The sequence below is a fragment of the Felis catus genome, chromosome A2 (assembly GCF_018350175.1).
Source record: "Felis catus isolate Fca126 chromosome A2, F.catus_Fca126_mat1.0, whole genome shotgun sequence".
Classification (NCBI taxonomy): Eukaryota; Metazoa; Chordata; class Mammalia; order Carnivora; family Felidae; genus Felis; species Felis catus.
This window is the reverse complement of record NC_058369.1, coordinates 133,495,906-133,567,994: the sequence shown is the minus strand read 5'-3', so window position 1 is coordinate 133,567,994 and position 72,089 is coordinate 133,495,906. Positions and strand designations below refer to the sequence as shown.

General features: G+C 37.4%; 1 long non-coding RNA gene across 1 annotated transcript; it reads right to left on the bottom strand.

The window, feature by feature from the left end:
* Positions 1–27,098: 27,098 nt before the first annotated feature.
* LOC123381281 lies at positions 27,099–68,922 on the bottom strand. Its single transcript, XR_006588113.1, has 3 exons — positions 68,747–68,922; positions 27,895–28,012; positions 27,099–27,781 (listed from the first exon to the last, which is right to left on the bottom strand). It is a non-coding gene; the product is annotated as an uncharacterized LOC123381281 (long non-coding RNA).
* Positions 68,923–72,089: the final 3,167 nt, after the last annotated feature.

Below are 72,089 nucleotides of genomic sequence, written 5' to 3'. Positions count from 1 at the left end.
TCATATAACAAAATTTATTAAAATGTATTAAACTTTTGTAAACATAAGCCAACATAGTCTATATTGTAAACAGACATGCCATGAAGTAGAAAGAGGTTCTGCCCTTGAGAATTTCAAAATGCAATAAGAAAAATTAAACACATAAAAGGATAAGAGAGAGATCACATATGAGAAAGCATTTAAATAAATACAATATAATCCTGTAGTGCATATTATGTTGACTACAATACAATGAAATTCCTTCTATAAATCAATCAGCTACATAGAAATAGAGCTGCTTTTATGATTCTGTCCCATACTTTATGTACTTTATGTATTCCAAAGAGATACTTGAGGTTAAGAAAGAAGTCTGAAGCAGCATTCAAGTTCATTCATACAAAGTGAGGTAAAAGTTGATATAAATTTGGAAAATAAGAGGTATAATAAAATTTAATAAGAAATTTCCCTTGAACATTAGTGCTTAAGGTAAATTAAATTAAAATTTTAATTATAAGAGGAAGAGAAAGTAGAAGGTGTCATTATAGATTCTGAAGAGGATTCAAGATATTTTAAGGTTGATGCTATTGCTTCCTGATATTGTCTAATCTCACTACAAAAGATAAAACTTTCATTTTATTTAATGAAGATATTTCATTAGTTCTATTCTTGTACTTGCTTGACTTGACCGGGGGATCATATGGGATTCCCAGCTAGCAAAAAGAAGAGAGAATCAAAGTAAGAGAGATGAAGTTTTTCGATGGCAATAACTGAGAAAAATCCAAAGGAAAAAGAAATGAAGACACTGCAAGTGGTAGGAGGCAGAGGAGTTTTAGAGAGTAATTCTCTGAGTCAAAAGGTCCTGAGTCAAACCCTTGCTTTCTGGTGGGTAGAACTCGGGCAAGGTATTTACGGCTCCACCTCGTCCCTAGTCCTATAGTGGATATTTCTAGAAGATGAGATGGGGATAAAGACTTTCTTTTTTACTTCATCCTTTTTTGTACCTCTGTACTGTTATTTTATATGTATGCAGTGTTACTTGGTATTTATAGGTACGTATACTTATATCAGATAAAATGAGCATGGGCCATTTTATGTCAAAAATAACTTACTTTAAAATACATTTATTTGCTTTAAAATCAAGAAGAAACAATAAATAATACGCAAATTAGAATTAGAAAGTAATTAGAACTTAATTATGAAATAGTTGACAAATATACAGAATTGACACGAAAGGACTTTCAGAAACTAGGTTGTAACTAGTGTGGTTTTTTTTGTTTGTTTTTGTTTTGTTTTGTTTTTTGCTTTTTTGGTTGGTGTTGGTGGTGGTCACAGTTTTTGCATGAGGAAGGAAAACATGGTTAAACAGTTTGTGTACTGCACAAAAAGTCTCAGCCAAGGCAACAGGGCAGCTGGATCCAGCCCAGATTCCCCTGGCCAGTCTGAATATATCCCCTATCTTTAATGGAGTACATTTTCTAATTCATTCATAAGTAGCCCAGAGTGCCATTATGGTGCACTGATCCTGTTTCCCACTTAAGTTCCAGAAGAGGTTTTAAAAATCCTCTTTTTTTCCTAAAGAGCCAAGAACCACTTAGCCAGAAAAATACCCTCTGTTGCTAAAGAGCAGACATTGAATCTGGTGATATGAACAAAGGGATAGTTTCTTCCATACTGTGGTTCGTGGGGGGAAAAGTGACATGAAATTGGCTGGGCTCGTGGATGCTTCAGTACATCACCTCTGTAACATCTCAGCCTCAGTTTCACTGTTGACCACAGGTTATCGAATTATACCTTAGATTCTTACTCTGTGGGCAGGGACAGCAACCACTTTCACCTGTTGGAAGATGTGACTGTCAGTGAACTAATATTCCAAAACAAGATTCCCTGCCAATCCCAGTTGCCAGTACTGTTCTCAAAAGTAACTGATAACACTAGAAAGTAACAACTAGTAAGTTGTCACTAGTAAGTAACACTCTTGGACGGATGATACCATTTGTCAAAATGAATTTATAATTTTGTCCTCTCAGTGTTTTAAATATTTGTTGGACCTTGGTTCTAAGTATGAACTCTGAATCCTGCTTCCTCTTGATCAGAACAGTGACCCTGGGCTCAGTGGTAAATTTTGAATTCATCTAAAGTAAATGATAAAGTTCCATTCTTTCCATATTGGTGTATTATTGAGTATTTCTATATTATATTTACATATCTCCAATGTAGAGTATATGTAATTATTTTAAACAGAATATTTAATCAATCCAGATAGGACACTCCCTTATAGAGCATGAGTTAATGTATTGGTATTTGCTTTCTTTTTCCTAAAAGCTCCTGGTCATTAAGAACTAGGGGCATCTGGGTGGCTCCGTTGGTTAAGCATCCAGTTTCGGCTCAGGTCATGATCTCGTGGGTCACAGGTTCAAGCCCCATGTCAGGCTCTCTGCTCTCAGCATGGAGCCTGCTTCAGATCCTCTATCCCCCTCTCTGTCTGCCCATTCCCCACTTGTGCGCTCTCGCTCTCTCTCTCTCTCTCTCTCTCAAAAACAAACATTAAAAAAAACGCTTATTTTGCCCTGGGGCACCTGGGTGGCTCAATTGGTTGAGCATCAGACTTGATTTTGGTTCAGGTCACGATCCCAGGATTATGGGATCAAGCCCTATGTCAGGCTCCGTGCTGAGCATAGAACCTGCTTGAGATTCTCTCTCCCTCTGTCCCTCTTCCCTGCTCACGTGTTCTCTCTTTCTGTCTCTAAAAAAATTTTTTTTAAAAGAGAATTTATTTTGCCCTAATTCTTCTTAGGTATAGTCACAGTATGAAATACTCTACAAATCAGTAAATAACAGTATAATGAGGGGTTCCTGGGTGGCTCAGTCAGTTAAGTGTCCGAGTTCAGCTCAGGTTCGGCTCAGGGCATGATCTCATGGTTCATGGGTTCGAGGGTCGTGTCAGGCTTTGTGCTGACAGCTCAGAGCCTGGAGCCTGTTTCAGATTCTGTGTCTCCCTCTGTCTCTGCCCCTTGCCTGCTCACATTCTGTCTCTGTCTCAAAAATAAAAACAACATTATAAAAATAATAACAACAGTATAATGGTTAATAATGGTTAACGGCAATAGAGGCCTTGGACCCAGAGAAATCTATGTACATACTGCAGATGGAAACTTAACTGACTTAAATAAACAAGTTAATCAACTTTCATAAACCTCGACTTTCCTTTTTCTAAAATGGAACAGATATACTGTAAGGGCTGTCAGACAAAAGAGGCCTTTGCATAGTTGGTGGCTATTTTGCCACCAGAGGCAAAGACCTGCCCAGGGGCAAAGGTGATGACAAAGGGCAGTGGCAGAAGTAGGAGCAGTGGTGGAACCAAAATTTGTTTTTAATCCTCAATAACTTGGAGAATAGGTCATTCAGTAAATTGATGTTTAGCAAATTAGCTTTAGGCAAATTGGTCATTTGGCAAATTGGCTTTCAGCAAAAGAATTCTCAGTTCATTGGCTTTCTGTGATTTATTTTATGTAAATTGTTTCTCTAAAGTAATGTTTGAAATTGGACATGTCTTCTCACAAAAGGAATAATCAATGGCCTCAAGAAGAATAAGATTTAATAAAAATAATACATGTCAATAGTGATAGCTCTCTGTCACAAAAGAAGCAAGAAGTGTTGTCTGTTTCTTTTGGTTAGCAGCAACAAGTTTTAGGGGGAAATTTCTCTCCCTTGTGCCTGAGTGCTTGACCGGAATGGGAAAGTATCCCACCTGAAGATTTCTTTCCCCCCAGATTAACTTAAAAGGAGCATAAACTATGCCACATGGGAGAGCTGGGTCATAGCATGGTTACCCTCTGTATTTTGGCCACTTTCTTACTCAATACTGACATCTACCATCAAATGAGTCATTACTGGTCTATCACAATTATTAAGAAGTCAAAATCAACTATTCCTTTCACTTCTCCCAATCTAAATAGCCAGTCTACTGTCCATTGTCATTCATGTACTGTGGTTCTATTATGTTGCCAAACTATTTGAGCAGTTAATTTCTGAGGTTGAAATGTTAAGGTAGGATTGAGGGGGAAATTAATATTCAGGTTAAGAAATATTCAGTTGGCATTCTAGTGAATTTTTGTTTTGCTTTCTGAAAAGACGCCCCATCTCATTCCCTGTGGACTTTTCTGAAAGATACATCTTAAAACCAAATTTTCTCTATTTTCTAAAAAAAGCACGTATTTGCAGTTGTCCTTTTGTAACTTTCATAAGGAAAACTGAAATATACATATACCACCACCATCAGGAGAGAAACTTGAGGTTCAGAAAGAAAATACTGATAAAAGCAGCATCAATTCACCTTTGCAGACAGAAGCAGACCCTACTCCATGTCTTTGGGGCTGGATTCCAAAAACGATTACTATAAGACGTGAGCCCGTGACAGAAGCAAAGCCACCAGTTCTGTCTTAGAATATGTGAATGGATGCTGAGGGAAATCAATTTTTTCTCCAACAGAACTGGAAGAGACTATATAGAATGCAATCAATCAGAGAGACTAACAGAAATGAGAGACTAACAGCTATAAGGTTAGGCCAGATAGCATTATATCTGATTCCAGTCCTTCTTGAATATTCTTTGAAAGAGCTAACTACCCCAATATTTTTAACAGCTACATAAACCAATGAATTTCCTTTTTCTTAATCTGGTTAAATTAGACATCTATAAATTGCAATCAAAAGAGACCTGATTAATACACGCGTATTACCTGTATCTAAGGAATCAGAACTCATCTGCTCCCCTCCATCCCCCAAAACTGGTAGAAACCTGGTCACACCAAAAGCTCTATCTACCATGGGGCAGGGATTGGAGGAAGCACACTTACCAGAGAGTAAGACCTCAAAGAAGGAGAAAGTTGTTATGAAGTATCAACCACCATGATCTGGAAGGGACCAGAAATAAGTATGTTGCATAGCTGTATAAATATTTTTGTCAATATTTTTAGCTGATCAGCCTTTTGTGGAGGCCCCACCCAAATAAATAAAATGAAATGAAATTTAAATTAAATTAAATTAAATTAAATTAAATTAAATTAAATTTAAAAAGGATGTTTTCCCCTCATTAAGGCAAAATGTGTCCCTTCTTTGCCAGAGGATAACAAGGAATTCAGGTACTTCACTGTGGGATAGAAAGAAAGGGCTTTCCCTCATGGGTTAAAAACACAAAGCAAGTGTCTTCTTCTGCATAAGTGCACATTTTGTGTCATTGCTAAGGGGAGGGATGATATATTGTTAAACCACAGGCTGTCCCTGTGGAGCCCTTGAGCCAAGGGCCTGCTTCTATGGGCATATGAGGTCTCTCCTGAGGTCTGTCAGCCAAGCACTCACAGAAGAGTGATTTCTTTAGATCAGAAATGTGAAAGAAAAAAAGAGAGAGAGAGACACAATTGCATTTCTGTCTCTCCATCTTCCTATTGACTTTGAGACTTCTAGATGTTTTTGAAGGTGTTTCCAAGGGGTAGTGGTCAGATATGACTTCTGTCATGTAAGAACAGGCCACTGGGACCCAGAAAAGTGCTATCATATTCTGGTACTCAAATTCTAGCTGAAATTAAGTTCTACCTAATAAGCCAAATAGTCCAGTTTATCTACTTTTCTAATTTATTTACATTTGGCTATTCTTTAATAAAGTCCTGTCTGAATCCCTTACGTAAGCTACACTGAAGGTTATACATGCAAAGGCTACATAGTCATAGTTGGGTCAAAATGGAATAACCAGAAAATCACTAAACCCTCTTCTCAGAATCAAATTAGGAGCAGGGTTAGAGTTACAAGTACAGTAGGGGAAAATGTGGTAAAAACCCCAGAAAGAGGACCATAAAAATCCTGCCCCTTATTCTACATCTAACTCAGCTTTCTTATATCAACCTTGGAAAATCTTGATTTTATTTTACATAAAAGAAAAAAAACCTATTAATTCTAGGGACACAATACCATGCAAGTTTGAAGTTATAGAAAGTTTCTTAAACAGAACCATCAGGGCACTATAATTCAATGTATTTGCAGTTTATTTGGACACATACAGTGACATAATTGAAGCAACAACTCCACTACTATTTGTTAGTCTGTAAAGAACTAAGGAAAATAATGGCTAAAATTTTGTTTAAAACAAGTTAATTATTTTAACTATTGTAAAATAACAAATAAAAAGCTTTTTAATGAGTTCATCATGTTTGGGGGTATGTTAAATGTTATTTTTCAATTATATGATTAGAATAAAAAGTCAAGTTTCAATGCAGTTATTCCATTATTATAAATGAGAGCTAAAGTTACCATTGGCTTTGGCCAAGTTCTCTTAAAAAAATAATCTTCTAATGCATTATAAATTACTATAAATTCCTCTATAATTAATACTTGAGGATGCAAAATTGTATGCATTCATTATTTTCAAGTAAATTAGGGCATATTATATATAAATTCCCTTTTCTGTTATTGTTTTTGAAAGGGAAGAAAAAACAGCTGAAGTCTTGCTACACTGGGTTTTTAACTCTACCTGCTATGCAAACATGCACAGATATTTTTTAAAAAATGAAATGAAAACAAAACAGGCATTTTCTGGTCTAATGAGCTATTTCCATCAAAATAAATTCCCCAAATGGAAGCATTACAGGGCTCATGCTAAGCATAACAATAATGCTTTATGTATTTTCGGAGGCGCTGCAATATCTCGGTAACATAGGAACTGTGAAAGCCAAGCATACAGCTGCAGCAAACGTTCTAACAACTGTATTCTTCACTTCTAATCAGAGCAGCACCCGGGAGCCCTCAAAACAAGCAACATGAATAAAGGCTGGAGGGGAAGGGGAAGTTCTCCAGCACTGGAGTCTCCTACTGCTTGAAATAACAGGCCCTTTCAGTGGGTCGGGTTCTATTATCTGTTATATAACGTCTCAAGTTTAGTTATTTCAGTGGGATAGGAAGATTTTCAGGTGGATTTTATTCAGGTTCTTCACAAAATATACTGCCCAAATTATGGAATACCATGATGAAGGCAATGAAGGATGGCATTGAATAAATAAAGTAGTATTCTTTGATTGACTGCCCAGCCCCACCGACCTCTCGGTGTTGTAAGGATCCCCTGAGATAGAATATATTCAAACACTTAGCAAACATTCTAGACGTGTGGTCAAAATCAGGGCTGGTTAGATGTCAGTTAGTGTGATTTGGGGGTGAGTGGTCACTGGAAAGTATACTCATGAGTCTCTGGGTGCTCATAACATAACTTCTTACTTTTGATGCTGATTACATGGACATGTTTAGTTTGTAAAAATTCAGTGAGAAATACACAGATATGTGCATGTTTTATGTATATTATTTTTCAATAAAATTTTTCTTCACAATATCGTTAATGGCAGTACTCAAATGGCTACGGGGGACTAGTCAAAGCATGTAAGTACAAGTGCAGGATGGGCTGGCTTCCTTTGAATGGATGAGGGAATGCCCCATATGAAGGGACATATTGCCCAGTGCCATTATTGGTGGGGGCATGAGATTCACAGGCCCTGTGGTTCCAGGCTCTTAGGAAAGGACAAACATTTAGCTTCTGCATGTAGAAAAATCACTATTTTAAAATGTAAGCAAACATTCAAATACGTAAAGCTCTGTGAGCTCTCAGGGGCAAGGAGATTAGCTGTTCTCGACCACAGTGAGAGTCAGCCCCTGGCATGCAAGCCGTCAGATGTGATGTGGCAAAAAGAGGGAGTTATAGGAAATACCCTTCACTGATAAGTTATACAACGAGTGAACTCCTGGAGAATACTTCCCAATATCTTCACCAATGGCTCTGGCAATATTATAACTGGAAAAACTTTCCACCTAGGCTTATGGGCTACTTCTGGACAAAAACACATGACAAATAATACTAGATGGCATCCCCTCCTACCCACAAAGTGGTATATTTTTAACTTGGTTTCCTTGTGAATCTTGTAACATTTGGAAATATCGTGCAAAGGGATATTGTGCAAATGGATACTGTGGAATGTGACATCATTGCCTCAACCATCCCTTCATTCTTTTTTTAAAGTTTATTTATTTATTTTAAGAGAGAGAGTGAGTGGGGGAGGGGCAGAGAGAGAGAGAGAGAGAGAGAGAAAGAGAGAGAGAATCCCAAGCAGGCTCTTCACTGACAGTGCAGAGCCCTACATGGGACTGGATCCCATGAATTGTGAGATCATGACCTGAGCTGAAATCAAGAGTTGGACGCTTAACTGATAGAGCCACCCAGGTACCCAGATAAGGATGTGGTTTAAAAACTGAAAGAAAGCAGGAAAGATGGAAGGAAGGAAGGATGGAAGGAAGGAAGGAAGGAAGGAAGGAAGGAAGGAAGGAAGGAAGGAAGGAAGGCTGAAAAAAGAAGAAAAAAAGTTGAGTCTGACATGTTCAGGGCTTAGTAATGACAAAGGGGGTTAGTGGAATTCTAGGAGGACTCGGGAACATGTCTGAAGAAACTAGTAAAACAGATGTTTGCCACCCCTTGTGGAAATCAGAAAGAGGTATTTTTCTGTAGCTGTTGATGTCAGAGTTCCACCCTTTCCTGCCCTACCTCTCCTAGACCCTCTTGTGTGTGGTTCAAGATGATGGAAATTTCTGCATTCAATGTCAATATTTGGTTAGATTAGTTTTTCATAAAACCATTGTGTACCAACCAGTAATTTCAGTGTTTTATTTAAGCTATAAGAGTTTGAACTTTCACAACCATTAAAGCAATCCTTTGAAGATAAGCCCAAATTGAAAAAAAAAAAAAAAAGGAAGGCATGCAGGCCAAATAAAATAAATCACAGTCATCTTTGAGAAGTTGCAAATATTCCAGACTCTCTTCTCCCATACTACATTTCCCCTTTCCCTTCCCTTAATAAGGTGGAGATGGCTGAAAGAGGACTCTAGCCAGGTCATTCGAGTTACATTCATTCCCTACCTAACTTCAGACTAAAGTGACTTTTACTGTGTTTCACAAATATACACCTACTACTGAGTAAAAACATTCTGCATATTTATGACAATAGCAAATAGAAATGTTTTATTTATGACATTTCTCCTACTGTCTTGCCTCTAGGAAAAAGTTTTTTTAATGAATTTATTTGAAATTGTCTATATTTTCAAACCACGACTAATGCATCATAAAGAGTTGAACATAGAGGATATAAGGCATATTGCTATAAATTTTTGATGTGTAGCCGAATTTTTTAAGAGAGAGATCAAGAGTGGGGGAGAGGGGCAGAGGGAGAGAAGAGAGAGAGAAGGCTTTTTAAATTTTAGCCAAAGTGTACTTACAATATGGATGAATGAGAAGCATCCAACAGGCACAATGTTCCTGGTTCTTGAGGGCAACTGATTTTGGTGATTCTGTTCAACAGCAGCTCTTTCCAGTTACAAATGGAAGATTTCCGGAGGGATGTGTGGTTGACAATTTCTCCTATTCTGTACAGTCATGAAAAGAAGGTTATGTCAGTCACTGGAGCCTGTGTGAATACCAAATGGACATTTGGCCATGAGAAAGCCAAAGTGGTTAAGTGTGTGAAGAAGTACCTACTATGGGATCTTGTTAGAAAAGAGCAGAAACAATTTTAAGTGCAAAAAAGCAAAAGACATTAGACAATGGTGAAACATGAGTGTGTAGGCTTTTGTAGTAAGATCAGTATATCCTAATAATAACAGGAACAACAAGCAGACACTGAGTTACTGCTAAAGACAGTATGTAAACCTCTGAAACATGCAAAGCAACAGGGACTGAACTAGTCCCAGGAGAAGCAGCATCTAAGTTAGACTAAGCAACATAGACAGTATGGGGCACTTTAGAAGAAAATGCAAAATCACGGGCAAAACGATGCTACAGTTTGACAGAGGCACACATTGAGCAAAACCAGGAAAACATTGTAAGCACATCCTCATCAGTAAGAAGATACTGATAAAAAAATTTATTTTTACAGTTACTAGTCACCAGCCTCCTATTTCCAAAAGGATTTGGTGCCACTAAAATTCAGCACACTTATAAATTATACTGTGATCATTTGTAATTTGTTGTATATTTTAAATTGAGCTGAAAATCTGGTGAAAATACTCATATACATTGATATGGTTGTTGATAATTCATTTCTATTTAAGGACTCAGAAATTGTCAGTGATACACCCATAGTGAACAGACTCATTGAGCATTACTTTGGCTGAGACAGAATAAATGAAGATAGTGTGGTCATATGCAGTGGGTATAGACAATGGCATTAAAAGATCTTGCTAAAAATCTTGACTTGGTTAGTAACAAACTACTTCTGAGACTTTGTTTTTTAACCATCAAAGAAGATAAAGGAATCTTTACTTATCTCATGGTTGTGTTTCAGGATCAAATAAAATAATAGACATTAAAAACACAAAATGCTATATAAGGGGTATTATACCCATTAATGCAAATGTTACATATTTAGTGCCCATATTTATTGGATCCCCATCGTGACTCAATTACATGCAGTGTAGATTACTGGGAACATATTGTTACCAGGCATTATTCTACGCTCCTTACATGTGCTAATCTATTTTTTTCATGACTATCTTCTGAGATAGATGCTATTACTATTTATCCTAATTGGAGGAAAATATAAGACAGAGAAAAGTAAGATAACCTGACCCAGCTCATAGTTAAGAGAATCAGAAAACAAAGTCAGTCTTCCCTACACTTATCTCAGTAAATTATTTGTATTCTGCTTATAATATTATAAATGTTCAATGAATACTTACACAATATTTTTAAGAAACTTTTTTAATATGAGATGTAATTGGCATACAATGTTATATTAGTCTCAGGTGTATAACATACGGATTTGACGATTCTATAAGTTACTCAGTGCACCCGTCACCCCATATAAAATTATTAAGATAATATTGCCCATATTCCTTCTGATGTACTTTTCATCTCAGTGATTTATCTATTTTATAACTGGGATCTTGTACCTCTTAATCCTCTTTATTTATTTTTCCCTTCCCCCAACCTCCCTCCCCTCTGGCAACCACCTGTTCTCTATATTCAAGAGTCTGTTTTCATTTGTTTGTTTTGTTTTTTAGATTCTACATGTAAGTGAAATCATACATGTTTCTCTTTTTCTGTTTGACTCATTTCACTTAGCATACTACACCCTGGGTCCATTAATATTGTCACAAATTTTTTTTATGCCTGAGTAATATTCTATTGCATGTACATACCACATCTTTGTTATCAATTTGTCTACCAATGGACATCTGTGTTGGTTCCATATCTTGGCTATTGTAAGTAATGCTGCAATAAACATAGAGGTGCATATATCTTTTTGAATTAGTGTATTTGTTGCGCTAGGTATTTACACTACCCAGTAGTGGAGTTGCTGGATAAAATGGTATTTCTATTTTTAACTTTTTGAGGAACTGTTTTCCAGTGTGGCTGCACCAATTTACATTCCTACCAACAGTGCACAAGGGTTTCCTTATTTCCACATCTTTGCCAATACACTATTCCTTATCTTTTTGATACTAGCCATTCACACCTCTGGTGTGAGGTGATATTTGATTTTCATTTCCCTGAGATTTGGTGATGTCGAGTATCTTTTCATGTGTTTGTTGGCCATCTGTATGTCTTCTTTGGGAAAATGTCTTTTTAGGTCCTCTACCTATTTTAAAAAATCAGAATTATTTTTGGTGTTGAGTTGTATTAAGTTCTTTATATATTTTGGATATTAACCTCTCATTGGATATATTGCAAATATCTTCTCCCATTCAGTATGTTGCCTTTTCATTTTGTTGATGGTTTCCTTTGTTGTCCAAAGCTTTTTATTTTGGTGTAGTCCCAAGAGTTTATTTTTGCTTTTGTTTTCCTTGCCTGAGGAGAAATATCCATAAATATGTTGCTAATGCTGATTTCTATAAGATTATTTCCTGTGTTTTCTTTTAGGAGTTTTATGGTTTCAGGTCTTACATTTAGGTCTTTAATTCATTTTGAGTTTGTTTTTATGTTTGGTATAAGAAAGTGGTCTGATTTCATTCCTTTGCATGTAGCTATCCAGTTTTCTCAATACCATTTGTTGAAGACTGTCTTTTCCCCATTGCATATTCTTGCCTCCTTTGTCATAGATTAACTTACTATAGAGATGTGATTTTCTATCCTGTTTCATTGATCTGTGTGTCTATTTTTGTGCCAGTACCATACTGTTTAATTATTATAGCCCTACAAGGATATATCTTGAAATTTGGGATTGTGATATCTTGACTTTTGTTCTTTATCAAGACTGTTTTGACTGTTTTAGGTCTTTTGTGGTTCCATACAGATTTTAGGATTATTTGTTCTAGTTCTGTGAAAAATACTATTGGTATTTTGATGGGGATTGTATTGAATCCATAGATTGCTCTGGGTAGTATAGATATTTCAATGATATTAATTCTTCTAACCATGAACATGGTATATCTTTCCATTTCTTTCTGTTGTCTTCAGTTTTTTTCATCAGTGTCTTAGAGTTTTCCGACCTATAGTATAGATCTTTCACCCCCTTGATTAAATTTATTCCTAGCTATTTTATCTTTTGGGTGCAATTGTAAATGGGATTGTTATCTTAATTTCTCTTTCTGCTCCTTCCTTTTTGATGTGTAGAAATGTAACGGATTTCTATATGCTTATTTTGTGTCCTGCAATTTTACTGAATCCATTTATCAGTTCTAATAGTTTTTTTGGTGGAGTGTTTAGCGTTTTCTATATATAGTATTATGTCACCTGCAAATAGCGACAGTTTTACTTCTCCCTACCAATTTGGATACTTTTATTTCTTTTTCTTTATGATTACTGTGACTAGCTAGGGATTCCAGTACTATGTTAAATACAATGGTGAAAATGGACATCCTTGTTTTGTTCCTGATTTTAAAGAAAAAGCTTTCCATTTTTCACCATTTAGTATGATGTCAGCTATGGGTCTTTCATATATGACTTTTATTATGTTAAGGTATGTTTCCTCTAAACATATTTTTATCATGAACACATATTATTTTTTGTCAAATCCTTTTTCTGCATCTATTGAAATATTTGTATGTCTTTTTTCCTTCCTCGTTAATGTGATATTTCACATCAATTGATTTATGAAAATTGAGCTACCCTTGCATCCTTGGAATAAATCCCACTTAATTGTGATAAATAATCCTTTTAATGTATTGTTGAATTCAGTTTGCTAATATTTTGTTGAGGACTTTTACAAATCAAAAATATTTACCTCTAATTTCCTTCCCTTTCCTTCTTTCTTTCTTTCTTTCTTTCTTTCTTTCTTTCTTTCTTTCATTGTGTATTTGTGTCTTTGTCTGATTTTGGTACAACAAAAATGCTGGCCTTGTAGGATGAATTTGGAAGTTTTCCTACCTCTTCCATTTTTTGGAAAGTTTGAGAAGAATAGAGATGAACTCTTCTTTGGATGTTAGGTAGAATTCATCTGTGAAGTCATCTCATCTTGGACTTTTGTTTGTTGGGAGTCTTTTGATTCCTGATTTAATTTCATTATCAATCAGTCTGTTCAAAATTTCTACTTCTTCCTGATTCAGTTTTGGAAGATTCCATATTTCTATAGATTTATCTTTCTTCTAGGTTGTGCAATTTGTTAGCATATGATTTTTCATAATATTCTCATAATTATTTATCTTTCTGTGGTGTTGGTTGTTATTTCTCCTCCTTTATTTCTGATTTTATTTATTTGAGTCCCTTCTTTTTCTTCATGAGTCTAGCTAAAGATTTATCAATTTAATTTATCTTTTCAAAGACTAGTTCTGGTTTTATTGATCTTTTCTATTTTTTTTAGTTTAAATTTCATTTATTTTTACTCTAATCTTTATTTTATTCCTTGTATTTTTGGGGCTTTGTTTGTTTTTTTTTTCTTTTTCTGGGTCCTGTAGGTGTGAAGTGAGGTGTTTCTTCTTTTTTCTTTTTCCTGTGCTTGGAGGCTTGTGTTGCTATAAACTTTCCCCTTACAACTGCTTTTACCATGCCCAAAGATTTTGATGATTGTGTTTTCATTTTAATTTATCTTCATGTATTTTTTTGATTCCTTTTCTGAATTCTTTGTTAACCCATTTGTTATTTAGTAGCATGTTGTTTAGCCTCCATATGCTTGTGTTTTTCCAGTTTTTATTTATAATTGCTTTCAGTTTCATACCCTTGTGGTTGAGAAAGATGTTTGATATTTAAGTCCTCTTAAATTTATTGAGACTTGTTTTGTGACTTAATTGGTGATCAATCCTGAAGAATTATTCTTCTATTTCTTTAAATAAGTTTTCTATCTCCTTCTTTCTCTCTCTCTCCTCCTTCTGGGATCTCTATAATATGAATGTTATTAAGTTTGATAATGTCACAGTGTTCCCTTTACCTATTCTATTTTTTTATTATTCTTTTTCCTTTTTGCTGTTCTTCTTGGTTGCTGACCATTACCCTGTTTTCCAGTTCAATGATCTTTTCTTCTGCATCCTCTAATCTGCCGTTGATTCCCTGTAGTTTATTTTTTTCCCTGTAGTTTATTTTTTATTTCAGTTATTGAATCATTTATCTCTGACTCATTCTTTTTTATATTTCTATCTCTTTGTAAAGTTCTCACTGAGTTTATTCACTCTTTTTCTCAAGTCCAGTGAGTATATTTATGACCATTACTCTGAATTTTTTATCAGGTATACTGCTTATCTCCATTATATGTAGTTCTTTTACTGTGATTTTTGTCTTGTTATTTCATTTGAGATATATTCCTCTGTCTCCTCATTTTGTCTAACTCTCATGTTTGTTTCTATACATTAGGTAGGCCAGTTACATCTTCTTGTCTTGAAAATAGTGGCCTTGTGTAGAAGAGGTCCCTTGGTGTCTATAGCACAATCCCCCTGGTCACCCGAATCAGGTGCTTCAGAAGTATCCCCTGTGTGGGCTGCATGTGTCTTCCTGTTGCAACTGAACCATGATTGCCTTCAGCCCAGCTGGCTGCAAAAACCTGCTTTGCCTGCTGTGGGCATACTGGACAAGATTTTTTCCCCATGCGGTTGAGAGGCATGTTTGCAGCCCCTGCTGACTCACTGGTGGGTGGGGCTGGAAGTCAGCCTATCTGCAATTAGCCTTTCTCTCACAGCTGTAGATGCCCCAAAGGGCAAGGCTTGCTCCATGCCCAGCCAGCTAAGAGGCCCAACTGCAGGAACTGTGGGTGCACTGGTATATGAGGTTATCCTTCCTCTTCTTAGGCCAGAAGTCACTTTGGGGTGGTGCCAGTCCTGGCCTGGGTTGCCTGCTCAGCATAGCAGGGCAGGAACCTCTTTGAATGGACACCTGCCAAAGTGGGTGGGTTTGATCAAGTAGGTCTACAGGGGAACATGGGGGGGCCCTCCCCTGAAAATCTTACAGGTTAACTGTTTGGAGAGACGTGTAAACAAATAATTACAGCCCAGTGTGATTCCTACCATAGCAGAAACAGGCCATGAGGACACTGAAGGGACAGCGGCAGCACATAGCAGCACAGCCCAATGGATGTAGTTAGCAAAGCCTTCACAGAGAATGCTATACCTGAGCTGGGCTCTAAAAGAGACAAAACTTGCCACATTGAGAGAGAGAGAAAGGTGTATCAGAAAGGGGGATTTGCATGAACAATAGCAAGAAATAAATGCAGGTTGTGTTTTAGGAAAATAGTAGATGGTAAGTGAAAGTTTTCCAGGGGTCTCCCTTCTCTGTATGTATCACAAGCTGATGGGATTTGGGAAAATTTCACAGAGGTGAAGGGAAGCATGACATGTGGGCATTGACATTTGGGCCAATTCAATGCTTTTGTTGTTTCTACATCTGAATGTATAGTAGGAATTGATATATTATATGATTGTGCTTATCCATCCCAAAGGTGTTGGTGGGATTCTTCTGATAAGGAAGAGCTACATGTAGAAAAGTGCTGATATATTTGGAGCCTGACAGATCTTATGACCTCTTTGTGCGTTAAGTCTCTATGACTGATGATTTGACCAATGGGAGTCTCTGGCAAAGGGTGGCAACCTTCCTGACATGACTAGCAAGTCCATCTGGTTGAAAATCAGATATTGCTTACTGCTAGGTTCCTATTGAAACTGAACACCTGACCCAAAGAGGTCTTGTAACCTTCTGTTCTGATATTACTGTTTTAGGGTAGGTCAGCTTAGCTTCAAGACTAACAAGATGGGAAAGATCCAACAGGCCTTCCTCGTTAGACAGAAATGGTATAGCCAAGAACAGGACAATCTGGCCACAGCATCTCAGTTTTATATGAAACAGTGGCAGCTCTCCCTGTGGGAGAAACTTCTTCTCCACTCTGTCACCTGAATCAAAGCTGTGGACTCAAAGGAGCTCTTGCTTGAAAGAAATCACCCTAGATATCTAGGCCTGGTTCACTGATAGTTCAGCTAAACTGCATCTTGATGTTGTTTATTTAGCTGCTGTGGTTGTTCAACTCAGCAGCAGCTATGACAAGACCAAAATATATTTGGTAGTTCTGCTCAGTGGGTGCAACGCAAAGCTGTTCTTTGAATCTTGTTATATTTTTACTAATGCTTAGGCTGTTGCCAGTTTTTGGTCTACCTCTTGGAAAACTATAGACTATCAGATTAAAGATACTTTTTTTGAAGCTGTAAACTGTGGAAACAGATTGTGGCTTTTGATCAAACTGTCTGGGTCACTTGTGTAGATGCCTTCAGTATCTACAGTTCTTTAATGAGACAGAATGGAATCGAGCTGCTGATAGACCCTAAACCACCTAGATTGCCATGATTACAATGGATCCTTCATCTTAATGAAAATGGAAACATCCACAATCATAGGTCAGCGCAAAATAAAAGACCGTGTTTAGACACAGATGCTTCTACGGCATGCCAGACTGTGGCTTCTGCCAAATTTGACCTATTTGTCACACACAGGGAGGAGACACATTACAGGGGGCATTGCTTCCTCTCACTCGTAGCAGATTAACTCTGCCATTGCTGATACTTTTTTAGGCATGAAGTTGTGCTAGTCAGGTCAGTTTATTCTGGTTCCACCATTATGGACCTTAAAATGATCTATGTTGTATTTTGGCTTCTCAAAAAGTTTACATCCTTATGATGCTTTACTTTTTATTGAAAAGGCCACTCAACTGTGGGTTTATATTCCAGATATTCTATAGACCTTCCAGGCATACACAGGATCTGATTTTATTGAACACTAGGAAGGCTTCCTTAAATGTCAAGTCAAAAATATTTCTGACTCTACCTCCCTTACCTCTTCCTAGTCCATAATGTTAGCAAGTCAGTTTGGTCACTGAAGTTGGTTGTCTCAGAAAGGGATGCTTTTTTCTGACCTGCTTCATGAGCAATGAATGGGTAAAAAAAGCTGGGGCATTATGTGGATCTATTTTGAAAATTTGACATTCTGCCCTGACTATTCTTGAATATGATACATCTTTCTTTCCCTTGACAGTAACCCCAGGTAAGCTGGTTGCTATAACCTCTGGGCACCAGCCTGGTTAAAAGGGGACTCAAATGTAATTGTGGTTCCAGCTCCCAGATTCTCTTACTAGATTATTGTGATCCTAGATTATAAGAATAATGAATACTCATTTAAGCATGCTGCTCACCAAGTCCCCAACAATGGCCCACATGGGCCAAAGTGGGTGGCATAATGTGTCTCTGTAAGTTTTATAAAATGCACTTGTCCCTCTTATATTTGATGTTTCCAGATGAAAGATTAGGATGTAAATAGCAGATGATTGGAAAGAATATGGCACTATAGCTACAGGTGTGGGACAGACTGATTGCATTGCAGTGAAGGGGGAACAAAAACCCTGATATCTGGGTGAGGATAAGAAAATGGGAAATAAATGAGAACCTTAGCAGAGAGGTAGTGACATTAAGATCTATGGATTGTGAGCCCTCAGGAGGCTTCCTCATGAACAAAAACACCCTGGTACAGTTTCCCCAAACTGTTGCAAGTCTTATGTTTAATAAGACTGCTACTACCATTATTTGATCACCATTCCCCTCAGCTTTACGGGGGAAATGAGATAGAGATAGTGCCTCTCTCCAGACCAAAAGACAGGCATACTTATTATCCAGTAAAATAAAGATTAATATTTCCCTCCAGAGCCAAAACTGCCATGCCTACTGCCCATTATAAAATACTAATTACCCTAAGCTCAGAGTTTTTCTCCTGTAATTCAACACCTTTGCATGTGCAAGTATCACCCAGCCCTGTAAGTCACTATGTGGGAATTAGGGCTGTGGAAGTCAGTGCAGAAAATACTGATCTCTTAGGCACTGCTAATGCTATGAGTAATAAAGTCCTGTGTTGCTGACCTAAGAATCTCTTGTCTTCTGATAAAACTCACGAAACTATTGCAATAAACTTGCCTCCTTATGAATAAGGTAAAATCCCAGAATTTCAAGTGTCTTGCCAATACATAAATCTGGATGGACGGAAGCATTACTGTTCAGGAACAAAGTAGCAAGGCATGAAGCTGGTAAAATAGATTAGGGCTTGATCGTGAAAGACCTTGTTCACTGTGCCGTGGGATTTTGAATTGTTCTGTAAGAGGGATCCATGGATGAGTATTAATTAGTATAGTTGTAGTTAGGAGGAGAGATTGGGTAAAGGAAGATTTACTCAGAAACTGTGTTAGCAGGCATCTGACGTCCAGGTAAGAGATGACTATGATGTTTCCCAGGTTATTAGATATGGGAATGAAAAAGAGCATAAGATTTCAAGAACTATTTTAGAAGTAGGCTCATGTAACCTGGATTATATCTGAATCTGAGGAACAAAGAAAGGAAGGATTCTAGTATAACTGTGTAGTTTTAGTTATCTGTCTAGATGTACAGATAAGTTTGATTAACAATGCATGTCAATCAAAGAACAAAAATTAATCCTCTCACAAAAATGATTGATAACAAGAGTTACTCCACATAGTTTCCCTAAATTTCAAAGACATGAACCTTTTGGACCATTGATTTAACTGTATTAATGTCCCGCCCTACACGGTTCCTTTAAGCAGTCACATACTTACCTGTTAATTACAGGCACTGCATAAAAGGAAAAGTCTACTCTTGTTATATTCAGGGCAGTGGGAAAGGAATGGATTGGAGTCTGTCAGTCATTGGCTTAAATATAACATCCCTTATTAGTCCTAATTACTTTGCTTCTGAGTCCATTCCTTCTTTACAAAATAGGAATGTTTATTCCTAACTAACAAGACTGTTGGGTGAGTCGCACAAAGCACACTTATAAAGTTCCCAGCACATGGTAGGACCTGGTCATGTTAATTAACCTTTGCTCACCTTCCTTCCTCACCAAGAGTACTACTGCCTCCTGAGATCTAAATTGCTCACCCAAGCTTTTCTCCCACAGCTTTCTCCCAGTCTTGATACTTTTCTTATTTCCCATTCAGACTTGACAGTCAGCTCTGTCTTCATGGCTCTCTATCCACCCCCTTTGAATGTCTACCTCATGCTGGGCTTCCTTGGGCTGCCCTGTGTAGTTGACTCTGGAGCTCCTGTCTCTCTTCACACTTTGGGTATTTGCTTCTGAGTCCAACTTCTCTCATTGGAAACCAAATATAATCCCCGAGAGAGGAAAATCAGTAACATTAAGACTGAGATCTTGAAATTTTTTTTTTTTAATTTTTAATATTTATTTTTTTGAGAGACAGAGTGTGAGAGGGGGAGGGGCAGAGAGACACACACAGAATCCCAAGCAGGCTCTAGGATCTGAGCTGTCAGCACAGAGCCCCACACAGGGCTTGAACTTGCGGACCATGAGATCATGACCTGAGCCAAAGTTGGACACTTAACTTACTGAGCCACCCAGGTGCCCCTGACAATTTTTTTCTTAGGACTTTTGTTTTCTATTTGATTGGGTAGCATTGTAATGGAGACGGTTTTCTAGCAAATCTTCCTGCAAAGAGAATGATGGCTACAAGAAATAACTAAATATTAAACCCCCATGCCGTTCCCATAAAGCCCACAGTTTAGATCTCAGGTAGGAAAGATCACAACACCAAAGTATTATTCTGTGGGAACCAGGTCCCTAGTCACCATGGTTTAAAGAGATACAGTCTAGTGTTGTGATTAAAATCAGGCTTTGAGTTCATGGAAGACCAAGGTTCCATTACTAGCTCTGTTATTTACAAGCTCTGTAACCTTGGGCCAATTACTTAATCTCTTTAAGCCTCAATTTCCTAATTTATAAAGAAAAAAGTGGTAAAAGTACCCATGCCATGCATGGCTCATTCATTCAATTGAATAAATTATATAAAACATAATGGCTGACAGTTGTAAGTGCTCAACAATGTTTAGGTATTCTTATATCTTATGTATAGGTGGAAAGCAAAGACTGGGTACAAATCCAGACATATGATTCAATTTTTATATTTAAAAATCCCATGTAAAGTGATCCTAACTAGGAAGTGATTTGTTTTTGTTATTTATTTATTTATTTATTTATTTATTTATTTATTTATTTGGAGAAAGCACACATGCAGGGGAGGGGTAGAGAGAAAGAGAGAGAGAATCCCAAGCTGGCCCCAAGCTGTCAGCATAGAGCCCAACATGGCTGACACGGGGCTCTATCTGATCCCACAGCTGCGAGATCATGACCTGAGGAGAAATCAAGAGTTGGACGCTTAACCGACTCAGCTACCCAGACACTCCAGGAAGTAATTTATTTGTTTGATGATGGTTGTTGTAAGCACAGTATGTCGTAATAGATGTGAAAGCACAACATTAAAAGTGCTATGCAAATATGACATTATTGTTATTAAACACAGAAGTAAACAAATGCCAGATGTAGTTATTAATCTCAGACCAAAAAACTTTTATTATTCAAAGCAGTTTCAGAAAACATAGTTATATAAAAAGAAAAAATTGCTAGGCAAGTGAGAAATTATGTATCTTTAAAAGGTTCCATTCTAATAGCACTACTTAGATGACAAATCATAAGATTTCATAGCTATTACACTAATAAAAACAGTCTCATTCACAATGTAATCTTTCAGGACATATGTTATTTAGCAAATACTTAGAATTTAATCTCATCTGAGAGTATTAATTTTTAAAATGAATATTACAAGGACCCTAAACAATAATTATCAAGTAGATAGCAACAACCAAAGTACCTGTAATAAAAGTCACATAAACTTCTGCGGTACAGATTGGGTTAGTATTTTATATACTCTACAGGCAGTAAATGCTGTATTTTATCATGTAAATTCATTTCTAGCTACTCCTTATAAATCAGAGATCTGATACAATATATCATAACAGTCTGTCCTATAAATGCTTTTTGAGTCATGCTTTGTTGACCTTACCATCATATTTGTTTATCAAACACATTCACAAAACCTACACTGTAAAATAAATATTTATGAGGTCTTATTGCCACAATTTAAATGTGGTCAGCACTTTCTAAAAGTGTCAGGTATCCCCACATAATCTATGTCCATATAAAGTCATGTAGTCCGAGAATGAAACCATTCACAAGCAAATGTAATCTCCCTCAGCCTTCTTAACACTTGATTTCTCCCCAACTGATTTGAAAAAATTCCAGTGTGGTGGTGACTGGACTGGAAAACATCAGTTTAATAATGTTTCTGTGTTGCAGGGACAAAAGAACTGTGGAAAGAGTGGGATGTAGAGCAACTCATGATTACTAGAGTGTCCTTTACAAGTGATACTCTTTAAATATTTGTTCACCATGTATTTAGAGGAGAGGTTGAGAATTTCATGAGGGAACGAAGCAGAGACCATCACTCTGGGGAGACTGAGACTCAGTGTCTCCTCTTAGTCCAGATGAGTCAGTTTAGTCCCTCGGGTCACGACGCTTCATTCAGCAACCCAAAGCCCCAGGAGAACCCTACCTACTGCCTACAAGAATCCATCATGTTTTATTCTACTCTCCAGTTCCTAGCAAATATTCTTCGCACCTCGTAGGACATTCTCCCTGGGAGAAAATATGGAAATACCAGTTAAACCATCTTGTTATGTTTGCAAGATATTTGGGTGCCCCAGTAACATTTAAATACTTAGAGATTAGTTCTCTAGCCAGTTTCCTAACCCAGCTCTCCTTCATTCTGCTCTAGGTACTAAAAATTCAATGATGAAAACGTGATGTCTCCCATTCATTGAGATAATATGTTAGTGATTTCTTCATGGCAATTACATTATATGGAAATTTAGCAGAAATTTTGCCTTCTTAATTCAGTACTTTTTTTACTTCAGTAGTTTTTCTTTTATTCTTTTACTAAGTCTAGTGTTTTTTCCTTTTTTTTTCAATTTTTTTGGTTATGAGTTATTTCCTTCTAATCCTTACCAATATTTGAAAATTAACATTATTTATGTAATCCACCAAATGGGTACATTTAGATTGTTCCAACGGTTTGCCTTAGCCTGAACCACTGTACAAAATGCTATAGGCTCAGTGATATCAGCAACAGAAATTTATTTCTCACCGATCTGGAGACGAGAAGTCTGAAATCAGGGTGCCAGCATGGTTGGTTCTGGTAAGAGTCCTCTTCCTGGCTTGCAGTTGGCTAACTTCTTGCTGTGTCCTCAAATGGCAGAGACAAAAAGAACAAGCACATTCTCTGGTTTCTCTTTGTTTCCCATGTTTGTTTATTAATTTTGAGAGACAGTGTGCATGTATGTGTGAGTGGGGAGCTGTAGGAAGGAAGAAAGAGAATCCCAAGCAGGCACCACACTGTGTGTCAGCATAGAGCCCAGTGTGGTGCTTGATCTCAGGAACCACAAAATCATGACCTGAGCTCAAATCAAGAGTCAGATGCTTAACTGACTGAGTCACTCAGGAGCCCCTCTGGTGTGTCTTCTTATTAAGGGCACTAACTGCATAATGAAAGCCCCACCCTCATGACTTCATCCAAACCTAATCTCCTCCCAGGAGCTCCATCTCCAAATATTATCATGTTGGGGGTTGGGATATCAACACATGAATTTTAGGGGGATATAATTAAATCCATAGCATCCTGTTACTGAACATTGAGATTTAGCTGATTTTGAATGCTATAAATAACCCAGAGAAATAAATAGTGGAAAAGTAATTAGAAATTAAAACAGGAAAAAATTTTTTCTGGAAAAATAAAAAGAATGATAAAGGGTTATAACTGCTCTCTATCAGGGCACCAAAATCACCAACCCCTGAATAACCAGATACTGTGGATATTCATTTTTTATAACAATAGTCTTTATATCAAATTCGAGAGCCAATCAAATTGCTTTTGATTCCATTTTTTTTTGAATACACTGCTTTTTACAAAATTATTTTCAGTCAAATCGTGTGTGCAATTTTTTTCTTGTTGGTAATAGTGTAACCTATATAGACTGATGACAAGTGAAATGAGGATTGGAGATATATTTCCAGGAAATGGTGGCTTTGGTAGCCTAAACTATTTCTCTGGCTCAAATGATGTATATGAAGCATAGAATCCATTAAAATTTAAAAACGACTCCACTGGGCCCGGGCTATAATGTACGTACTAAACACTTGTTGATTTGTTGTGTAGCATAGACAAGACATGAGATTAGAAAGAAATGACACTGTTGCCAGCCATCGACAAAAGCTTTGCTACATCCTGCAAGAAACACTGGCACTCAAGTTAGCAAAGGACAGCATGCAACTTCCCTACCACACACAATCAACAGATTCAAGAAGTTCTAGGTGTTCTTATTGTGGTCAGACTTATCAATAGGAGGCTGACAATAATATTACTGCTATTTACATATTGGTACCACACTGGCATGGATTTGCATAATGTATTGAGGCTCTATGCTCTAGAGAGTTGCATTGTAACATATTGGTGCTTAATGAACTCTGAAAAAATTGATTTTCCACAGAGTAAATTAAGGAATGCATTATAGCTGTTAAAGCAATCTTATGGGAAATCCGAAGCTTCCACTGCAGCACCATGCTTAGTAAGTAATAAATTACATGTTATACTTATTTGCCTTAATTCATGCTAATTTTGTCCAATTAATGTATCACAGTAATTCAGAAGCCTGTCACAGGAGAGCTAATTATTTATTGGATTTTTGTGTTCAGCTCCCTAGGAGTCTACTAGCAAACAAACTTGCGACTGTCTTTCTCTTAGGTCCACAGTGGCATTCTTATGTCTTACTGTGGGGAAGTGAGGTTTGTGCTTCCATCTCAAGTTTCTGAAATGAATTGTGGAGCACCTGAGTCATATTCTTGTTTTTTGATCGGTGAAATAGTTTGACAGCCTGCTACTCAGTTACAACAAGACCCACTAGCTTCCTTATCGAAGCATCTCTACTTATGAGTCTGTATATTTCAGAGCTATCATTAAGAAAAAAGACATTTTTAAAGTTGTGTCCACATGAAAAGATTTCTACTTATTGTATGTGTATCTATCTATACACCCAAAGTGTATTTTAAAAGTGATGTAATTATCTGGACAACTCACACTGGAAATTCCTACTTAATTGCCTCGATTCTCTTTATATTTTAGAGCATTCTGATGGGTTACCACACACTCTGCTATTTTTCACCTTACTCTGCACAATCTTGGTTCTAAACCTCAAAAAGCCATGTGCGCTGTTCTCGAAGTATTGTTTGAAACAGAAATAGTATCTAATGACAGTCAACATCAGCTTTGCAGGAATAAATTTTTATTTTACTGTGGTATACTCTTAATTCACAGCCCCAACGTGAATTATTTACGAGATTAAATTGTACAATTTATACCTATACACAATGCGGCAGTTGCTAAATAGTTTGCACACCACGATGAGATGCGACATCAGAGTCAAAGAGGCTTCACCAGTTCCAGAGTGTTCACTCTCTTCTGGAATCCTGACAGAGCCCTGCATTTGCAGACAGTTATTTGCAGAGAGTAAGAAGCATTTGATCTCTTTTGCTCCCTCCTGTGAGTATCAGGAGAGCACTTGTCTGTTGATTACCATCTTCCAACTCTCTCCTTAAATACATAATACAGCATGATGTTTACCAGCGAGTTCTAGCACAGTGCTCCAACTTGAGGGCAGGTGAGATATACCACCCTTTATGTCACAGAAATTAAAAAAAAAATACCTTTATAGCCCTCTTTAATTTGATGGGAGAAAATGATGACATCTTTTTATTCAGCCAGTTTATACTAACCTGTTTGCCCTTACCAATTGTGTATCTGAAAATCAATAAACTTCTCTAAACCTCATACACTTTTACACCTTAGTATATGATGACTTTTGTCACCTACAGTATAATGTTATTTTCCCCTCCTGTCAGTTGTTTTTATTACCTATTCAAAACAGGAAATAAATTTCTGTCTCCTGGTTTTTTTTTTGTTGTTGTTGTTTTGTTTTGTTTTGTTTTGTTTTGCTGTCTTTTCCATATGGCATTAAGGTTTCAAACACCTTTTCTTTTTCTCTCTCTTTTTTTGGCTAATTATAATTTAGAAAATTAAACTTTGGGTCACCTCCTTGCTTCTTGGGAAAGTGAATTTGCAATTGGAGTTTTAGCCTTTGTTAACTCTGACCAGATTAATAGAACAGAGTAGAGTAGAATAGAATAAGAGTGGGATAGAGTAAAAATACCTGGTTTATTGCTGAATATATTTCTCCAAGGAAAATGTAGATGTTGTGTTAGTTATATCATACGTATTCCTATTCCTTCTAAGGTCTAAACTCTCCCAACATACACCACCTCCCTGTTCAGTATTGAGGAATTGCACTGTTTTAAAAGTCTTTGTAAAAAAATATTTTAATGTTTTAATTATTTTTGAAAGAAAGAGCACCAGCAGGGGAGGGGCAGAGAGAGAGAGCGAGGGAGACAGAGGATCCAAAGTGGCCTCTGCACTGACAGCAGCCAGCCTGATGCAGGGCTCAGACGCGTGAACAGTGATATCATGACCTGAGCCAAAGTTGGTCACTCAACTGAGGTCGGACTCTCAACCGACTGAACCACCCGGGCACCCCTAAATATCTTTTTTTTAATGAAAGGTTTAAACCTTTGCCGTCCTGACTCAGTCTTTGTATACGCTTGCTTTACATCAATTTTTGACAGGACTAGGATACTAAAATCCCGAGTCCTGACTAAATGCTAAGAGAGATCATTAAAATTCAATCTCATAGGCTCTGCATTTTAGATTAGTTACTTTCTGGGTTCCTAAAAATCTTAGGACATTAGTAAGCAGGCTAAGCCACATCGTGGGTCTGTTTTTTGCTCACCCTTGAGGTAGCAAAGCATGGCACACAGGAGCTTCTCACTCCCTGTCTCTAGAACTCAGATAACAGCGTTTGTCCTGCACTCACAGGTTCCCTCTTTGCACAGTGTTTTGACTTGGCTCTGCTAGACTGGGTTAGGAGACAAATCTGACATGGTTGACGTGGGAATGCAGTCTGTGGGCAGTGGGCTTAGCTGGAACCGCCCTCAGACTCTATTTGATCATAGCATTTCCCTGACCTGATCTGCTTCACCTTCAAAACGTGGTTGGTCAGAGTAAATCACCAAGCCTTCAGGTGTGATGTTTGTTTTTCTCTGAGTTCAGTCTAAAAGCACCGGTGATGACACAGCTCAGGGGGCACAGCCAAACTCAGTTTGTCCCAGGGAGTCCGGCCCAAGCCCCAGAAACGAAGACAAAAGTCCTGAAGGGCATTTCTCTCTCTCAACCTTCTTAAATATGGGGGGAAGTCCCATCAGTTTTATTTGACAAATTTAACTACGCTTTGTTCTTCCTTTGATCAAACTGCCCAAGGTCCTGAATTTATCATCTGTTCCATTTTTGTCAGCATTTGGGGGTTTTGGAGTTGAAAGACTTTTGTGCCCCCGAGTATAAGATTATAGTGACATATTCTCTTTGTCCACTTCCTCCTCCACCAGCAGGACTGACAGCTCTGTGCCTCTAGGAGTCTGGACAAGGTAGTCACATCCAAATTGAACACCCAGCTTCATCCTCGGAGTCTCAGACAGTGGCACTGGTGCTGAAAACCTTTCTCTCTCCTTCTCTCCCTCTCTTCCTCTCTCCCTCTCTCCCTCTCTCTCTCTACCTCTCTCCCCCCTCCCTCATTATTGTTCACGCACACTCCACAAAGGAAAACCAACTAGGATCCACAGAGAAGTCAAAGTCATCTAACTTTATTTTTGAGTGAAAACCTGAGAACATTCTAGGGAAACTTTAATACATCTACTTTATGAAGGACCATTTGCTTGTTGTTCTTTCCTGTAAACCTGAACTTTTCATACTATGATATGTTGTCAGTATTTTTCTGTCTCATTACATCTGCTGTGAAAACAGTAACATTTTAAGGATATTTAAATCATTTTCAGTCTCTCCCTATTACAGACAATGCTTTAATTACCATTCCTAAAAGGTAGTTGTAATGAGAATTGAAGACTCTTAGATGACTTGGTCCCACTTATATCAATGCAGTCTCTGAGTAGGCCTGCATCTGTAATATTTAAAAGTGTCCCCAGGTAATTCTAGTGGAGCATCTTAGGGTTACGGTAGAGAATCTGTGAGTTAGGTAAAACAGAGGCAATGAAAGACTGCTGATTTTGACGTTAGGTTTAGATTCTTTAAATGGTCAGGGACATACAATACTTTTTTTTTTAAAGATTTTAATCTTTTTTACTTAGAAATAAAATTAAATCTCTTCTGTGTATGAGAATACTGACATTTCTCTCTTCAGCATTCTTCTTATCAGCCATTTGAATATCAGATTCAGGATGAAGGAGATGCTTTTATATGTGCACCTCTTTGGTGTCTGCTTTCCCCTTTTCTAGAAGAATCTTAGAGGCATTCCTGGGGGGTTGGAATAAATGAGAAGGGTTATCTGTTGTTTTTCATACAGCCTTTTACTACTAAGAACTAAATGATTAATACAACCTATTTGCTATAGTATAAAACATAGATACCTTTAAGAGACAACTGGACAATTGGTAGTCAGAATGTTAATATTTGTCCATTCTCCTTCTAGGATGGGGTAGCAGGATCCTTTGATGGCTCCTCTTTATAGTATGCAAAAACAAAAACCTTAAAACAAGTGAAATTAAGAAATACTAGTTAGTTCAGCAATAATCCATTCATTTATGCTTTAATTAAAATATTATTGAAGAATATTGAGAATCACATATTCTTCAACTCTTAAATACAGAGAATAAACTGAGGGTTGATGGGGGGAGACAGGGGGAGGGGGGAAATGGGTGATGGGCATTGAGGAGGGCACTTGTTGGGGTAAGCACTGGGTGTTGTATGTAAGGGATGAATCATGGGGATCTACTCCCGAAGCCAAGAACACATTGTATACACTGCATGTTAGTTAACTTGACAATAATTTATATTAAAAAAAAAAAAAAGAATCACATAGTCTTCTATGTGCTGAAGCTACCATGGTAAATGAGTCAGCCAAGGCCCATGCTGTCATGGACCTCACAGTCTAGTGCAGGAAGTTGAATGAACAGAAGGGAGAGAAGGAGGCATGGAGAGGCATGGAGAGAGGTAAGACATGTCAGCAGTGGTGGGTCCTATGCTAAAAATTAAAAAAAAAAAGATATTATAGAGACCCTAGATGTTTTTTTAATTTTTTAAATTAATTTTAGTGGTACTATAGTTAATACACAGTGCTATGTTAGTTTCATGTGTACAATATAGTGATTCGGCAGTTCCATACATCACTAGGTGCTCATCAAGACAAGTGCTTACCTAATCCCCTTCACCTGTTTCATCCATCCCCCCACCCACCTCCCCATCTGTTTGTTCTCTATAGTTAAGAGTCTGTTTTTTTGGTCTTTCTCTCTCTTTCCCCGCCCCCCCCCCTGTTCATTTGCTTTGTATCTTAAATTCCACATATGAGTGAAGTCATATGGTATTTGTCTTTCTCTGACTGACTCATTTCATGTAACATTATACTCTCTAGATCCATCCATGTCATTGCAAATGACAATATTTCATTCTTTTTATGGCTAAATAATATTCCATTGTGTATAACACATCGATATCCATTCATCTGTCAATGGACACTTGGGTTGCTTCAGCAGTTTGGTTATTATAAATAATGCTGCAATACACATAGGGGTACATGTATCCCTTCAAATTAGTGTTTTTATATTCTTTGGGTAGATACCTAGTAGTGTAACTTCTGGATTATAGGGTAGTTCTACTTTTAATTTTTTGAGGAACTTCTGCACTATCTTCCACATTGGCTGCACCAGTTTGCATCCCCATCGATAGTGCACAAGGATTCCTTCTTGTCCACATCCGTGTTAACCTTGGTTGTTTTTTTGGTTTTGATTTTAGCCATTCTGACAGGTATGAGGTGATATCTCTTTGTGGTTTTGATTTGCATTTCCTTGATGAGCAATGTTGAGCATCTTTTCATTTTTTGTTAGCCTAGATGGCTTCTTTAGATTGTATAGTTAGGGGAAGTTCTTTGTAGAAGTCACATTTTAGGTAAGCTTTGAATGGCAGTTATGAATGTCACTCATTCAAGGGATGACGAGGTACTAAGAACATTCTAGATAAAGGAAAAACCTAGAGCAAAATATTCCAAGATGAAAATGAGCAAAAGAAAAACTGAAGGAAGAATAATCTATACAAAAGATCATAACTACCCTAATGTTTCACATAAATCAGTAGCTCACAGTTACTAACCAATCCTTCATGTCCTGTATAATCACCATGTTCCTTAAGAGCAAGTCACAAGTGACAGCTGATATTTACATCATTATTGGGGTCCATCCTTAACAACTCCATTGGTCCTAAACTGTTGGTGCTCAGTCTTCTCTCCCAGACCCAAACTCTGGGTTCCATGCCCCAGTTTTGCACCTGCTCGTCTTTCACCTCTAGTCTTTCTGATTTCCTGATGGGCAGCTTGTGTCTTAATCTCCCTGCTTAGATTTTGGCTTTGCCAATTACCCAGGGCTGATTAGGCAAATCTTTTGCTCAGGCAAACTTTGTGCCTTCACCTCAGCCTTGAACATGATTCTCCCACTCCTTTTGCTGACATTTCAAAGCAGTCTACCTACTCTTCGCCCTACCCCCACCCTCCTCCTGCAGCAAGATTCAAATAAATGTATATTAAAATTTAAGGAGATTGTAAAGTGTTATTTGGGCTGCCCCAAGTACAATTCGTGTCTCCTTGAAACATGTATAGAACCCAGAAAGATTTTATCTGTAACAATGTCTCCACTTAGTGAATAGCAGGAAAGAAAGGTAAGAATGCATAAATTGCATAATACTTCAGCCACTTGTTTTGTTTGCCTGAATGTTTAGTAGGCATAGTATGACAGTTACAACTGAAATTGAGAATGCTTTTCTTGTCTTTGCTCTTAGGAAGTTCATATCTTACTGGATGTCAGGATGGTAGTAAAAACAATTCCCACTTGTAGTTCTAGGAGAGTATTAGGCTGTGCAGAACTAGAGTCTGCTTTCTGGAGTTCCAATGAACTGCTGAACCAGATGTCTCTGGGTTTTAGGCCTGGTTTGTCTACCATAGTTGAAGCCGAAGTGGCAGACTCACATCAGCTGCACTAATGACAACGGATAAATGACATTTTCATGATGAGGAGAACCCACATCTGAGCTCGTGTATTTAGCATGTAAGGGTTGGGTCTCTATAAGCTTCCTTTATAGCTATATGACCATGTGTTTTCATTTAATGAAGTTCATTGAGTGTACCAACATCAGGAGTAACTATAAAATCCAGATCTTTCTTTTTTAAGTGCAATTGTCAACAGGGCACAAACTGGCACTTTTCACACAAAAGTGCTGTGTATTTAAATTGCTTCCTCCTGGTGTGGAGAAATGAGTACCGGATTTGGAGTACTGGGTTTGACTATGACTTCAATTTTTTTTTTCTCCTGCACTGATCTTGCTCCTGATCTAGAGCCTTACTTGTTAATCTATTTAAATTTGATTATTCCTTTAGGTAACTTACACCTAGCTTGTCTAAAAGAGAAGCCAGTATCTCTCATTATTGTACACACATAAATATTCATACGGACATCAGCTATTAAGACTCTTTTCTTTACTGCAGTTACTGAATACATCTCAAGGTCTTTTCCCTTGCTGTTTTCATTTCCTGGAATGCTCTCCTCCCAGATATGTACCTGGCTCACTCTCTCATCCTTCCTGCTTTGATCTCTTATAAGTGAGACCCTTCATGGCTACCTATTTAAAAATGTAATCCACTAGCAGCATTTCTTATCCTCCTTCCCTCATTTATTTCTTTCAATATTCCTAACACTACCTGACATAATATACATTTTTTCTTATCATTTATTTTTGTCAAATAACTACCCTTTAGGGAAGAAATATTTTTGTCTGCTTTATTTACTCTTACACTCCCAGGACTTAGGACAGTGGTGTCTGGAATACAGTACTCACTCATTGTTTGTTGAATGAATGGGTGAATCATTTTCTTCAACTTCCAAGCTAGAATCCTCAATTCAGTCCTGACTGTTCTCCTTCAAAATCCATACGGGACTGGTTATCAAATGCTAATTGAAAATAACTGAACGATTATTTTTAGATATCACCATTATTCTTTCTTCCTGTAATCACTACCTAATCACTATGTCTTCCCTTCAACTATTGGAATAATCTTCTACTTTTCATGTTCCTCCAACTCCAGCCTATCTTATACACAGTTGCCAGACCTAACTTTCTAAAATTAAAGCTAATCTTGTAATTATCTTGTAATTACATAGGTTTGTAAAAATCTTGTAATTAAATAGGTTTGAGACATTGTTGGTTCACCATTACCTATGGGGTAAAGCCCACCACAGTGTCTGTCAAACTCCTATTCTTCCTCTAAGACCCAGTGTCTTCTCAGAAAAACTCCTAGCTTCTCCAGAGGGTGTTATATCATCTGGGCTCCTAATTCTTCAACCATGTCTCTATTATGGCAAGTTAATTCTTCCCTCAAATGGGCTCTTATTATTTCATTATTTATCATTTTATTTTATTATTTTATTATTTATTGTATTACATGTCAGGTGTTTTAATCACTGCCAAAGAGGAAAAGGGTGAAAAAGAGAAACTTATGATTTAATGGAGTAGATAGACGACACCAAACCACCCAAATACCAGCATAATATTCAACTGAAAAGATAGCATGTCTTTCCCGAAACATATTCTGTGAGATGCTAATAGACATTTTGTGGAGATGACATTGTTGGTGTTGCTGATGTACCAGAATAAATAGCACTGCTGATGCACTAAATTTCAGGTGGTGCTAAGGTAAATGGGGAAGCAATACCTGCCTCCTCTTTAAACTCTGTTTAAATAGTGCCAGATGGATCATCCAGCTTTAGGTAACGGTATAGAAGTTTAGTGAGACTAATCCTTCCACAGATAACAACTTAATACTTAGACAAAACATTAGAAAGAAAGTTCCATCCCTCTCTCTTTTTTTTTCCTTCTCATATGTTCATCTGTTTTGTTTCTTAAATTCCACATATGAATGAAATCATATGATATTTGTCTTCCTCTGACTGACTTATTTCATTTAGCATAATATACTCTAGCTCCATCCACGTCATTGCAAATGGAAGGAAAGGAACCATAAGAGATTCTTAACAATAGAGAACAAACTGAGGGTTGTTGGAGGGAGGTGGGTGGGGAGTGGATTAAATGGATGATGGATATTAAGGGAGACACTTGTTATGAGCACTGGATGTTATATGTTAAGTGATGAATCACTAAATTCTATTCTTAAAACCAATATTACACTGTATGTTAACTAACTAGAATTTAAATTAAAATTTGAAGAAGAAAAAAAATCCAGCTGAGGACATTGGAAAATGGCCAAAATGAGGTAAAAGCTAGAGAGTAGTCAATCCTTGAAAGACCAAGTAAGATTTAACTTAACTGCCCTGGATAAGATTTACACGTCCGTGGCTTTTTGCCTAAAGGCACTCACCAGTGCACAGTACTGATGGCAGCAAAAAATTTCAGTAAGCCTCAGTCTTACCTGTTTGAGGTTGTAGAATACAGAATTTGGGATGGATAGAGCATCTGGAAAGTTGAAAAGGGAACTACTGAAAAAGATGGAACCCCAGAGAGAGTAATCCACAAAATTGTGCTATATGCCTGACCTCTGAACTATACATCTGTAAAGAGACTCCAAAAGGCATGATAGAAAGCAACAACCAGAGCTGAAAGAACGAAGCAATATTTTAGCTGTTACTTAGTGAAGCACAGATAGAACCCAAAGGACTCCCGCCAAGTTAACTGTTGGCTAGAACAAAGTAAACACACTTCAGAAAATATAGGCAGATCAAGTTTTTTTTTTTTTTTTAATTTACATTTATTTATTTATTTTTGAGAGACAGAGAGAGACAGAGCACAAGTGGGGGATGGGCACAGAGAGAAGGAGACACAGAATCCGAATCAGGCTCCAGGCTCTGAGCTGTCAGCACAGAGCCTGACACGGGGCTCCAACTCACAAACCGTGAGATCGTGACCTGAGCCGAAGTCAGAGGCTCAACTGACTGAGCCACCCAGGCGCCCCACAGATCAAGTATTTTTATAACATATTATATAAATGTCCAGCACACAATCAAAAACTGGTAGACATATAAGAAATAGAAAGAAGTGATTTATATTCAGGGAAAAGAGTTGTGAGTAGAAACTGAACCAAAGATGACCCATATTTGGAATTAACAGGCAAGCAATTAGTATAAATATGTCCAGTACTTAACTAACATTATAGCCAAAATAAATGAACTGGTGGGAAATCTCAGCAGAAAAAAAAAGGGAAATATAAAGAAAACCCCAAGTTGGAACAGAGAAAGTATCATAACTGAAATAAAAATATATACTGATTTGATTCAACAGCAGCTTGATAATGGCAGATGAGTCAGTAAACTTAAAGATAGATCAACAGAAATTATTTATTCTGAAGAACATAGAGAAAAAAAATTGAAGAGAAATTAATAGAATATTAATGAATTGAAGATAAAATCAAGCAGTGAGTTTAAAATCAAGACTCCATGGTATTGGAGTCCCAGAAAGAGAGGAGAGATAGAATGGAGTAGAAAAAAAAAAGCTGTTTGAAGAAATAATGACCAAAAATGTCATGAGTTTGATGAAAAACATCAATTTATAGATTCAAGAATCTCAGCAGATTCATGAAGGGTAAACACCAAGAAAATCACACTGAGTATACATATAGTCAAACTGCTGAAATCTAAAGATAAACAGAAATTTTTGAAAGCATCCAGAGAAATACGTTACACACATGAAGCCAATGTTACAGATAGTATCTGTCTTCTATCCAGAAAACAAACAATAAGAACAACAAAACAGAGCCCAGAAGATAATTGAATGTCATCTTTAATATAATGAAAATAAAGTAAAAATTTATGAACCTAGAATTTTCTTTCCAGTGAAAATATCTCTCAAAAATTAAAGGTAAATGAAGAAATTTTGAGAAACTTTCAGATCATATTTAAGATAATGGAGAGAATCTGAAGCGAGCAGATCTGCACTATGAAAAATGTTAAAGTTCTTCAGACAGAAGGGCGAGGACACCAGATGGAAGTTCTAGTCCTCAGGAAGTAATCAAGAACTCCAGAAATGGTATATATGTAGGAAATTATAAAAGATTATATTTATTTTTATTCTCTCAGTTTAAACATCATATGACTATTTAAAGGAAGCATAACTTATGTTATAAGGTTTATATGTACGTAGATATATAGGACACTAGCACGAAGGGCAGAAGGTAAGTGAAACTAAGCTTTCCAAGTTTCCTATAATTTATGAGAAGTAGTAGAATATTAATTCTAAATAGACTGTGATAAGTTAATGATGCATAATGTAATCCCTAGAGCAACCATTTAAAAATGCATAGAGATATAGCTAAGAGACAGAAGAGGAATTAAAATTGAATATGAAAAAAAAAAGATTCTATCGACTCAAAAGAAGGTAGGAAAGAAGGAACAGAGGAACAAATATGAGATGAGACAAAGTAAAGGTTGCCAAATGGCAGTGGTTGTTGGTGCTTGACAGATTTTGCAGAATTTCTACTTAAATGATATTTTTTTCCTGGAACTTACAGAACGGTCCAAAGGAAAAGGGGCCAAAGACAAATCTGAGAGATAGAAAATAAGCTGCATTCCTTCTGCTAACAAATAAGTCTTTGTTAGGGAATCAAGTCTGGGAGTCTGACTGCTATATACTCCCTTTATGACTCTCTTACTTTCAAGAGGTGCCTGTGTCTCTCCCACAAATAGACTTTTGGTGAATTACTTGTCTATAAGACAATCATGGGCTTATCTTAAAACCAAATATGGGTACAGTTTAGGCTCAAATGAAACCACTGTCTTTACTAACAAACTAGAAGTCATTCTTGACTAATTTCTTACTGCATACATTTAATAAACAGTAAATCACCACGTCTTATACATATTTTCCTCCAAGGAAGATAGTTCTTTAAGTATATACGTTTTGGGGGCACCTGGGTGGCTTAGTCAGTTAAGCATCCGACTCTTGATCTCAGCATCGTCATGATCTCACAGTTCATGACTTTGAGCCCTGCATCAGGCTCTGCACCGACAGCACAGAGCCTTCTTGGAATTCTCTCTCCCTCTCTCTGCCTGTACTCCGCTTGTTTGCTCTGTCTCCCTCTCTCTCTCTCTGTCAAAATAAATAAACTTAAAAAATTTAAATATATACATATATATTTTTTATTTTAGAGAGAGAGAGAACACAAGTAGGGGAGATGGGCAGAGCGAGAGAGAGAAAGACAGAGAGAATCTTAAGCAGGCTCCACTCTCACTGTGGAGTTCTTTGTGGGGCTCAATCCCACGACCTTGGGATCATGACCTGAGCCAGAATCGAGTTGCATGTTCAACTGACTAAACCACCCAGGCATCCCTCCAAGAAATAAAGTTCTTAAAGAGAAGTCCTTCATCCTTAAAACTACCCCATTAGTCTTTACAATCCTCTACCTTTACTACTTCAATATCTTCTCATCCATTGTTTTTCTCCAAAAGCTTACCAAATGAGGTCAGAATGTATGTTGGTGGGATTTATGTGAAAAATTGTTTGGCAGTTACTTAAATAGTTAAACCTATATCTATCATAAGACCCAAACATTTCACTCCTAAATATTTACCCTAGAGAAATGAAAACATGTTTTCACAAACACTTGTGAACAAATATTTATAGCTAACTGCTTTATTTACAATAGCCAACAACTGGAAATACCCAAAAAGTCCTTCACCACATGAATAGACAAACAAAATGTGTTATAGTCACACAATGGACTGCTACCTGGTAATTAAAAAGGGCGTGACACTGATGCAAGGACAACGTGGAGGAGTTTTGATAACATTATGCTGAGTGAACGAAGCCAGACATATCGTATGATTGAATTTTTATAAAATGCCAAAGCAGAACAGTGATTACCTGGAACCAGGGTTGGAGGAAGGGATAGACTTCAAGGGGACAAGAGCCATCTTTTTGGAGTGAAGGAAATCTTTCTTGTTTTGATTGCAGTAGTGGTTTTACAGGTACATACAACTTTCAAAATACATTGATTTGAACAATGTGTTCAATTAAGGGGGTGCAGTCTTTTGTACTTGAATTACTCCTCAGTAACACTGATGACAAAAATCTGGCACCCATGGGGGTGTGAAGAGCATCTTGTGAAAGAGGTAAATTATCAGAAGTAACATTTCTGTTTTATGCATAAGGAAACTAATTTCAGAAGGTTGTGGTACTTGCAAATAAGCAGCAGAGTGAAAATTTTAAGTCTAATGCTTTATCTCAACATCCTGTGAGGTTCCTATCACCTTTGATCCTCCCATTGCAGATGATGGAAGTTGGAGGAATAGGGTGGCTAAGTGTTTCAGTGTGTAGGCTCTGGAATCACGTAGTCCTGCGTTAGAATCCTGGCTTCACCATTTATGAGCACTGTAATGTCAGGCAAATTTTCAGACAGCCTACTTTCTTATCTGCAAAATTCCAATAATAATAATTGTACCTACCTCATGGGATGTTTATGAACATTAAATAGATAATACAGTGGAGGAGTCTGGGTGGCTAGGTCAGTTAAGCATCAATTCTTTTTTTTTTTAATTCTTTTTTAAATGTTTTATTTATTTTTGAGAGAGACAGAGTACTAGCGGGGAAGAGGCAGAGAGGGAGGGAGACCCAGAATCCAAAGCAGGCTCCAGGCTCTGAGCCATCAGCACAGAGCCTGACACTGGGCTCAAACTTGTGAACTGTGAGATCATGACCTGAGCCAAAGTCGGACGCTCAACAGACTGAGTCATCCAGGTGCCCCAAGCGTCCAATTCATCTCAGCTCAGGTCTTGATCTCAGGGTCATGAGTTCAAGCTCTGCTTTGGGCTCCTGGGCATGAAACATACTTAAAATTAAAAAAAGAAAAAAGAAAGTACAGTGTATTCAAAAGACTGAGACTGATGCCTGACACATAGTCCAACAAACCTTAGCTAGTATGTTTCATTTTCTTCATTTGTAACATGGATATAATAATACTATCTACCTAGTGTATTCAATGGTGGCTTGGAAGATATGCCCACATCTTAATTCCTGGAACCTATGAATGTTACTTTAATTTGGGAAAGGGTCTTTGCAAATGTAATTAAGCTAAAGATCTTGATGTGAGGGGATTGTCTGGAATATACAGGTGAACCCTAAATCAGTGACAACTATCCATATAAAAGACACACAGAGAGAACACAGGCAGGAGAGGAGGCAATATAATCATGCGGACAGAGACTGGAGTAGTACAGCCATAAGTCAGGGAATGCCAACAGCCACCACAAGCTGGAAGAGCCAATGAATGGATTCTTCACAAGAAGCTCCAGATGTAGTGCATCTTTGCTGAATTTTGGGCTTCTAGCTTCCAGATTTGTGAGAGAATAAATTTCTGTTGTTTTAAATCTACAATTTTGTTGCAATTTGTTACAGCAGTGTAAGGAAACTAATACACTACCTCAAAGGAACATGGTGAGGATACAACTTAATGTATCTAAGCACTTAGTGCCTATACATAATGTATTATATGAAGACCAGTTATGTTGTGGTTCCTATTCTAACTCAGTTATAAATCTTTAGTCACTGGCCTCTGACTTGGAAGACATTGTGAAATGAAATAAAGAAAGCCCCCATGGTTAATTTCTTCAATCTAAACTTTAAGCTGATTTGTTTTGTTTCCATTTGTCTACAATAATTCCTTTAGGAAATCTGCTTTGATGCTAATTTTAACTGTATTCATTGTTAAGTGCTCTCGGATTGCAGAACAAAGGGCACAGTAGCTATGTGAGAATGCATTGTTCTCTCTTTTATTCCAAAGGGATGTGTTAATGACAGAGTTTTAAGCTAAACTCATAATTTCTAGCATTTTGTTGTTTTAAATTTTTAATCGCTCTGCTCTTAAAAGAACCGATTTTATTCCAAACTTAAATATGGTTCCACAGTGTAATACTTTAGAAGTATTCCATTTAAACCTTTGCTCACATAGTACATCTGAGTGATAAATTAAAAGCAGAAATGTCCAAATAGCATCCTATCTGTGCAACAGCGGAGCCAGACGACATTAGATTTGTATTTTCCAGGATGTATACAGACCATGACACTGCTCTACATTTTTCTGTAAATATGTTATACAAATCCTATTGTATCCTGTTAGTTCAGGGCTTTGGCTTGCCATTTTAGCTGACAATCCAATTAATTCATTAAAAAGAACAAATCGTTTCTCTGACTAATCTGACAGGTCAGCCATAATGGTTGGACTGCAGGTATGGACACACCTAGAGAAAAGCATGGGATGAACATCTGTTTCCATTCCCCAGTCACGAGGCACCAATATCCTGTTTCCACCCAATAGGCCCAGATCTGGAGAAGAAATACAGAAAGGGAGAGACAGAGCAAATAACTGGCTCTCCAATTTCCCAAGAGTCTAGGATTACAATAAGAGAGAAAATCAATCAGGGTGTTTCTTTATTTCCTTATTTGAAAGGGACCACACAGAGTGAGCATCAGTAACAAAATACAACTGTGAAAACAAGATTTTGGCAGGCAAGAGAGGTGTGAGGAGGAAGGTGAGAAGGGCATATTTGGAAGTATTCCACCTCATTTTTCCTGGAAATAGCGGGTGAGCCAATAACATAAATCAAGAAAATGCCTAAAAACCTCCACTATCTTTGAAGATCATTTGTTATGCATATACAAGGTCCGCCTGGTACTCTGTGAAAGAGCCAGTGTGTGTATAACAATCGCTTGAATGGTCAAGAAATAAAATAACATGTTTCTTATTTTTTCCCAAAAAAAGAAAAAAAAAAAGAGCTACTGTTGAGTAATATATCTCAAAACTCATTTGAGTAAAGAAAATTCCAGAAGGTGTTTGTTCTTCCTTGAGTGCTTTAAAACCAAGAATGGGAAAATATCATTTCTGAATATATTGCTAAACTGTCTTTAGAAAACAAAACTTATTTTCTTTAAAAAAATAACATTCTTCTAATAGTATAGAATTTTCCACATATCTATAATAATTCATGGTACTTTAGACACATGCTACAATGGTTTGAAAATAATTTATTTCTTATTAATATATCCCAATGATTTGTTCCATAATCACATTTGATACAGAAACCAGTGAAAATAATGGTGGTGAATACCTATGTAACATGGGCAAGATGTTGCTTCTAAGGTATGTAGGGAAGGACAGTTTTTTTACTCTACCCTTCTAGGTTCTTTTGGTTAATCTGTTAATTAAGCTGACATAGGGACAGATTAACAGGAGAAAAACAAATTTTGCATGTATAGGAGCCCTGCAAAGACTTGAGAAACTCATAGTCAGGCAATTGAAGTTTATGTGCCATCCTGAGCTAATGAGAAGTAGGTAGGGTCTGAGGTTTCAAAGGGAAGGAAGATAATTCACAGGAAGGTGGGAAGAGCAAATGTTTGGTAAACAAACATCTGTCATGCCATGCAGACACACTGCTTTACAGAGAGAATTTTGAGCAAACAGGCCAGCCTCCCCCAGCTTATCACACCTAACCCATACTCTTTGTAGTTGTCTTTGGTGATAGCTCTCTTCCTGGACCAAACCCTTTATCTAAATTCTTTTAGGCAGTTGAGGAGGTGATGAAAACCTCTTCCTGAGTCTTTTGGGCCTTGATTGTCTTCAGCCCAAAATAATTTGCATGCTTAAGTGGCACATTCCCTGGTGTCATATTTTGCTCCCCTTCAAGTGGTAAATGAAAAATTCTAAAATATCAGCCTTCAGATGAAAATCATGTCTATTAGGAAAGGTAAACATTAGCTTTGGAAGAACAAATGGAATATTTCTTAACAGGTTTGGCAAGATGCATGGAAAATATTTCTCATACACATTTTTTTTTTCCTGAGCAAGGGAAAATTTGTGAAGGGATAACTTAGTGTAGGAAAACAAATTGGGATAGATTGTAAGCAACAGTTTAATGAGTAAACCATCTACCGATTCCCAGAAACTATTAGGCACTGAGAGGGCTTGTCACTAAATATATGGTAGTGATTACCTTGAAAACCTCATTCAACTCAGAAACATACAGTTCATTATCCCTAATATGATTTTTCTGAGTATTTTTGCATGTGTACAAAATTCACCCAAAGCCTGGAGACTGTAATTTTCCTTCCTTAAATACACGGATTATCAGTGTATTTGGTTTTGACAAACATTGGTAGGCAGACATAATTCAGAAAGATACATTTTTATGGTAGAAATATTTAATTATGGGGCAGAATGAATGATAATAAGAACTTAAACATTTATTATATGCCTGACATTAGGCTAGAGAGAAATATTGAGAAATATGACTATGGCTGCTGTTTTCAAGAAGCCCATCTTGTTGAAGAATTAAAAATAACACACAAAAAATAAGTAATAAATAAATTTGTGTCACTTATAAGTGCCATAGGAGTTCAAAGAAGGAAAACAGTGAAAGATGACATTTAGAGAAGGTTAAGATCATGGCGGCATGAGAGGAGTATGGGACTTAACTGTATTTGTGATTTCCAAAACGAAGGAGAATATAACTCCTTTGAAGTGGAGAGGAAGGGTGTTATTTGAGAAATACATATTCAATATGACAAGAATTTCACATTTTTAAAGAGATCAGTGAGATTTGGTTTCATAATATAAATCCAGGGAGGTACAACTTTATAGACCCCTAGCTGGTAAGATAAACAAAAACCATAATTTTTAATGGGGTGAAGGAATGAGGGGCATATCACAATCTCTGGGAGCAACAAATTTTGGTTGACCACAGCTGAGAAATAGGGGGGAAGGGAGCAAGGTGGATGAGGATGCCCTCTGGGTGGCGATGAAGTAGGATGGGGAAGAAGTGGAGAAATGCCTTGAAATGTGTGGAATAATATGAAGATATGGATATGAAGAAGGGTACAGGTGGATAGGGAAACCATTGGAAGATAAAGTACCAAGCTAAGTGACTGGACTCGATTTGATGGGCAACAAAGAGCCATCTTGGCTTCTCAAGCATGAGAGTGTTAAGATAAGTGGAATTTAGGAAAGCTAATCTATTTGATATTAACACACAGGATGCAAAAAGAAGATTAAGAGAGGAGAAAATGGGAGACGATAGGTGAGTTAGAAATATATTGGGAAATTTGGCCATGATGAGCTAGGTTTGGGGATAAAGTGAGGTTAGTAGACTTTCTTCTGTCCCAAAGGAACAGGAAAGTATATGACCTCAAGTCTGGAAAACTAGAAAGATTTATTGTAACCATTCACGTAGGTATGCTCTTCTCATGCAACTAGAAGGACAGTTAGTTGGCACACATGCTTACTAGTTTACGGTAGGACCTAATTTCAAGGGCTCAGTATATTTCATACCATGGTGTAATTACTTCCTCTGGGTTGGCTTCCCCCTTGTTTTATATTAATAAAAATAGTGCTCAGTTATAGAAACAAAATTCACTATCTCCTTCCAGTTATATGTGTGATGGTCAGGTAAGCTCAAAAATTGTGAAATAACGTGTTTTTGCCTACAGGTATATGGAATACAAATAAGTAAGTGTCTTTTCACTTTTCATTTGTGTGCTTCTTCCAGCATATGGCCTTCCTTGGCTGTAGTTAAGTGAGAGTTATACTTCACAATTTCAAGTCAAATGGTATTGAATCGCCCCTTCCCACTTGTACATTCCCACTTTAGCTCTTAAAGTCGTCCAAAAATCTGTGTTGCTTGGCATGTGGAGAAGCTACCAATTGTGGATCCCAAACTGTCTACTTGAGGGGGGCATAAAGTGAAGCAAGAATATTTTATACCTGCCCAGCCCATAGACTGAGTGGCTGTACCCTATGGAGTTAGCATGAGAGAACTAGATAGAAGTACTTAAAAATGTATGGTTTTGATCTTATCTGTTTCTCACAGTATTCTTAATCAAAGTTGCATCTGTTGTCCCAAGTTATTTTTACCATGGCATGGTGAGGTATGATTTTAAGTGCCAGTAATATGATTGTTTCCACAGTACCATGACATTTATTTTCTTTAAAAAATTTAAAAACACATGTGGGCTACCCCAAGGACTCTGTACTGTCACTGTCACTTTTAGTGGTGTCAGTAAAGCCACTGCCAGTTTTGACAAGACAAGTCTACAAATATAATCACCACTGCTGCGCAGGTCACCAGAGAATATGGCGTTTGGAAGAGCTAGAAGTAAATTATTTAGTACTTGGTGTGCCTTTGTGTTCCATGTGCCACCACCCAGATAAAATGGTTTCACTCTATAGAAAGAAGCAGTTAATGAGAAAACACACATATGCACACCTAGACACACATAAACGAATAGTACCAGCCGCCACTGATTTCATTGGATTTGCATAGTTTCAGCTGGACTATAGTATTTTAAAGAAAGCAGTGACGAACAGGAGAAAACTAGAGATGAAGAAAAGAGAGGAGGAGCAAAGAATAGGATACGGGGTAGGGTGACAATATTTGCTGATGTCTTTGACAACTTAGTTTCCACGCCCCTCAAAATAAGACCAGAAAAAGGCAAAGTCAACCCCTCTGGTACAGTACTCTGTATATACTAACCCTTACCATAAATTGCTAAGGTTAACAACCTGTAACAACTAACAGTTCATATGTAACTCGTAGGACTTGGAGAAGAACAGAGCTTGCTAACATTAAACATTTTCCCCAAAGACTTGAATAAAATAACATAAAGAACAATGGTCAAGTCTCATCAACAGCAGGAGAAGGAAACTGTGATCCTTTGGGCAGAGCCAGTACCAGGATTTAGAAGCATAGCAGAGAAAGGGTAAATTAAATCCAGTTCATGGGGGCAGGAAGTGATATAACCTTTCCGCAGGTCAAGTCCTGACCAGACTGCTAAGGGCAAGTTTACAAGGTAATCTGTGCACCTACGGTCAAAGGAGAGGAAGCAGAGGAAATGTCTGAGAACGAAGCGACAGGACCATCTTGCACAGCTCCAGCCAGTTCTGGGGAAAGAGAGGATAATGGCGTGGCAATGAATGTGAGATTTAAGTTTGAGACTTAAAGGGCCAATTCTTGAACAGCAAAATTGGACTATACTAAGGGCCAAAAATTATAGAAAAGTTATGGAATCTGGCTAAGATGCTCTTAAGAACAGAGAAGAGAGAGGAAACTCAATATAGAATAGCTGATATTTATTTTAAAAGATCATTTTTTTTTCATGTTTATTGAGACTGCTCACTAAAGTAGTGCTATGGACTGAATACATTCTCCTAAAAGTCATCTGTGGAAATCCTATCCCCTCAAAGGGGTGGGATTAGGAGATGAGTCCTTTGAGGGATGAATAGGTCATGAGGAGACAGCCCTCATGATGAAATTAGTACATAAATAAAAGACATTCCAGACAGTTCCCTACCCCCTTCAGTCATGTGAGGACACAGCAAGAATCTATGAACCAGAAAGCAGGCTTCACCAGACATTGAATCTATCCACACCTAGACCTTAGACTTCTCGGCCTCTAGAACGGTGCACAATAAATGTGTGTTTATCAGCCATCCAGTCTACAGTGTTTTTCTTTTGTTTTTTCTTTGTTTTAGATTTTTTTAATGTTTATTTTTGAGAGAGAGATAGAATGTGAGCAGGGGAAGGATGGAGAGAGAGGGAGACACAATCCGAAGCAGGCTCCAGGCGCTGAGTACAATGTTTTTCTTATAGCAACCTAAATAGACTAAGAAAAGCAGTATATCTTTGATAGTGAAGAGGTATCTTCTTACATCTCCTTGTCAGTTACTAATAGGATACTCTGCCTTCGGTGTCTATTTGATCCTGATGTCTCACACAGATGTTAGTGGACCCCATTCCTGAAACCTGCTCTCCATGTCTACATCCACTACAACTCCATCGTTAACTAGAATTTTTTGGCAGCTTTATTGGGATACAATTCACATACCGTACAATTCACCAAAAACATATTATTCAGTGGTTCTTAGCATAACAGAGCTGTGCAACCATCTGCTCTATCAAGTTTATAACATTTTTATCACCCCAAAGAGAAATGCCGCACTCTTTATTCATAATTGCCCATCCACTTCACCGCCCTCAGTCCTAAGCAACCACTAGTCTACTTTCTGTCTCCATAGATTTACCTGTTATGAACATTTTATATAAATGAAATCATGCTGTATGTGATCCTTCCTGACTTTTTCATTTAGTGTCATGGTTAACGGTTCATACCTATTGTAGCAAGAATTAGTACTTCATTCCGTTTTATTGCCAAATGATATTGTGCTATAAGGATATACCACATTTTATTTATCTATTTATCAAAGCATTGACATTTGAGTTGTTTCCACTTTGGGCTTTTATGAATAGTGCTGCTATGAACATTGATGTGCAAGTTATTGTACAGGCATAGTTTTCATTTCTCTCAGGTGTATACCTAGGAGCAGAATTGTTTGGGTCATGTGGTAACTTGATCTTTAACCTTTTGAGGAACTGGAAACGATTTTCCAATGTGATTGCGCCATTTAACTTCCTTCACTTAATGTGTAAGAGTTCCAGTTTCTCCATATCCTTATCAACACTCATTACTTCTCTCTTGTTTTCTTTATCATAGTCATTCTAGTTCATGTGAGTGGCATCTGATAATATTGATTTCCATTTCCTTGATGGCTAATTCTGTGAGTATTTTTTTCAAGTGATTATTGGACACTTGTATCTTCTCATTGTAGAAATGTCTATTCAGAGCCTTTGTCCATATCTTAATTGAGGTATTTGTATTTTTATTATTGAGTTGTAATAATTTTCTGTATATTCTAGATACCAGTTCCTTATCAGATATATGATTTGAGAAGGTTTTTTTAATCCATTCTATGTGTTATCTTTTCACTTTCTGATGGCATCCTTTAAACCATTAAACATTTTTAATTTTGATCCAAAAAGATTTTAATTTTGATCCATTTATCTTTTTTGTTGTCATTGTTGCTTGTGCTTTCTATCATAGTTGAGAGAAAATTGCTTAATCCAGGGTCCTAAAGATTTGTGCCTATGATTTTCTTCTAAGAATTTAAAGTCTCAGCCCTTATATTGAAGTCTTTGATCCATTTGAGTTAATGCTTATACATTGTGTGGTGTACAGGTCCATCTTTACTCTTTTGGATGTATATATTCAGTTATCCCAGAACCATTTGTTGAAAAGATTACTCTTTCCCTCAGTAAATTGTCTTGGTACCAGCTAATTTATTTTAATGGAAGTATAGTTGATATATTGTTAGTTTCAGGTGTACAACATAGTGATTTGACAATTATATATATTATAAAATGCTCACCATGATAAGTATAGTTACCATCTGTCACCAAATGAAGTTATTACAATATTATTGACTATATTCCCTATGCATATTTTTCATTGTTGTGACTTATTTATTTTACAACTCAAAGTTTGTGTCTCACAATCCACTTCACCTATTTATCCCATCCCCCTACCCTTCTCCTTTCTTGGCAACCACTAGTTTGTTCTCTATATTTATGAGTTTGTTTTTCTCCTTATTGTTATTATTTTTTGTTTGTTTTGTTTCTTAGATTCCACATGTAAGTGAAATCATATAGTATTTGTCTTTCTCTGAGGGACTTATTTCACTTACCATAATACCCTCTAGGTCCATCCATGTTGTTGTGAATGGCAACATTTCATTCTATTTGATGGCTGAGTAATACTCCATTGTGTATATAAACCTCACCTTCTTTTTTTTTTTATTTTTTTTATATTTATTTATTTTTGAGAGACAGAGTGAGACAAAGTGAGACTGGGGGAGGGGCAGAGAGAGAGGGAGACACAGGATTGGAAACAGGCTCCAGGCTCTGAGCTGTCAGCACAGAGCCCAACACGGGGCTCGAGCCCACAGACTGTGAGATCATGACCTGAGCCGAAGTCGGTCGCTCAACCGACTGAGCCACCCAGGCGCCCCAAACCTCACCTTCTTTATGCATTCATCTGTCAATGGACATTTAGGTTTCTTTTATCTCTTGACTATTGTAAATAATGCTGCAATAAAATGGGGTGCTTATATCTTTTTGAATTATTGCTTTCATTTTTGGGTGGTAAATACTGAGAAGTGGAATTACCAGATCATGTGGTACTTCTAGTTTTAGTTTTTGGAAGAAATTCCATACTGTTTAACAGAGTGGCTGCACCAATTTACATTCCTACCAACAGCACATAAAGTTTCCTTTTTCTCCACATCTTCACCAACATTTGTTATTTCTTGTCTTTTTTTATACTAACCATCTGACTGGTGTGAGGTGATATCTCCCTGTGGTTTTGATTTGCATTTCCCTCATGATGAGTGCTGTTGAACATCTTTTCATATGTCTGTTGGCCATCTAGGTATCTTTTTTAGAAAACTGTCTATTCAGATCCTCTGCCCATTTTTCCAATCTGAATATTTATTTTTTAGGAATTTGAGTTGTATGAGCTCTTTGTATATTTTGGATAGTAACCCTTACCAGATACATCATTTGCAAATATTTTCTCCCGTTTAGTAAGTTGCTTTTTGTTTTGTTAATCATTTCCTTTACTGTGAAAAAGCATTTTACTTTGATAGAGTCCCAATTGCTTATTTTTGTTTTTGTTTCCCCTGCCTGAGGAGACAGATCCGAAACAATGTTGCTAAAGTAGAAATTCATGAGATTACTGTCTACATTTTCTTTAAGGAGTTTATGGTTTTAGGTCTAACATTTAGGTATTTAATCCATTTTAAGTTTATTTCTTGTGTATAGTGTAAGATAGTGATCCAGTTTCCTTCTTTTGCATGTAGCTATACAGTTTTCCCAACACCATTACCCCCACTGTATATTCTTGTCTACATTGTTGTAGATTATTAATTGACCATATAAGTGTAGGTTTATTTCTGGGCTCTCAATTCTGGTTATTGATCTATGTGTCTATTTTTGTGGGGCACCACACTGTTTTGTTTACTGTAGTTTTGTAGTATAGTTTGAAATTTGGGATTGTGACACTCCAGTTTTGTTCTTCTTTCTCAAGATTGTTTTGGTTACACAGGGTCTCCTGTGGTTCTATACAAATTTTAGGATATTTTGTTCTAGTTCTTTGAAAAATACTATTGGTATTCTGATAAGGATTGCATTGCATCTGTAGATTGCTCTGGTTAGTATGGACATTTTTTTTTCATTTATTTATTTTTGAGAGACAGAGAGAGTGTCTCCCCACAGAGACAAGTGGGGAGGGTCAGAGAGAGAAGGAGACAGAATCCAAAACAGGCTCCTGGCTCTGAGCTATCAGCACAGAGCCTGACGTGGGGCTCGAACTCACATCTCATGATGTGAGATCATGAACTGAGCTGAAGTCAGACGTTTAACTGACTGAGCCACCCAGGCGCCCCCTGGACATTTTAACAATATTAAATCTTCCAATTCATAAGAATGGAATATTGGCACCAACTGATTTTAATCTGACTTTTCTACTGATTTTTTTTCTTCATGTTATGCTTTTGGCTTTGGCTCCAAATTCTTGTAGCCTACATTATTTCTTGCTATGAAATTTAGCCCTTGAAGTTTTCTGGGTAAATTTTTCTCTTCCTTGACTGGCCTGTAAACTTTAGCTACTGGACGGCAGTGGCTGCTTCCTCCTGAGTCCTCAAACATGGCTTACAGAAGCCATCATAGTTCTGCTATGGTGAAACCTCTAAGCTATAGATGAACTCAGTTCTGGCCCAGGCCACAGTTAAAGATCAATAATCCAGCTTCTTTGTAAGTTACCCATATAAAAATTATTCTCATATGTATGCCTCTAACTTTAGACCCTCTCTTAAGCTGTCAACCTAAATTTCTAACTCCCTGCTGGGCATCTTTACATGGATATTTCATCTCTACTGCAAACTCAAATATATAAAACATTGTGTTGCCTATAAAACTTGTTTTGACTCTAGTGTTATATTTTCTAGTAAAGAGAATCATCATCCTCCCAATTTAGAGGCCTGAAACCTCAAAGTCATTTCTGACATTCTTCGCTACTTTGTCTTCTGGCCTAGCTAGTTTTTTGTTTGTTTGTTTGTTTGTTTATGTGATCAGTAGACAATTCAGAAGTACCTTCCTGGGAATTTGAATCTTAAGCAAAGACTGTATTAGCTTGGTAGGGCTGCTCTAACAAAGTACCATGTACTGGGAGGTTGAACAGCAGACATTTATTGTCTCAGAGTTATGAAAGCTAAAAGTCTAAGATCAAGATGACAGCAGAGTTAGCTCCTTCAGGGACTATGGGGGGGAAAAATCTGTTCCATTGCTCACTCGTAGCTTTTGGTAGTTTACTGTCAATCTTTGGTATTCCTTGGCTTCTGCTGTATCATCCTGATCTCTACACTCATCTTCAAATGACATTCTGTATGTATATGAATCAAAGAGAGCGAGAGACAGAAAGAGAGAGAAAGTTTCCAAATTTCCTATTTATATAGGAAAACCAGTCATACCAGATTAGGGGTCCACCCTACTGCAGCATGACCTCGTCTTAACTAATTACACTTGCAATGACTCTATTTCCAATATGGTCCCATTCTGAGGTCCAGGGGTTGGGAGTTCAACATACAAATTCTAAGGAATCACAATTCAACCTATAACAAAGACACTGAAGACCAAAGGAGGTTAGAGAGCCCTAAATACACAATCCCTGATTTCCTACTGTTGAAAACATCAGAGCCCATATGATTACTACATTTTCCAAACTTTGTTATTTTCATAAGTCAGGGTTTCTCAGGAAACAGACTCTGAGACTAAGATATGCATCTGGGAAGGTCAAGGAATTGCAAAGATTTCCCATGTATAGATAGTTAAGAGACTCACAGATTCCACAGAATATACTCAAGTCTTTTATTTAAACACAAAGATAACAGTGTCATAAGAGAGGGGCAAGCATTGGGGCAAAAAAGACATCCAGTTGCCAGCTCCCAAGTGCTCTTATATATTCAAGGACTGTGCTTTGTATCTGGATTGAACCAAGATTTGTGTGAGAAATCTTGTCTTTGGGAGAGCTCGGAGCAGAAGTTCCCGGTAAGATTTTTTTTTTTTCAACGTTTATTTATTTTTTTTTTATTTTTAGGACAGAGAGAGACAGAGCATGAACGGGGGAGGGGCAGAGAGAGAGGGAGACACAGAATTGGAAACAGGCTCCAGGCTCCGAGCCATCAGCCCAGAGCCCGACGCGGGGCTCGAACTCCCGGACCGCGAGATCGTGACCTGGCTGAAGTCGGACGCTTAACCGACCGCGCCACCCAGGCGCCCCAAGATTTTTATGTACCTCTGGTAATGCAGTGAAACCAGGCTGTTCAACCAGTTAAGCCATTTGGAAACTATCAGCAAAAACCTGACATTGAGTATTGTCAGGGAAGTCTCAAACTTTTAACAGCAAATCCCATTGTCCTTATTTTGGCCAAGAATTGAAGTCAGACATTCAAGTATCACTCAAGGTAAAAATACAGTTTTTTTCAAAAAAGCTGTAAATCAAGTATATCCTCCACAAGATTGTCCTTGGGATCGATGCCTACCTGTAGGGAAGCTGATGATGAAGAAACATGGACTGGGCTGCAATGCAACAGTCTTCAGCCAAGTAGACAGAGAATCCTAGAATTACAATAGCACTAGAGCTAAGGGTTTCCCAAACTGAGGCACAGAGGCAAAGATAAATTCCCCCATCACGCTGTCATGGGATGAGAACTGAAGCTGTCCAAAGATAGTAGCCTTTGTTCCTGGGAAGGTGACTATTTTCTGCCAAGTTCAGTTCCCAGAGAGGAAGTCAGTTGAGAGCTGTCAGCTTCCAACACTTAGCAGCCAAGGATTGAGGGCCAGATCCCCAAAAGACCAGAGGCTGGGAGATTACAGGTATATATAGCTCTTCCTTTGGTTCTACACACTACTCCAATATCCTTCCAACAAGTTAGTTTTTCACTTAAAGTGTCAAAGTTAATTCATGTTTCATACCATCAGTGAAATTTAACCGATACAAGGCCTCTATAAAATCAGTTCCCAACTTTTTTCACTATCTTCATTTTGGTTCTCTTGACTGGAGTGACATGATTGTCATGAGTCCTGATTCCAGTCTCTTATAATTCATCCTACCACAAACAAATCCAAATATCTCTTTATTCCAAATGATGTCTACCATACTCTTGTAATCAGAGACTGTCCTCAGTAAAATTTGTCACTCTGGTGAACAGAATAATGATCCTCTCAAGGCTACCTAAGTCATATATGGAGATGAGAGAGAGTATAATATTTTATATAAACTTGCTCATAAAAAATGGTTAAGAATCAAGGAAATAACTATCTAAAGAGTGTCTTATTCCACAAATATAGTTATAAAAGTTTCAAAGATCCAGAAGCATGGAAGCATGTGCCAACTTTAAAAAAATAGTCAACATAAGGGTGTGTGAGTGTCTTAGTTCGTTGAGGGTCATGATCCCGGGGTCAGGGGATCCAGCCTGGTGTCAGGCTCTGTGCTGAGTGTGGAGCCTGCTTAAGATTCTCTCTCTGTCTCAGGATGCCTGAGTGGCTCAGTTGGTAGGCATCTGCTCTTGATCTCAGCTCAGATCATGATCTCACAGTTTGTGAGTTTGAGCCCCACAGTGGGCTCTGTGCTGAACGTGTGGAGGTTGCTTGGAATTCTCTCTCCCTTTCTCTCTGCCCTTCCTCCACTTTCTCTCTCTCAAAAAAAAAATTCTCTCTCCATCTGCCCCTCTCCCCCACTCACTCTCTCTACCTAAGATAAATAAAATGAAGGAAAAAAAAAAAAAGAAAAAAGAAAAAGGAAGTAGTCAGCATAATGGTTCCTATATGTGACAGCAGAGTTCCAGCAGGTTTATAGAGTACCATAACAACAGAAATTGGGATGTGCAGTGCTCCTCAGGCATGTAACTGGTCACAGGGCACAGGCCTCAGCCTCTTGGTTGTCATTTAAATACAAAATTCTAGGGGCGCCTGGTGGCTCAATTGGTTAAGTGTTGGACTCTTGATTTCAGCTCAATTCATGATCTCTTGGTAGGTGAGATCGAGCCCCACATCTGGCTCTGTGCTGATAGCAGATTCTCTCTCCTTCTCTCTCTGCCCCTCCCCTATGTGTGTGTGCACTCTCTCTTTCTCTCTCAAAATAAACAAACTATAAATAAATACATAAATAAACAAACAAACAAATAAACAAATACAGAGTCCTAGTGCAAGAGCCAGAGACTATTGAGTTTAAGGAAAAATGCCAAGCTCGTAGGCTGAATTCCTGGCACGTTTCTGGCATGAACATAAAGGCTAATGGCCAATTTAAAGAGTAAAGGTCAAAGCAAACACTCAGTGCTAATGGATTAAGCCAACATTGTAGAGTTGGATAAAAATCAAGACTTGGAAGCAATCTAAGTGTCTAGTCATTGAGCTTGAAGAAACCAGATCTTGGAGAGATCAGTGAGACTTATAACAGCACATGGTAAATCCAGTACAATGTGAAACCATAGCTAAAACTATAGGATTTGCCCAGAATACTCCTGGTTTTGCCTATTATCCAAGTCCCATTTCATTTATCATTTATCCCAGATACAATATCCAAATTGGATGATACATTATATGATCACCCTACTAGTCACATGGTTTGGAGAGTAGGAAGGCCAATTACTAATGAGTTTATTTTTACCTGACTCTGCCAGGTTTAGCTTGGAAACTATGGTTGAAAGCAGAGGGAAGCAAAAACCAGCAGAGGTGCATAGATTAGGGCTGAATGAGGCAAAAAGGAAAATATGATCAAAGACCACCTACACAGACAGAGCTACAGATGCTCTCTGATATCCAAATACAGCTTTCTTTTTTAAAAAAAACAACACTAACACTGACGCTTTTGTTAACTATATAACGCTTCCCCCCTCCCACTTTTTTGTTTTCTCATTGGAAACAACTCTTGTATCCCAAATGAATCAGTGATTGGGTTGGATTAATTTAATGGAAACAACTGCTCTCATGATTCAAAAATGTTGCCTATCAAGTTAATGTAATGACAATGATTGTGTGGCTGTGGTGTAAAGAAAGCATGCAATTACATATAAGTAAATTTCTACTCAAACAAAATGATATAAATCCAGTAAAATCATACATTTTGCTAATTTGCTTTAATTCAAATGAATTCTATAGCTTAAATTTGACGTTCCCACTCCTGGGAGGCCAAATTCTTTAGAGATTGAACATCTTAAATCCTTAGGCCAAGATAGAGCCTTTAATTGAAAAATAATTTTATTCTTTCTTTCTTGTTTTAAAGGGTAAAAAAATTAAAATCACTGTATTTTTTTTCTTTTCTAGTCCTAAGAGAGGTTTCCCCATTCATGACATAATTGAAAGTTTTCAAACCTAAAACAGTTTTAAAACAGGAACAAATCAAGACTAAATAGGATCCCTCTCTATGCTTTTTGGAGAACAGGTTCCAGGAAGCTCTCAGAGGGCTCAAAGTAGGACAGTGTAGCAAGAAATGAGGCTAGAAATAAGGGCAAGGGACCAATGGGGAAAAAAGCCTTAGCAAATAATTGCCTAAGAAAACATTTCCGAATTTGAAAACCTTAGAACCAGAGTGGCCACCCAATAATGTTAGAATTTATCTCAGTTGATATATGAATAAGTGACCAAAGAGAAATATTTTTTAATATAAAATTTTCTATATTTAATGAGTTTCAAGGCAGTACTGTGCAGAAGTTAAAAGTGTAAGCTTGCAAATCAGACTCCCCTGGACCCAGCTCTTAGCTCTACCTCCTACAAGGTGTGTGACCCCAGATACATCACCTAACCTCTAATTCTCAGTTTCAGCATCAGTACAATGGGACTGGCTCTCACAGTATGTCGTACAGTTATGAGAATGTGTCCAATTAATGTAGGCTCTAAAAATACTTAAAATTATTTTCTCTGATGCTATTTTTCATTCTGTCAGCCAAAGTCAGAAAGAATTTTAATAATTCCTCATCTGGGAACTAGATATTTAAGGTTTCCCACTGACTGAGATGGTTTTATTCATTCATGCTTCTCTATACAATTGCCTCTGGAACTCCTTTTCAACTCTCCCTGGTCCAAATACTTGTTGACTTTTGCACATGTGGAGCTATTTATCCAGATAGTCTGGACAACAGATTTACTTTAGAAGACCGGTGCTTCTGTTCTGTTTCTAATGTGGTTTTAGAATCCAAAGCATATTCTTCATCTCAAGGCAGAGTCACACACTGCACAGCTTGTAACAAATAATGTGATCGAAGCCACCTGTGACGTATACTGAAGCTAAAGTGATAGAAGGAGTGTAGTCAGCACTTTAATGGCTAAGTCTTAGAATCAATTTTAGCCTTTTTGTACTTATGCCAAGGATAAAAACAGGGAAGACTCCGTTAGTATTATTTGGAATATTGAAATCCATTGAATTACAGGGCCACCTTGGGAGTGAGTTGGAGGTCTTGTTGTAAGTAACTTTCCCCTTCACCTCTTTATGTGCAGGTGCTCCTAAAGATATCAATTCTAATATTTGTCCATGAGGACACGATTACTATACCAAAAGAAAGAAGTTTTAATAGCTTCCTTAACTGGTCTACACTTGCATCCTCATGGGAATAAAATGGGCGTAATTTGGCCTACCTTCTGTAGTAGTAACGAGGATTAAATAAAATAATGCACATGAAGTATATATAGCATGGTGCCGGACACATTGCAAATGCTCGATAAATCATGTAGATCAACTCAGAAATCATTTTCCCTGTTAGTATTTTAGAGTATATTTGACATTATGTACAAATTTTTAAATTTATAATCCTAGAAGTCAGGGTGTTAGAAAAATAACTAGTATAGATTAGCTACTGATTAAAAACCATTGTATTTTGTTCTGGGAATTTGAAATAGTCCTTATTCCTTTCCAATTTTTTTTCTCTTTAATCACCTTTCAAGTTTCTATTCAAGTTCAGCAAAATTCAAAGCTGAAAAATAAAAACACTCCCTAATGAGGCTACGATGTTATCTCAGAAAATGTGTGCTTTAATTTCTGTGAAATTTAGTAAGATTTTCCATTTGCTTCTTTTGACTTGAATAACAGTTTTTGAAATAATTTAAAACACATAGTTACAAATATTATATATGTTCAAAAAGAAAATGTCAATAAGAAAAAAAAAGAAAAGAAAAATTATTTGTGATAACTATCAGCTCCAGCTAGAACAGAGGAATTGAATTGGTACGAAACTTATTCTGCCACCAGGAAAAAACAAAAAACAAGATAAAAAAAAAAAAAGAGCGAGAGAAATAAACTGGTCAAAATACATGAAGCAACTCTTTTAAGCATTGGATAGTAGAGGACACAAGAGTACAATCTCTGAAAGAAAGAAGTGAAATTCACAAGGTGAAACACATGTTTGTTACAGTTCTCTGCCTAGGGGTAATTTCTGAATTTCCCAGCATAGGGAGCTGGAGTCCAAGCAGAGCAGAGTGGTCCTCCTGAGTGAGATGAGGAGTCTGAGGTCTGAGTTTCAGGCAGCTAAAGTGACCAGAATAAATATGATATATAACACATTATATTATGTTAATATTATTATAATATTCATATTATATAAATGAATACATGTTATATACCTTTTAATGAATATATATTAATATATATTTATTGATTTTCTTTGACATGCAATGGTTCATGATAGTCATATCTTTATTCTGAATTCTACTCTTTAAAGTTTATTTATTTTTGAGAGAGGAGAGGCAGAGAGAGACACACACACAGTGAGAGAGAGAGAGAGAGAGAGAGAAAGAGAGAGAGAGAGAGAGAGAGAGTCTCAAGCAGGCTCCACACTCTCAGCATAGAACCTGACTCAGGGACTCAAACTCATGAACCATGAGATCATGACCTGAGTCAAAATCAAGAGTCGGAAGCTCAACTTACTGAGCCACTCAGGTGCCCCTTAAATTTTACTCTTTAGAAGTTAAAGTGAATCTTTGTTCCATTTAACATATACTTTCAGGGGCAGAGTCGGTTGAGTGTCTGGCACTCCTGATTTCAGCTCAGGTCATGATCCCAGAATAGTGGGATTGAGCCTGTGTCAGGCTCTGCACTGAGTGTGAGCCTGCTTGAGATTCTCTCTCCCTCTGTCCCTCTCCCATCTCTCTCTCTAAAATAAACAAAAATTTATAAATAAATAAACAAAAAATAAACATAAACTTTCAAAGTACAGTAAAACTTTGGATTGTGAGTACCTTGTTCTGCAAGTGTTCCCTCAGACGAACAAACGTTTTTTTTTTTATTTAAAAAATTTTATTTAATGTTTATTTATTTTTGATAGAGCATGAGCAGGGGAGGGGCAGAGAGAGAGGGAGACTCAGAATCCAAAGCTGGCTCCAGGGTCTGAGCTGTCAGCACAGATCCTGACGCGGGGCTCAACCCGTGATCATGACCTGAGCCAAAGTTGGATGCTCAACCGACTGAGCCACCCAGGCGCCCCACGAGCAAACATTTCTAATAAATTTTAACTTGATAAACGAACGATGTCTTGCAATATGAGTAGTATTGGCATGAGTAGTATGACATGACACCAAATGTCACATGATCACAACTGAGCCAATTGTTCTTGAAATTCGCTTTGATAATACAAGTGCTTTGCATTACAAGCACGTGTCCAAACGAATTATGCTCTCAAACCAAGGTTTTACTATAGTATCAATATATGCTCTGTTTTTAATTACATTTGCTTGACATAATTTGACTAATACACTATTTCGGATTTTTGTGTGTGTGTTTTTTAGAATGTCTTAAAGACAACATGTAGTTGAATTTAATTTTTAAAATTAAATCTTGAAAATCAATTTGATAACTCCAGTCCAATTTTATTTGTAATTTAGAGTGATATACATTGACTTAGGTTAATCTTTTATATTTTTAATTTGTAAATCTACTTATTTCTTATTATTTCTCTCATTTTATATGAGGGTTCTTTTTCTTTTTTTTTTCTTTTAATTTTCTCCAATGCTCTAGAAAATGTATCCGATTTTAATCCTTCTAGAAAGATGTCAAAGTTCTCAAAAGCATTTTAAAACTTATTTATTTAATTGACATCATCAAAAATATGCTTGGGGTGCCTGGGTGGCTCAGTTGGTTAAGAGTCACACTTTCGCTCAGGTCATGATCTCACAGTTCGTCAGTTCAAGCCTCACATCAGGCTCTGTGCTGACAGCTCAGAGCCTGGAGCCTGTTTTGGATTCTGTGTCTCCTTCTTTCTCTGCCTCTCCCCTATTTATGCTCTCTCTCTCTCTCTCTCTCTCTCTCTCTCAAAAATAAATAAACATTAAAAAAATGTTTTAAGTATGCTTAAGTCTTCTTTAATTAGGAAAATTTTACTCCCTTCCTAATATATCCCTACACATATATATATAATACTCAGAGATTTGATGATATTACTGGAATTTCTGATCATTATAAGTATTATATATTTTCAAATAATACAGATTTTCATTTAAGAGTAATTACTATATTACATTTATTTTTAAACCCAGAGTTATACAATCTAATCATTTTAACACTTAATTGCTATTAATGCTCATTACTATTGCCCACCTCTAGTCCATACCATTGCTGTGCACCTTGGTGAAAAACATTTCTTCATTTGAAGCTAAGATCTCTAATCAGCAGAGGTCAAAATTGGAAAAAAGGAAGGAAAAATTCGATGAGTGTGTTATTAGATGTAATAATGAAAGGCTTCATGAGGTGCCTGAGTGGCTCAGTCATTTGAGTGTCCGGCTCTTGATTTCTGCTCAGGTCATGATTTCACAGTTCATGGGATCAAGTCCCATGTCGGGCTCTGCACTGACAGTGCAGAGCCTGCTTGGGATTCTCTCCCTCCATCTTTCTCTGCCCTGTACAATGTGCATGCTCTCTCTCTCTCTCTCTCTCTCTCTCTCTCTCCCTCTCTCTCTCTCTCTCTCAAAATAATAAATAAACATTAAAGATATCATTATTAAAAAAAATAAGGAAAGGCTTTATTTACACTGACATCCCTGGATTCCTAGATTCACATACTGTGACTTTGAGACAAACAATGATATTGGTCTTTGTTTCTAAGTATATATGGATACTATAAGATTGATCTCCCAATTAACCCTTATTGGGAGCGTTATGATCACCTCACTAGTGCCATAACTTGATTTTGGGGAACTATTCCATTATACTAGCCAGGTACTTTTGGATTATGGGGCTCATGGTAATGCTAGTGAATTCCATATATGTGAGTCATTGCCACATTTATTTTTCTATGAAATGAGTTCATTGGCCAGAAGTAATGTTGCTTGTGCCATGGTAATGAATAAGGGATTCATAAATCCATGTATAATGTTGCTTATAGAAGCTTTGTGGGCAAGGAAAAAAGTCCATTTTCAAAACAAGTATGTATTCTAATGATGACAGATCTCTTCCCCATCTAAGATGGCAGGAGCACAATGTAATCAACCTGCAATAAGATGTCTGACTCATCTCTGTTGTAAGAATCAATATTAGTCTCTGAGAAGCTCTGCTCCAGGCCTAAATCTTATGTGTGATCTTTTAGGCCCAACCATAGACAAGTGCAAAGGCTCTGTCTGTCTGCCAGATAGAGGAGGGGGAGCATCCTGGCTAAGGCACTTTTCTTCACTCTGACTCAATATTTTCCTATTATTAGCTTTTCGCTTCTCCTTACTATCGTCCCCTTTCCCAGCTCCCCAGGTATATAAGATAGCACGAACTTTTCTTCAAAGTTCCTTGGCAGTGTGACAATTCCCCCTGCCTGTGCTGCATGTCGTTTGACCCTCTCCTGGGACAAACTTAAAGGAAGATTTGTGACATATGCTTTTGGCATTGTTTCTGGAGACCCTGTCCACTCTTTGGTCTTGGGATTCTGGTGCTGTAAACACAATTGGCCCTGGAACCCAGATGAAAGGCTATGACTTATCCTGTGGCGAGTTAAATCAGATTTTTAACTACCTGGTCTGGATTTTGTTCTTCTACAGATTTAGATCAAATGATATTTTAGTAAAGTGCCTATCTATTTCATTCTTAGGGATACTGTAATCAATTAGCTGCTACCAAATATCCTTGCAGGCTAAAATATTCTCATTACTACTTCATGACTGCTCCCCCTTCTTTCTAGTAGTTAAGTGCTGCCACCTGACCTCTACTATGAGAGCCTATCATCCCCTTTGAAATCACAGAGACTTTCAAGGATACTAAGTCCCATCTCCCCCCCATACCAATATCTTCCTCAATTCCTTAGTGAAGGGAGTATGCTCAGTGCCCTCTCAGGGGATGTGGTAGAGATGGGTAGTCAAGTCATACATGATAAGTTTACTCCAACATTCCTATATCCCTAAGTATTTAGATTCCTCCATTTACATTATGCCAAGGAAGTTCATCTCAATCTCATTAAATGTAGGCCAGTACTGAATCCAAGGTTTGGTCCTCTAAACAAGTGCATTATTAAAGCTATTTTCAGCTGCATAAGCTAACCCATTAAATTCAGAATTGCCAGTAAATGCACCCATATCAATAAATTCAGTCCAATCCAGCATTATATTACTTCTTCCATTTCATCCAAGATCCTTAAAATCCATTCCCATATATATTCCCCAGGTTTCCACTGATGATATATATATGTGTGTGTGTGTGTATATATATATGCAAAATCTTATAATCCTTTTGAAGTATAAGCTATTTACTCCCAGGTTAGGCTTTACATTTATCCCCCTGGAGTATACCAAGATCTGATTCTAGTTATATATCTAGAAACAACGAAGAGGGATGGAATGGATCTTGAGAAAATTAGGATTTCTCTTGCAAAGCAGCTGCCCCACAGGAACTTATTACTAGGTCTTCAAGCAACAAAAGGCTAGTATCTTTAGGTACAGGAAGACAGATAGCTTCTACTGATAAGGGAAACCCAGAGAGCCCTGGGGAGTTCAAGATTCTCAGCTTCCTCTGAGACCATCAGATATCCGCATTCCAAATATCAGGGTTTTATTCATTACGAATCATTGCCCAAACTTTTGCATAAAAAGCTTAACAAGTCTGAATTCATCTTATATTGTCATTATGCAGCATGCCCAATTAGATCTTGAGTCTGATTTTCAATAAGGTTGATCCTGTAACTATAAGAAATAAAGCTTCTCTTAGGGTCATCACAGAAGTTTTCTGGTTGTCTGACCTTGGCTAGAACTGAAAATTGAAAGCTCTGGGATTGTCATTTCCTTCTGCAAAATCTCCAATATGGAAAAAGGAGCTCTCAAACTCCATCCTACAGCCATCATTATTTCCATAGCACTCAAGTTCAGAAGCAATTTGTTTCCCCCCACCAAATACTTTCTCAGCGAGCATTCTGTTACCATCAGTAATAAGTGATAATGTGATTAATTGCAATACAGTGTAAATGCATATCAATGCAAACTGGCAAGGAGCTTAGCACTGAATTCAAGATCAAGGCCAATTGATTCATAACAAACCAATCCCATTTGAATGTTATACCGACTACCATATATATCTGAGTTCAGGCAGGAACCTAGAAATTACACTGGTTATTTTAACTGAGAGAATGGACACAGGAAAAGTACTTTAACAGGCACTGGAGGACTTAAAAAAAACACGAATACTGAGACAAGTTGAGTTAGTGACAGCATGAAACAACCAACCCTAAGTTGGGGCAAAAGAAAGATGTTGGAAATATCTAAACCTGTAGAGCGAACACCCTCCTGGCTGCCGCTAATGCTCCATTTGCTCAGAGGAAGGATCCCACCAAAGATGGGTTCAGAACTCTGAGGAAAGTCTGTGGCACACTGTGGCTGGTGTGGGGTGAAAAGAAGTTGGCCACTGGAGCCAACCACCCTTTCTGAGGTGAAGAGATGTTTCTCAGAGGTGTTGACTGGTGGGAACAATAAATAAGCAGGAAGAAGCAAGTCCCTTCTCTCCGCTCCCACCTCCCAATCTCCCTCTAGCGCCCCTATTGGTATTATCAATTGGGAAAACACCTGGCAAAGGAGAATTGAAGTTTGTGGAATCCCAGCGCAGGACCACAAAGCCGATTATAGAAAGCTGGGTTTGGATCTAAGAGACACGCTTAATAATTGGCACACAGTGTCCTCACAGTTCTTAAGCTCTTAATTTTGATTCATCTCTTGATGAATTGGAATGAATCTTTATGTAATTTCCATATTATACTATTCGTGCATTTGAGATTCAAGAATATTATTGTCTTGCCTTCGTTAATAAGTTACAACTTTATTGTTTACAAGAATCTTGGGTAATGATTGTCTTTCTACTAAAGTTTCTACTAAAAATCCAGGAACTTAGTGTTGTAGAGAACAGGTTGAATGCTAAATTGTTTTCTTTGTAGGTAATCTAGTTTCCTCTTGAATTGTGATTGTTTTATTCTTATTGATGAAAGCATTTACTGGAACATGTATAGGTATCTCTGAATTCACTTGGTGTGGAATGCAGTAACCCTCTTTTGATCTGTGTCACAGTTTCTCTTTGACTTGGAGGGTTGTTCTCTAATTTTATCATCAATTGTTCTAGTTTCGTCATTTTCATTTGTTCTAGTTTTTCTTCAGACAGAGAAATTATCTATACGTTGGCTTTCTAGGGTTTCTTTTTTTTAATTTTTTTTAACGTTTATTTATTTTTGAGACAGAGAGAGACAGAGCATGAACGGGGGAGGGTCAGAGAGAGAGGGAGACACAGAATCCGAAACAGGCTCCAGGCTCTGAGCAGTCAGCACAGAGCCCGACGCGGGGCTCGAACTCACAGACCGAGAGATCATGACCTGAGCCGAAGTCGGACGCCTAACAGACTAAGCCACCCAGGCGCCCCCCAGGGTTTATTTCAGATACCTGTCATTTTATTTCTTATTATTTTGTGCAGTTTTCCTTTCTCTTTGATGACCAGAAGACCTGTTAATATATATTCTGTATCACAGATTGTAGTATCACTTCTGCCCAGGACTGCAATTGTATTTTAATTTCCTGGCAATCCTTTCTCGCTAAATCTTGTTGTCTTTCCCTCTTATCCCGTTGCCTTTTAATATTACTCAGTTTTCTCTTTATGAATTTCAACTCCTGTTTCAATAAATGCCATGCTTCCTTGCAATATGTTGCACATGCCAAGCCTTTTACTGAAAGTTTCATCTGGACCCCTTACTAGATAATCTTCAGAGATATCTTTTGCTGCCAAGTCTTATACATACCATTCTCATTACCTTGTTCCTCAGTTCAATCCCCAGATAGTGGTATTTTTTTTCTTTTAAGGTATCTCCCCAAATAGTGTGTTATATTCAAATTCCAAATCTCCTAGCAGACGTAATATATGAATCGTTCCGTGCCTTTTTTTCTTCCTCTGTGACAAATATCCTTCTCTAAGCTTACGTCTCAAAGACAAAGTTATTCGCTCAGCTTCCAAAAAAGATTTCTACTAGTTGTCTTTTAAGAGGAAATGCTTTAGTATGCCTACTTCCTAATATCTGTCATCCGGACAATAAAGTGTATGTGAAAACTTAGAGTTTCCAGCCTGCATGTTCTTCTATCAGAATTACTCATGTTTCCCCTTCCAACTTGATAGTTTCACTTGTGGTGGTTATTCCACTTTTAATCCAGGGTGCTATTGGCAGTACTTCTCACCCTCCTACCTCCTTCCACATTAGCTCAGGTGTTTTCAGGGATTTGTTCTCTCTCTCTCTCGTTCTCTTCCTCAGTAAGATGTACAGTCGGAGGAGATAGATACCAATTCTAGTTGACTCACATGTAAGCAGGACACTTGCCCCACTATCCTGTTAATGTAGTTCCTGAATATTTGAATCTGAATATAGACATTCATTTTATTCAATTGAGAAAAAAATGTTTCACAATATGAAGCCCAAAGTATCACATTAGGAGTGTCTGAATGTGTTTTTCTTAATCTAGCTTCATGTGTATTTCATCCTAGATTTCCCTGAATTCAGAGCCCAAGACAAGGGTTATTTGAGTTGCATGAACCCAGGACAGCAAGAGGGAATTATAAGGAAAAGGGGGTGATTAAAGATTCAAAGCAGTGCAAAATCAGGGATCACTTCACTGACCACTACTTCACAGCAATGCCTCTGCTGGGCATGTCGAATGTCTCAGGAGAGCTATATGAAAACACATTCTCAGAGCAGTCCATGTGAAGCAGGGAGAAGGTGGGACTTTATTTGCATGCTCTTTCTAGTCTCTCGCTTCCCAATGGGCAAAGTTTGATCTCCAGGGAGGTAACTCCCACACTTCCAGGTTGAATCATGTGGATCCTTTAGCAGCTGTTCCAGGTGCCAGAAATGATGGCAGGAATGGCAGGATTAACCAAAAAGTCTGGGTACGTAAGACTGGTCAACCTGGTTGCACTGAACTGGCCAAGAGGGAGGGTCTGACACCCCCAAAGCTTGTTGGCTGCCCCAGATGGAGTCAACCTGGTACAGGAAGGAGGGCTAAGGCAATCTGGGGTGACAAATACGATTTATGTGATATGATGTGCCTTATAGTTAATCACACACTTTTGTAGACTTTGGCAGTAGGGCACCCATCAGATCTTACTTTCATTATTTTTTATTGCTTTTTCAACTGGGCTCAGGTTTTTTTGGTGAATATTTTTAGTGAAAGTGGAATAGGAAGTCGTCAATAGCTGATGTCCAGATGTGAGAATAAATTTGAGATGTGCCTGAATGCTTCAAACAAAACTTAAGTTTTACCTTAACACATCCCTGATAGTTATTAGTATGTCAATTTATAAAATGATTCAAGCTGATTTATTTCTAATGAAAGGCAAACTCCAATTTATTAGTTGGCATTGTTTAATTCCTTGTTCCAAGTTAAAAAGGATTCATTCTCTGCCTGAATGTTTAGTATTTGACATGTCACATTTTCTGCTTATATTTTCTTTTGAAGGAGTTGGCCGATTTTGATAAAATACAGAAAACTAATAAGAGGTATCATTATAAACTCTAAAATTACTTTGTGGTTCTGGCTGTATTTTTGAAAAAAAAAAGAATGAGAAATTTTTATGTCAACATGTAAAATTGTACAGATCATGATTTAGAATTTAAAGAACTAGAAAACCAAACTAAAATATGTCCTCTATTAAAAACATTTTAATATATAATGGTAATAAGTTTTTACCATTTGGAAGAATATTGGAAAAGAAAAGTAAGTATATAATTTTCTCTCTTTAAGGATTGTATGTCATCTTGCAAGAAAAGGTAGTGATAGTGATCCACCAAAACAGGAAAATGGTTCTGAGAGATCTTTCTAGCACTGATAGAAAGTGAATTTTGCAAATTAAGTTGGACGCTATGATTACAGCTGCAGTCATTTGAAACATGTATTTATAATTTAAAAAAAATTCAGGATTCTTTGTTCAGTATTCCAGTGGAGCGATATAAACCTAGATACATGCATCCTGCTCCAAATATATACTTTGACCAGTTCACTTCTGTATTCAAGACAGTGGAGGTACTTGAGCTGCTTAGAAAAGTTTGTGTCATGTAGAAAAATATGAAATAAACTTTTCCCTAACTGGTTTTAACCTTGCTTTTGTTTATGTAGTTGGCAGGGGGGAAAGGGAAGGAAAAGAGTATAAACGATGGAAAAAAGAGTAGAGAGAACTCATGGCCAAGGGTAATTGAGAAAGGTACACTAAATTTGTCTGTCAGGGGTTGGAAATCAGTATTAAAAATGCAAAGCACCAGAATGAGAGCGTCGTTACCTGCCCCAAACATAGAGAAGCATTTCATTTCATTATTGTTCATTTAACTATTCAAAATGTTCAGGGTGCCCGGGTGGCTCTGTTGATGAGGGTCCAACTCTTGATTTCAGCTCAGGTCGTGCTCTCACAATTCATGAGATGGGGCCTCGTGTTGGACTCTGCACTGAACTGACAGCACGGAGAGAGCAGATTCTCTCCCTCTCTCTTTGTCCCCCCCCCCCCCGTTTGCACATGCGTGCACATTCTCTCTCTCAAAATAAACATTAAAAAAAAGTAAACCTACAAAAAATTCAAAATATTCAAAAGGCGTTTTCCCCCCAAAGAGCCAGTACTTCATATTTTAATACTCATCAAATTAAGTAATGCATATATCCTATGTTCCTGGACTACTGTATATTTCATTATAAGGAAAGGCAATTTTTACCAAAGATTTTTTTTTTTTACCTAAGTGATAGAATATCATGTTCTACTTTGTGAAAACTGAGAATATGTGGAGAAGTTATTCTGTACATTTCCTCTCAGGATCTGACTGTAAAATGTGACCTTTACTGAAAGCTGGCATTATGTACAGATATTTTGATATCTCAATTGCATGAAAACATACCTTAACAAATTGAAAGCAGTGACCTGTCTCTACTCTCAAATATATAAAGAGAGGGTAGAATCTTTCAAGCTAAGGGGAAAAGGTGGGGAAAGGGTCATCAAATACTGGTAGAGTAGCTCTACTGAAAAGCAGTGCAGGAGTGAAGCAATAAACCATTCTCATTCTGTAATGAAGGCTTTTAATAAATAAGAAAAAATAATAGATTTGTTTCTTAAATTTGGGTTTTTGCTTTAAAAGTGTGCTTTAAAAAATAAAAATATGCTTTAGCTGCACTTCATTTCGCGCACCTGAGTCATCATAAATTTCCTCATGTAGCAATATTTGCCTTCTAGCATCAGCTTTTAGGAAATCTACCAGGACAGCTCACGTGAAAAATGTATATTCCTACAAAAAAACTTAAAAAACAAACAAACAAACATACAAAACAAATGATTTGTTTCACTTGTTAAAAAAAACAACTGACATAGGTTTCTCCAATTTTTAATATTTCTGGTAGTAGAAAGAGGTTTCCAGTTGCGACAGAGACACCTTAACTCACACTGCAATTCTCTCAGGCAATGCGTGCGCCTTGTGTGTCCTTTCACAGTGCAGTTCACTTGGAGACAAAAGCAAGAAGAATTTGTTTCACTTGAGCTACTCCCTTTTAACATATGCTTTCCAGCTGACTAAAGTTATCTTTCAAATTGCAGCAGTCAAAAGGGCATCAGCCATAACCATCAAAACTGTTATGGATTTTTTTTAGCACTATCATGCTCAATAAACGGATGAGAAACTTGTTCTAATTTGTTCGTTAATGTTCTGGTTTTCATAATTTACCATGTACATATGCAGTCCTACAATTACTACAAATTAACTATATTAAAAGATACCTGATTCTAAAATATCGTGTTCAAAAACTACCTCCTGTAAAATATGACCACTGGAGAAAAAAGAATTCTTATGTTGCCATTCTAAATAAGAATATCTCATTGGCCTTGCTGTTAAAAGAACAATAGAAGACTAATTAGCTCAACTATGTATTAGTCCCAGCGAGGGAACCCCAAAGCCCACAGTAATTTTGACACAGATGTATGCCACATGATACCTTTATTATATGCTAATGATATTTGACCAGGAAACATAATCAAAACTTTTTTAAAAAATCAATTAGAACTATTTCATTATAATAAAAAGAAAAGATCTACATTCACTGTAAGTTATTTCAACAATTTTTGCTAATTCAATTATTTTCTGTGCATCTTTAATAGATCAACTTAGTGTATTTTCCATCTGAAATAATCATTTTAACATCTCTAAATGACCACGTACAATATTTTGGAGGCTATAGAGCCATAGACAGTCAGCTAACAAAAGATTCAGGTTTGCATCAGTCATTTTCCCATGATTGTTGCTGCATCAAGTAAAGGTACATCCATGCCTTCCCTTCCCCAGATTTTCACCAGGAGGTACAAATTTATTTAATGTATTAGCCGTTAGAGTTTTGTAGGTGGTTGTGCTGATTGGTTTCAGTCACCATCAGGAACATACCTAGGAAATTTTTAAATATGTATCTCGGTTCACAGGTCTTGAAAATTAGCTAGCAAAATCCTATAGTCCTCTCTATGTGTTTTTCCATTCTTCTAGACTTAAAGTTGCATGTGGTCAGAAGCTATTTCTACTGTGTTTATTACTGTATGTTCATCAGCTAGCACCACATCTAGATTTTAGTCAATATTTATTGAATGTTTATTCTTGAATACAGGAAGAAATGAATGCTAAAATTCTAGATTACAAGGAGCTACAAAGCAGGCATCCATTTTAAGTTTTCCTTGGGTGGCACCTACCTTTATGCCTTGCCCAATCAAACATCAAATAAAACTTACGTGCTAATGATGATGGAAAATGAGGATAATGATGATTATTATAAAGCATTGTTCTCCGCCTTGGCTTTACATCAGACTCATATGAGAGTGTTGAAAACACCATTGCCTGGGTTCAACCTCGATTTTATAATTGGTCTGGGGTGTGGCCTGGGCATTAGGGTGTTAAAGCCTCTCCAGGTAGTTCTAGTGCACAGCTAAGATTGAGAACCACTTAGGTATGATGATGTCATGATGCCTATGATGAAGGGAAATTTCAGAACATCCACCTTATAATTTTACTTTATGAAAAATAAAAGGGCCTTGTTTAAAATAAAAAGCCAAGTTTAGGAAATATAACAAATCCATTGCATTTCTCCTTGATACACTGGTGCGCGCGCGCACACACACACACACACGTGCACAAATACAAACTTCAACACTTTCCTTTGTTCTTTTCCTTACAGTCCAAAGAGAAAAAAGTATTTAAAAAAAGACTTAACAAGAGCTACGTTTGACCTGCTCCTTAAATAGTAACGACAGAAATATGTATAAAATTAAGAAGCTTGGGGAAGGCGAAAAGAAAGTGGTGAGAGAGGCTACTGATTCTAAACCTACAAAGGCACCTATTTTCCATAATAACAAAAATGAGAAGATGCTCACATTCAGACTGCCGGAGCAGGTGCTTTCTCTCAACTGTCTGCTCACTGGCCTGACCCTTTCCATTCTGTTTTAAACTAAGATTACTTAACTCCAAGGTAACTGTTCAACCAAAGACTCTGAAACCAATCTTGTCACAAATTAAGAAATATTTAAGAAGCTTGAACATATAACTCAGAAGCTCAGCCTGGTGTTATTATACTGTGACTTTGAGCTCTGCTTTCATAAACAGATTTCTGCCTTGTCCCTACATAGATAAATCCTTGCTTTTACACATTTTTCAAATTAATTAATTAATATTTATTGAGATATAATTGACATTATATAAGTTTAAGGCATTGCATGTGTTGATTTGTTACATTTATGCATTGCAATATAATTGCCACTATGACATCACTTATATGAGGAATCTCAAAAAGCTGCGAAACACTCTTAACCTTCCTTATGCACTAGTCCTGTGACAAGGGTTCTTGCTTGGTTTCTCTCACTTCTCAGGAACCAGAATTCTGCTCTTTCTCCTCTCCAGAAACTCTTTACTATTTTCAGAAAAACTATAACTTTGGGGCCAAGGTCACCAAGCAGCTGACTTGATAGGCATCTGCGAAGTGTAATTTATAATTACAAATATCCCACGTGAAACACATCCCAAGATATCTGCTAAAGTATCTCTGCTAGAGATGGGTTTACTTCTGTTCAGCGAATTCTCTGAGTATGCTAGGGCTATTGTTATGGAAGGTGGATTTTCCAAACTAAAAATTGGATATACCCTGAGAATGTCTAGCAATAGGAGAGAATGCTTGATGCCAAACTCAGTAAATCCAAAGTTAACTAAAGCAATTTTTCCTAAAATACTCTTTTGGTCATAGAATAGGTCACTACTCCTTATGCAAAAATTTTTACTACATCTCAGAACAGAGAAGAACTATTGAACTTTGAATGCTAGAACTGTTTAGAAAAAAAATGAAAACAAAAGGTATATAAAAACAGTTCATGAACAGAGCAGTAGTTAAAACACGGTATTTAATCTGTAACATTTCTATTTATTGATTGCATGAAAATTGGAAAAAACGTTTTTCTCTACAGAATTTTCTTGTGTATGAGAGAATAATGCACCCAGGCTGGTGGCCGGAGAAGCAAGTATTAAAATGTAGTTCCTAGAATAATAATTAATATTACTGCCAAGAATAGAAATTACCTTCCGTGTGCTTCGAAAGTGCGTAAACACTTATTTTGCTCCTTTAGTTTACAAAGACGCTTATTTGTGAAGTTAGAAGTTGTCCATCAGTAGTTAAGTGTTGGTGGAAATGCAGATTACCTCACAGCTAATCCACTCACAAGAATTATAATAAGAGACTTTACTTTCTGAAAAAGAAAGGAGAGCTAACCAGGAGATGCTGTCACCTATTTTAAGCGAATTTTTAAAATACTTACATTCCACAGCAGTGTTGTTTCACTTCCAATAGCTCTTCATAGGCAACTATCAACCAGGTTAGGAATTTAGTGCATAGTTATTGTGACATGAGTTTTTGATGAAAGCAATCAGCTATTGTTAGCAAGTGAAAGTTGAAAAGATTGCATTGGTCAAACAAAAGCACTTTTAGGCTGCAAATGCGATTGAGAAAAGGCAACAGTCAAAACACTGCCAAAGTGATTCGTGACATCGGAATGTTATCTGGATTAGGTCAGAGGAAATGTTGAAGTGGTGTCATGATGTACAGATCAACTCTCAATTTAGATTTTGATAATCTAAGATTTAACAGAACGTTCGCAAGCATGGTCATAATGGAGTAATAACCACAAAATGTTGTTGAATACGTATCATTTAGAAAAGAGAATATAGCAAAGGTGCATGATAGTTTTGCTTAAAATCCTGTCTTGTCAAAAGTAAGTTATATACGTGTATTATTGTCAAATGATTTTTTTGCTTCAATTTTGCTGTCCTGAAGTTTTTTGTTGTGCCTTTATTATTATTTGTTTATATTTGGCAATCTCAAGCTCTCACTGAAAGTAATTGGCTTGTGATGACAAGTAGGTGATTTATTTGGAGCTATGGGGAACTTACTAATATATAATGTAACCACAGCATTTAAAGAAATTAGCAAACCCAGCAGCAGGTGATACCTATTAAAAGAAGAAAGCAGCTTATCAAGTGGCTACGATCCTTGTATTATAGAAGAGACTGCTGACTGGGTCCATACTAAGAGGAAAGGGAACAGAAGGCATTAGACAATGATTCCTTCACTTAATTCTATCAGGGTAGTGTGATTGTCTATGACTTTAAGAAAAATTAGGTTGGAAAATCAGAAAAGCTAACTATAAGAGTGTTTTCCATAAGCTGTTTTGAAGCACTAGAACTGATCAACACCATTTATTCATCTCATGAGTGTATATTAACTGCTTGCTAAGTAACACACACATGAGTAGGAAGTCAGAGGGAGATCACTTTGATGACTTACTTGCATTAGAAGCATTTTTGACAACATTTTTACTGAGTTTCAAAGATGAGTAGGAGTATACCAAAAATATGACACAAAGATTAGTAGATATTCTAAACAGGAAACTAAGGCTGTGAAGATTGGAACCAGGATGTGAAAAAGATGGAGGTTAGGGAGGAGAGGTAGATGGGGTCTAAAAGGATGGAGGAGCAAGCAATGGCTCTTAGATTCCTTTTTATTTGTTTTTAATGTTTCTTTACTTTGAGAGTGGCGGGGAGGGGCAGAGAGAGAGGAAGACAGAATCCCAAGCAGGCTCTGTGTTAACAGCATAGAGCCTGACAATGGGCTCAATCTCAGGAACCAAACTGTGAGATCATAACGTGAGCAGAAATCAAGAGTCAGACGCTTAACTGATTGAGCCACCCAGGCACCCCTTAGATCCCGAATCCAAAACCACAGTGATTCAGGTTCAGGGTGCCTAAACTGTGGGGCCATGGGGATTTCATTGGCTTATTTTTTAAACAATGGCCAAGCAATTCTGATATAGGTGGTTATAAACCCCAGGTTCAGATACCCTATGCTGGGTGATGAGGAGACTATGAAGAATTTAAAACAAGTTTAAGTGCAAGAATTTAAAGTAAGGATTAAAGTGGGAAAGAAAAGGAGGGGAAATATCCATGATAAAAATTTCTGGCTAGGGTGACTGGAGCACCCTAGTGGGTGGGGCTATTAACCTAGACCAGGAATATATCCTGAGAAAACTTCTAATTCTAAAGTGAAAGATTCAGTTTATGTTTAAAGTTGTCTACTCAATCCTGGAAGAAATCAGAGTTCAATTATGTCATAATTTGTAAACACTAGAATGCATAAGATAGCTAATTTACCGAGGCTCATTAATTCATTGAAGAAAAGTTCATTGAACCAGGCACTATGAGGGGTGTCTACTCTTACCTTCAACAAAAGATATTCAAGGTAATATCTGGCCTTTCTGTAAAATGGAGTCACCTCTGCTACTTTTGGCCTTTGGGTCTTCAAGTTCACGTAGATAACCAATAGTGACTGAGCTATGCACTCAAAGTGATGTGGAAATGTTGCAGTCTGGAGTGAAAGATCAAGAGAATTTTTGAGACATTTTCAGTGCAAAAAGGTGGTTTTATTAAGACATAGGGTCAGGACTTGTGGGCAGAAAGAGCTGCACTTGGGTTGTGAGGGGTGACTGAATATATACTTTCAAGTTGGGAAGAGGTTAGGGATAGCGTCAATTTCTAAGGAATTTGGAAATTTTCCAGGACCTTGAGGGGGGTAGCTATTGTTAGGAAAAGGTCATTTATTATTGTCTAGTAAAACTTAGTCATGAGACCCTTCAGATGTGTATCAGTGGACCATATGCTTGGAGGATGATTGCTAACATACATCTAGGGGGGTAGAGATAAAGGAAGTTTCCAGAGGAATTTTTATATGTTAAAGGAGACTTACAGGATCCTGGAGGTTGGGATAATGTTAAGCTAAGATCGCCTTTTGCTGTGAGCAAAGAATTGACATTGAGGCAGTTGAGTTCCTAGAGGAAGGTCACTCTGCCTGTCTCAAGGATCTGTAAATGGGTAGTATGTTATAAGGAAATTTAATTTTTTTTCTTTGGCCTCTGTTCCCCATATCAGTAGGAGTGAGGCCATGTCTAACTCACCTGTTTCTAATCGGGCATTACTTTACCCAAGTGAATCCTGCTGAACCAAGTTTTCAGGATCAACCACTGATCTAGTAGAATAATACAAGTTTGTTTATAGTGGGGCAGAGTAAAATTTACCAGATAAGGTATGGGAGTCATTTCTGGTCTTGCAGGATAAAGACTAGAGCCTTCTAGAAGAGACTGACAAGCTCTCTTTGTCAGTCATGGCTGCTTGCCTCAATCCCTTTGCATAGTCTCCTCTTTCAACCTGGCCCACCCCACAATCCAGTACCCCCTCCTTACCCTTCCCTAAAAACAAAGACAGTGCCACACCCCTCCTTAATTGTGGTTTGCAAATTGAAGAACTCAAGCTTTATCTGGAAGCTCTAAGAGGTTCTCTTGGGATAGAGAATTGATTATTGCATAGGAGAATAGGTACTGGTTCACTCTCTCTACCAGTTAAATTTCTCACTAGTTACCTAGGAAACATACAAGGTCAACACACAAAGTTGTGCAAGTCATACAGGCTGTTGTCTCTACAAATACCCAGCTGAAAGAGCAGGTGGCCCCAGCCTGCACTTGACTCCTCTAGTGTGAGCCTTGTAACAGGGCTACATCCACCAAGAGGGATGCCTCTTTTTTATTTGCTCAAAGGCACTACTATCTGGTCCAG